Below are 60000 nucleotides of genomic sequence, written 5' to 3' on the forward strand. Positions count from 1 at the left end.
GCTCCCCCGGCCGACGGTACAGCAACACCGGCTTCAGTTACACCTTTCGCCTCATTTCCCCCGTTTTTCTCACTTGCCGTAGATATTTCACAAGCAGAAAGTCTCTCACACTACATCGGTTTTCACTAAAGAACGTTGGAATAAACACTTCTAATGTTAAACCTGGAAGTTTTTGTAAAAGCGGCCGAAATCTCACCTTAAGATGGCGCTGCCTGAGCAATAGAGGGCAAATGCGGCTGGTACTGCTTCTGCAGGCCCGTCAACCCCTGGCTGTCATATTAAAAACTATAATGTTTCCAAAAATTATTGTTATAAATATGATTTTTTACTTAAATTTACCATTGTATTTTAAATTGTATATTACAATTAATTTATAACAAATAAAAATTGCCTTAAATCTCTAAAACCGTAAAATATTCACCGGAATAACATTAACCTTTCAGTGGTCCGGTGAGTTACGTAATAAGTATGACCGAAAAGAAAGGAAATCAGCTGATGCCTGCTTTTGTGTATTTAATTTGATTAGGTCTTATTCGGACCTTCGAAGAGCTGTACTGTATGGAGATTAGAACAGAATGGGAAGATAGTAAAAGGTATTCTGAACTGTATTGACTGGTAATTAAGTTTTCGATTTGTTTCTTTTCTATTTTGTAGATCAAGACAGAATGTGAAGCAATTAAGATATTCAGAATTGTATCGGCTGACATACCTAATAGTTTTCTATTGTTTCTTTCTCTTTACAGATTAGAACAGGATGCAAATAAAATAAAAGATATTCAAAACTGTATTGGCTGAAATATAAGTTTTCAATTTGTTTCTTTTCTACTTGCAAATCAGACCAAGATATGATGAAATTAAAAAATACACAAAATTTTTTATATTGGCTAAAATTTAAGTTTTCTAATTTTTTCTTTTCTGTTTGCAGATCAAAACAGAATGTGGTGCAATTAAAAGATACACAAAACTGTTAGCTGAAATGTGCATATAAGTTTTCGATTTGTTTCTTTTCTATTTGCATATCAGACCCGGATGTAATGAAATTATAAGATATACGAGATTGTACTAGCTGAAATATGTTCTCAATTGGTTTAGTTTTTTTAATTATTATTATTTACCGAAGAGGTCGTTACATTCCGACTATAATATGGTATTTTCATTCTGCATACCTATAGCTACAGGGACCAGTGCATGCAGATTAGCATGAGGGATTTTATTGCACGTTGACTATATATTACCTCCTCTTTCTTTTCCTTTCTTTTTCAGAATAATCACTCGTCGGTGTCGCCGAGTTTAAACAAGCCTTTGAAAAGGGCTCATCTCCACATTTTCTTGAACTGATTGCATTTAATAAGGAATCTAGAAAACCGAAATTCATGCTGAAAAATTACCCTTTGACATATATAATTCATTTCAATTAAGGCAGCTAGCCCTACACACACACACACACACACACCACCACCACCACCACCACCACCACCACCCCAAAAAGAGAAGAAAAATGATAAGCCAAGAATTATATAAAGTATAGAAAAGAAGACAAAATCTGGCGACCTACTTAATCAAAAGAAAGAATAAAGAAAATTCAAAGTAATTATGAGCTCGCCAAAGCAATTCTATAATTATGTGACATACACACACACACACACACACACACATATATATATATATAGATATATATATATATATATATATATATATATATACAGGGTCGAAATTAGAGGCAACAACCCCCCCCCCCCTCTACAGCATAAACTAAAATTGATGGGGACAAAAACAAAAGTAATTCAGAAACAGGTATTTATTTAAGTTTCTCTCTGAGTATTTAATACTTTGTGTGGCCTCCATCTGCCTGTACCTCAGCTTACATTCTTGAGGGGTATGATGTCTTTTGACTCTTGAGAAAGGACTTCAGGCCTTCCAAGATTCTCATTCTTTTCGCGATGACAGTCATATGGATTTTTGTTCGCCAGTTTCTTTTAACAAAGGTTTCAACTCTTTTAATGTATTTAGTTATCCAGGAACGTGAAATGAAGGATGCGCCAGCATCCCTGGCCTCTCTGAGAGTTAGAGCCCGGATTCGGTCAACCCGTCTGATTTCCTCCGAGTCGTTAGCCATGGCTGTATCTAACTCCGTCACTCAGTCTGAAAATACAAGAAATGTAAAATGAAAAATAGCTTAATAGTAACTTAAGATAATGTACTTGGAGATAGGCTATAGCAGAAAACTTCATAATTTTCCATTTGTTCTGTGGAGCGGGGCCTCTAATTTCGAAACAGCCGATATTATATATATTATATATATATATATATATATATATATATATATATATATATATATGTATGTATATATATATATATATATATATATATATATATATTATATGATATGATATATATATATATATATATATATATATATATATATATATATACATATATATGTATGTATGTATGTATGTATGTATGTATGTATATATATACATATATATATATATATATACATATATATATACATATATATATATATATATATATATAATATATATATATATGACTGGTAAAAATGTTCTGTTATGACAGAATTCCATCTAATAAAAGTAGTCCATAAAAACATCAAAATATAGAGAGAGAAATACTATAATCAGAGACTGCTGTCTCCCTCTTCAGGTAGATGAATGAGAAAAGTTACAGAAAAGGTGGTATTTATACCAAGAGGTCCATCCACAGGTAAGCCAATTTAGGTCACTCCCACTGATAATCTTCCTTTAATCTTCCTAAGTATCGGTTGAATGAAAACCTGTTTGATGATATCTGAGTCTCATGCTCCCTTTGAGATATTCATTACTTGCCTCTCTTTAATCAAAGTTCTCACTTTCAGGCTTTCACTACTTCAGCTATCATGACATTCCTATCAAGATAGGCATAGCCAGCAACCTATTCTTAAGAGCCTTACGAATTTGTTCTCCAGATTTCCTGGAAAAAGAATTTGAACTAATTCATAAGCAGCTTTCGTCTTTAAGGTATCCTGACCATATAATTGAGAAAGCAATTCACAAAGCAAACATAATTTTCTACCGACCCCCTCAAGACAAGACCAAAGACACACCCAACAATATAATAAAAATTCCACACCTGGACAGGATTAAGACGGTGACCCAGACCCTCGGAAATTTTAACCCTTTTGCATTTACTTACCCAAATACCTTAGCCAAATCCCTGATTAACGTCCAACAAAAGACATCCCCCAAGGACACAGGCGTTTCCGAAATCCCATGCCTGGACTCTGACCAATCTTACATCAGATTTACAAGAATATCACTTCCCCAGAGATTAATACAGCAGAAACGGTCAGTTAAGTACGGACAACAGAACTCAGCTATTTTCAACCATATAAATGAACATAACCATAGTATAAACTGGAATTTGTCACATATAATTTATAGCAGCAACTGCTGGTACAAGAGTCAAATGATGGAATCGGCCTTGATTAAAGAGAGGCAGGTAATGAATATCTCAAAGGGAGCATGGGACTCAGATATCATCAACCAGGTTTTCATTCAACCGACGCTTAAGAAGATTAAAGGAAGATTATCAGCGGGAGTGACCTAAATTGGCTTACCTGTGGATGGACCTCTTGGTATAAATACCACCTTTTCTGTAACTTTTCTCATTCATCTACCTGAAGAGGGAGACAGCAGTCTCTGAAATATGGTATTTCTCTCTCTATATTTTGGTGTTTTTATGGGCTCCTATATATATATATATATATATATATATATAGATATATATATATATATTAACGATGTGAAACTGATACACCTTTCATCTCGAACCTTAAAAAAAAAAAAAAAAAAAAAAGACAGGATATACTGGCATCTCTTAAATAATAAAACAAAACAAAACATTTTGTGATTATCGTCCGTCCTTCCACCTTGGCTGACATTGCAACAGCCGAATACTTTCACGGAGTTGTCAGTTTGTATGAAATGATAAACAAGAGCCTTGGTGAACTTTGCTATCCAGACAGTGAGATAATGCACACGACCTCCAGGAAATGATAAGAGTGCAGTTGATATGAGTAGACCTAGTATATGAAGTGTTTGATTCATTTCAGTGCAGGTACTGTCTGGTGACGAATCACTGAAATGTTTTAAGAGCAATCTCACTAGCAGAACTTTTAAAAGTACAAATCGAATACTATAAAACTTCCTACAAGAATCTATCAAGAGAGGTCTCACAAGGCAAGGTCCTTGCACCGAACTATCGAGTTTTATGGAAAGAAGAGGGTGTGAGTTTTGTTCAGATGGTATGACAACCAATATAAAAAGTTGGGTAAACAGAAAAAGACTGAAATTATATAGATAAAACAGAATGTACTTTGATAACCTGAAAAGGAAATCTTAGAACAAATTTGCTATATGAACAGTAACATAATGATACAAGCACTGATTGAGGTCATCTAAATAAGATAGAATATCAAATCTGGTAACAGTAGGACACGTATTACCTGGGAACTATAACCATAAAAGAGAATTACATGAAAACTATAACCAAAAGAAAGAATTGCTTAACTAACGATAAGTTAAAAATGCTAATAAATAACGATATCGTAATTAGGTTAGACTGCTGGAAGTCTCTGCCCTAGTTTCAAACTATTTATTGAAGAAGAAGCACAGTTTGATTAACAAGAGCCCCAAATTCATAATGAATAAATCTTCATGGGATAAAATTACGGCCATCTTTATTTCAGCCATCTCTGTTGAGTTTCACTGTCTACCTATAAAAGCAAGAATAGCGATAAAGAACAGAAAACCGGAATGTGCAATCGACTTGCCATATAAATAACCCACCGAAAGTAAAAATACACGCTGGGCTATGGAGCCAAGTTACGACAACAGTATTGGAAAAAGAACCTTAAAATACGTGCTCGCAGACTATCCAACAAGTTGCCAAAAGAACTTACTGTTTGAATACTTGAAAACATTTTAGAAGAAACTCGAGTCTTATCTGTTAAAAAACAGTTATGCCATGAAAGAACGAGTTTTCGAAGAAATCTATAGGAGGAATGGGTAAGCAAAACCAAAACAACGATTGATTTTCTGTACGACGATAGTTATCAAACCAACCAACCCCTTGATTGCTTATTTCAACACAGTGATGCTAAGACGTAGCTACTTATTGCAATGCATTTGGTGTTTGCCTGAGAGAAGGAAGGGCACTCTGTGGCGATGAACGGAATAATAAAGATTGGCCACATAACAGACACCCACTTCTCGTTTCAATAAACGCTGCTGTTCTAAAATATCTCTTTAAGTTTAGGAAGTAAGTAGAAATGCGTTCAGGCGAAACTTGGTAACTATCTTGAAAGAGAATAAGGAACAAAGAGTGGCCAGGAGATTAGTGAGATAAACTCCGATATCGAGAATAAACGAAATAGAAAGTGATTTAATAGCTAGTAGGTGAGACTGAGACGATTGTGGAATGTGGATGTGATAAGCCCTGTTATAGGTCGTTGTCTACCAAGACTATTGCAGCGTATTGAGGGAGAAGGAAAAGGAATATCATATGAAAGATGAGAAGAAGCAAGTGGTATTATAATAAAGAAAAGAACACGGAGATCCTCAGCCGGAGGGTAGAGGCGTGAAGAGGTTAGCTAATACAGATTTAGGAAAATGCGAAGGGGTTGTGCAATAGAGCATCACGTCAGCTGGCTTGACGTCTACCCTCAGGCTGGCTACGGATATCGTAAAGGGTTTGTCATCGGCTACCCTGAGGCTGGCTACGCTAATTGTGAAGGGTTCACAGATGGGACAGATGCCAAGGAAGGTCAAAAGAATATTGTTTTGACATTTTTACTCAAGGCTTAACCATTACGCCGAGATAAGCGGTTGCTAGATTTTGTTGTTTCCGAAGGTCACACAGAGATACTTTTGTATTTCTGTTATCTTTCAGCGATCCAAGTACTACTCAGTGTGATGCAATGTTATGATAACCGTGATTCTTTTTTCTCTCTCATAAAATTTGTACATTTATACCCGTGACGTCACTGGAGCCATCGGTGTCACCCAGAGTCTACCACCCAATACCTCTGCGGACCTACTCCAGAACTAGGCTATACCGGATTCGTGGATGTGCTTTATCTATTCTACAGTATTTTATTCGTAAACCGTAACTCTAGTTTATCACTAATTTTATGTCAAAAATAGTAACATATAACTTCCCAATTGTTGACATACTGAAGCATGAATCCAATTGTTATTTTTGGTGATAATTTTTGCATCTTGCTTGCATCTGTTACCATTACTCTTCGATTTATGCATTTCGCGCATAATAAATAATCAAGTAAAAATGCGCGGAAGTTTTCTCGGCGCAATCGAGTTTCCTGTACATTGTATTATGCTGTATAAATCTCTCAGCCTCGGCCCATGAAACGTTCAGCCACGGCCCGGCGGTAGCCTGCGTTGTTGGCACCTATAGCGGTATCAAACGCACGATCATGGCTAACTTTAACCTTTAAAAAAAAACTACTAAAGCTAAAGGGTTGCAGTTTGGTATGCTTGGTGATTTTAGGGTGGATGATCAGCATACCAATTTGCAGCCCTCTAGCCTCAGTAGTTTTTCAGACATGAGGGAGGCCAGAAAAATTGCAGAAGAGGCTAATAGCCATTTCAATTGCTATATATTACCGACGATATATTACAGACAACTAATAAGGTAAAAAGCAACATTTAAAAAGCAATTTTTTAATCTAGAATATAAATCTATTGGATGTGTTAGTTTTACCGTAAATAAATTTTAATGAGTCACGAATTTTTTAAAACCCTCATTCAAACTTAACCTTCTAAATTTTATCATAGGATATTTCTTCATTAAATTATAATATTATTAGGCACTACATTATTAATAAGAAAACGGAATCCTTTTGTCTTTTTTCACCTTTAATTACTTCTTAATTCCAGAAAAAAAATATATTGATAACGACCCAAAAATACTAATCACCACAATATTGTAACAAGTATACAGTAAAACTTGACACAATATTGTCACAAAAAAACACAGTAAAGCTTGACAAAATCGGTGTTCTAAAGGCACCATCAACGCTTGCTTGTAAGTGCATGAAGTCTCAGCAGACTTAAACATTGTCGTTGTAATGAAAGGAGCACACTAAAACATTCAGAAAGCCTTGTAGGTTTAATGATGCAATACAGGGAAGGTGCGCTTACGGAGAATGTTTGTTGTCTTATCTTTAGAGATATATATTCTTTAAGAACAGCAAAATGTTTCCTGGAAAACCTCTAAATTTCAAAGAAATTTGGTCAAACCGCACTGTGATGGCATCGCCTAGTGTAATTTGCACACAAAGTTCCGACACCGAGTTTTGCCTTACGCGCTAAACATGGAGACCAATAGGAATTTGTCATTAAAATAAGTATTTTTAATGTAACTAAATTGAATGAAATTTACTTATATTTTGGAGCAGTCAATGTCTTGAGCTTTCAACTTAAAAATCGACAGCAAAGGCATAAATAACACCTTGAATAATACTGTTTATATATATATATATATATATATATATATATATATATATATATATATTATGTATATATATATATATATATATATATATATATATATATATATATATATATATATATAAACAATAAAAGTAATATAAATGAATCTATGGTGCATATCTCTCCCGGGACCGGAGATAATGAGTTAAAAGCCACAATAATGTGTATGATATTGTATTTATTGTATTTTGGAAAAATACAGTGTTATACATTATTGTGGCTTTTAACTCATTATAAATCAAGATAAGACAAATGCAGATGATGATCGGGTTACACAGTTTCAGTGTAAAATCTCTTTGCGTCAACATTTTACCTCATTTCATCTAGTAGTCATATATTTTCCGTCAAGCAAGGAAATAAATTCACCATCACAATTATATGTCATTTCTTTTCTTAGTCTTTGGTGATCTCAAAGAAAAGCTGAACAAATGGACTTCAGCCCCATGGCTGTCGAAATTTCCTGGACTGTTTCAAGTACTTGGCTACAGTGGTTTCCAGTCATTAAGTATGCTGAAGGCTTCCAGTAAACTGTTCAAACTCTAGAACAGCAGTAATTTACCCAAACGCAACATAGAATGGAGCCAGTAATGTTATATCACAAAAATAGATTCCCTATAAATCAGGGGACATATTAACTTTAGTTTTACTTTTGGTATTTTGTGACATTGTTACTTATGCTGAATGATTGCTAAGTATCATCAATAATAATTATTAGCGACATTGTAACATACAATGTATCTGTTGGAAAGAGTTAGAAGGATAAGATCCAAAGTCTTTCAAAAACCACTTTGTATTTCTCAGACAAAAACAGCTTTGCAAAATAAGGTAGATAGACGTAAAAAATGGTGCCATATATTTTAGAGTGGAAAAAAAATTAAATAAAACAGAGAGCTTACATACCATCAATACTACAGGCCACTGCAACTCAAATTACGAATCGGAAATGATGGCTATCGAATGCACTAATTGACAATCAGTGATGGATGAAATGCTTGCTTTGGAACACATACGAGGATGACAGGCAGCCAGCCTATGGAGGAGGAAACGATGCATTTGACTAGCTCGCCAGCGGTCGCCACATGGCTGATCGAAAATTAAAAACTTGTAAGTAATGGCCTCAAGTTAGATGGAAGAGGTGGGTTACCGACTCCACCATAATCCCACAATTACCTTGATTAATAGATTAATTGTTCTTGAGAGTGTTGTTTTCATCCTGGAGAGAAGGACATCTACATGATAGCTTTGTGGACCACAAGGGTCTCAAATTCTCTAAATTGGTTAATGTGGGGCCGAGTGACAAAGTATGTTTGTAACAGATCTTGCAGATATCCAATAATTATCTTTATATCTCTAACTGAGCAGAGGAGAAATTCAACTCTGTCGTAGGGGCGGATTTAGGATGTGAGGGGCCCCTAGGCCGGAGACCTTAGGGGTCCCCTCTCATTTATGGGCAAGCATAGAGGACCCTTACAGCCAGGGAAGGGGGCTGGGAGGTGGTGGTGGTTAGGTTTGCTGGATTTATTTTCTAATTTAACATCTCTAGATGGCTGCAAGCAATAGACGGCACTGCCATGCTATGCAATACTTTATGTTGCTCATCTCATGGGTACAGATCATATTGATAACCATACTTTAGTGTTTGCAGTTTGGATTCCACTAGTAATCTGCACACGTGGAGATTTTGAAGTTGATTTCTCCCAGACTACTCACAAATTTCTTTCACAACCAAATAACTGATCTTGAAACTAAGCTTCTTCTAATTTTCTAATTGAGTGCCTCTAGAGTGACTTTTGAGAGAAATGTGGGAATAAAAATTTTACCTTTTCAATAATATTCTATTTATTGCAGTCAATGAAATCAATTCATGATGATAGAGAAAATGGGAACTGAAGTTTTATTATCATTATTAATAGGGGTTAGTTTTTCCAGACCTCTGAGTCTCAAGTAGACTCTTCTCGGGCTGGTTCTCGGGGATTAATTAATTAATTTTTAAAAATTAATTTAAAAAAATAGACTTTATTTGAGAAACCTGTCTTATTTTAAAAAATTATGATATTAATTAAAAAATCTTTGCTTTCAGCAAGAATACTTTTCATTTTTGAATTCCGTAGGTAAATAGATCTTTGCTGGGTCCAATTTGGGCACTCAACAAGTAAATGCTGTACTGTCATGGGTGTTTGACATCTGTTACACTTCACTGGGTCAGCATGTGGTGTTGACATCAAGTGACCATGCGAGAATCTTGTGTGTCCTGTACGGAGCCTAGCTAGGATCACCTCTTTTGATCTTTCCTCCTGTCCTCCATGCATACACTTCAGTTTTTATGTTTTTCAGTTTATTTGTTGTTGGAACCGAGGCCCATTCTCCTTTCCAATCCTGGTAAATCAATAGTTTAACAGATTTTACCCAGTCTGACACTGGGCCATGTGTAATTGTTGGAGGGATAGTGCAGGCTAATTTGGCAGCTGAGTCTGCATATTCATTTCCTTTCATTCCCACGTGTGCTGGGATCCAACATATTTCCATTGATAATCATGATTGGAGGAGTTGATGAATTTTTATTTGTATTTCCTGCACTATTTGGTTTCCTGATTTATACTGTCTTGTAGCATCTATAGCGCTACGTGAGTCACTGAAAATAACAGAGACACTTGCTTTTGCCTCAGATATCATATCAAGAGCCATCTGTATGGCTGTGACTTCAGCAGTAAATACTGATGATATTAAAGGTAGGCTTTATTTTGTTAACATATTTTTCGAATATGGAGATGCTCCTACTCCAACATTATTTTTGGAGCCGTCTGTAAATATCATAAATTTGTTTCCTTTTCTTCTAATGTGCTCCAAAGCATGTTGGCGGTACATTTTTGTGCTTGTCATTTGTTTTTTCAGTAGATAAGACAGGGTACATATCTTTATTTGATTTAAAATCCACGGTGGTGGCAATTCCATTGGTGGGTGAAAAATTGGATCCCTGTTATGCAAGTTCATTATGTATCTAGCTCTTTTTGGGAAAGAGATAGTACTATTAACTGCTGTTACTGGATTACAGTTTTGGAAGCAGTCAGCTGCAGGAGACGATCCCGCTTGCATTGAAAGACCTCTTCGTATTGTTATCAAATTACGGTGATGTTTTAAGGGCAAAACACCTGCCTCCACCAAAAGTGAGTTTGTTGGGGACGATCGGGATGCTCCTGTGCACAATCGCACGCCTTCATGGTGCACTGCATCGAGAGATTTTAATGCAGATTCTGAGGCGGATGAATATATTGGACAGCAGTAATCTATTATGGATAAGACTGTTGCCTTATATATCATTAATAAAATGTCTCACTTTGCTCCCCAATTAGTGTGAGATAACTTTTTTAATATGGCAACGGCTTTGATGCCCTTGGCTTTAATGTATTTGATGTGGTCTTTCCAATTTAAATGTTGATCAAATATCACTCCTAGATACTTGATTTTTGTACAAAATTGTATTTCAGTGCTCTAAAGGTGAAGTTTGATTGTTTGGTTCTTCATCCATCTTTTTTCTTTGTAGAAGACGATTGCTTTTGTTTTATCAGTTGAAAATTTAAATCCAACTGAATTTGTCCAACTACATATATTTGAAATGGCAGTACTGAGAACTCTGAGCATGTCTCAAATTACTACTCGTATAGTAAATGGCAAAGTCATCAACATATAAACTGTTTTTTACACCACTTGGTAAATTTATAGTAATGTCATTGATTGCTAAAGCAAATAATGTACAGCTCAAGACACTACCTTGAGGGATTCCTTTTTCCAGTTTATAGGTTACCGAGTAGGCATTTTCTACTCTTACTTGAAAAGTTCTGTTTGTTAAAAAGTTCTTAATAAATATTGGTAAGTGGCCTCTTAGTCCCTTGGAGTGGAGTTTCTGCATGATGTTATGTTTCCATGTTCTATCGTATGCTTTTTCTATATAAAAAAATATAGCTACTGTTAATTTCTTTTGTTCAAAGCCTTTTTTGATATGATCTTCTAAATGTGTTAAGGGATCTAGGTGTTGATCTGCCAGCTATTGAACCAGACTGTGTTGGTGTTAAAATGGATTCTTTGGTTATTACATATGTTAATCGTGCATTAACCATTTTTTCTAAGATTTTGCATAGGCAACTTGTTAGAGATATCGGTCTATAATTGAATGGATTACTTGCATCCTTTCCTGGTTTATTTATTGGAATTATTATGGCATGTTTCCATTTATCAGGAAAGACACGTTTTAGCCAGATACTATTATGAAATTTTAATAAATATGATTTAGCTATAGGAGCTAATTTTTCTATAATTTTAAATTATATTTTATCATATCCTGGTGCGGAGGGATGACAAGAGTTGATGGCATTATCTAGTTCATCCATGTTAAAAATATAATTATATTCCAGGTCTTCAAGAGTTTCAAAATTGAGTATTATATTTTCTTTTTTTTCTGATATTTTGAAAATGTATATCTAGGCTGGAGTAAGCACTGATGTTTTCAAAATGCTTTCCAATTATATTTGATATTTCTTAAGTATCATGGTATATTTTTCCATTTAAATGTATTGCACTTCTTGGAGGTCTTATATGTTTTCAATTGATTTTCCTTATCTTTTGCCAGATATCCCTTGTGGATGTGTTTGAAGTTATGTTTGAGACATATTCCTTCCATGATGCGATTTTTTCAGCAATTACCGTTTCCCTAAATTTGGCTGTATATTTGTTATAGTGGTTAATTGTTATGTTTATTATAACTATTTTGTTTAATATGTTTATACTATAGGGCATTTTGTTGAGTGATTTAAGGCGAGTTTTGAGTCTGTTAAGATTGCGACCCAATATATGTTTTATTTTACTTAAGGTTGTTAAGGTTGGGTTCCACCATGGGACAGGGGATTTTGTGGAATGTGATTTGGTTTTTTGAATACTTTTATCTGCAGCATTTATTATGAAGTTTGATAAGGATTCACATGTAGTATTGTGATCTTCATTATGTGGGAATGGTGGTATGTTTCGTGTGTATAGGAAATATTTATCCCAGTTAGCTTTTTGAATATTATATCTTGTAGGTGGCAATATTTTGATATTACTTAAGTAGTTCAGAATGATTGGGAAATGGTCACTTGTGTATGAATCGTCTAGGACGTTCCATTCAAATTTCTCGGCTACATCATTTGAACATAATGAAATGTCAATTGAAGAAAAGGTTAGGTGTGTGTTTGAAAAATATGTTGGAACTTCACTTTCATTGAGACAACACAGGTTGTGCTTCATTATAGTATTCTCTATGTTGATTCCGGATGTGTCGGTGGGATTAATAGTATCCCATAATGGATTATGTGCATAAAATCTCCTACTATTATTAGGGGTTCCTGTATACTTTTGCTAATAAGTTCAGAAAAATCACTAAAATTTGCATTGAAATTAGGTTGGTTATATAAATTACAATTAGAGATTTTACTTTTGCAGGCATATACAGTTTAATTGATGTTATTTGATATGGCATGGATGGTATGTCGAAAGGTTCATATGTAATGCTATTATGAACGTATATGGCTGTGCCTAATTTTCCACCGTCAGTTGGTGAATAACAGGCAATTTTATAGTGTTGGATATTTGTAGGGTTACTTCCTATATGTTGTAGACATATGCACATTGGGTTGTGGTCTCGTATGGTTCTTTGTAATTCACCCAGACGTAGTCGGATTAAGAAACCATTTATATTCCACTGAATGATTTTATATTCCATTATTGGGAGGAATTGGTGTTAAATTCTGTAAACTGATTGCTGATTTTACTTTGCCTCGTAGTTTATATGCATTTGAATTTATTTGTGGTTTTTTAATCGTTGCATTTGTATATTAGTTATTAGATTCTGCAGTTGTTTGTTTTTCATAATTGAATATTAACAAGTCTATTTTTTATCTTATAATTTCCTTTTTGTATTTTAAGGATTCAGAACATAATTCGTTCTCATGTTGGTGTGTTAAAGGGCACCTCCTTAATTTAGTAAAATTGTCTATACAATTTCGCACTGTGTCCTCTATCTTGGTAGTTAGTTGGTTATATGTACTTATACAAAGCATTCATTACAACCCCAAAATGAAGCATGTTTGGTAATGTTAATTATTGGTTCAGAAGTATTTGGTCTAGCTTTAGAAATTTCTGGCTTTGTAATTCTATTGGTCCTTTTCTGTAGTGATAAGGACTGTTGGTTTGAGGGGTTATTTGTTTTGTTGTTAATGGAATATTTGGGTCTTGTGGATGGTTGGGGGGTGATAGTTATATTTTGATTTGGTTTAATGGTATGATTTTCATTAGCATTATTTGATGGGAATTGTAAAGAGTGACCTTTACTGTCCAGATGTTGGCTGTTTGATTGAGATTGAGGGTAATTGTGTCTTTCCACTTGTGATGAGGTTAGTTTAATATCGTTTTTAAAATGTTCTCCTGGTGTAGTTTGAGTTTCTTTGGATTGATTGTAATTTTCAATGTTTACTTTTTTTCCCTTAGGTGGGGTTCTTTCCAGAATTCTTTTCTTTTTGCCAGTTCGATTATTATCATTATTTAACTCCTCTTCCATTGGAAGTTCTTTTCCATGGATAACTGAATCATCTATGTTAGTGGTGGTATTGGTTGTTGTAATATCACTTTTATTTTGGGTTTCAGTGTTATTGGTATGAAATTTAGTTTCTATGTTCTATTATCTTGTTTGTTATTGTGTTGCTTGATGTCTTGATTTTTAGTCACATTTGAAAAGGTGGGGGTTTTGGGTGGATTATTAACTCCTCTTCCTTTTAGCTCAAGTCTGGCTTCCATGACTGACATTCCTGTCCTATTCATTAACAACTGAAGTTCTGTGTTATATTGGTAAAATGAGCACTCCTTAGATTTCGTGTGATGGGCTAGCCCACAATTAATACATTTTGGTTGATTACAGTTCCAATTAGTGGTATGGTCATCTGATGCACAGACTGCACATATGGCCTTATTACGCCATCTTTTGTATGTGTGTCCATACCTTGAGCACTGTGCACATTGTAGTGGTTTTGGAACAAAAGGACGAACTTCTCTATTTTGTTCAAGAATTTCTATTTTAAATGGTAGGTCTTGGCCTGTAAATTTTATTTTGGCAATGTTGATATTCTTATTTTTATCTTTCCTACTTGAAATCGAGTATATTTCTAAATCGTGGATATTGTTATATCTCAATTTTAAGGAGTCTAGCAGTAGTTTTGAAGGAAGCTCCTGCTCGATATTGGGTAGGATGACTGTACCCTGTACATAATTCAATGTTTCGTGGCTTGTAATTGTTACTTTTATATTATTTATTTCTGTTATATTTAAAAAGGCAGTGGACTGCTTTTTATTGGTTACTTGGATAAGCCATTCATTGTCCTTGATGTGCCTGCATTCCATGTCTTGTGTAGGATATATGTTAAGTAATTTGTTTTCTAGTATCGCTGCTGAGATTTTGTTGTCAGCTTTGAGGACTAGAGATCTTGACCAGTTATCTGGTCCAAAGAGGTCATCAAAATGTACCAACGTGGGATTAAGTCGGTAATTTTTGTTTCTTTTTGGTCCTTGTTTTATGTATGTTGCTTGTCTATTATGATTTTTATATTTTTCTGTATTGTTAGGAGGATTATTTGTCTCTAATTCACAATTATTGTTCATCGCATATGGTTCCATTGTTACGATATTGGAGTTTACCGATTTATTTTTGTTTGTTTCTTTTTTATTTATGCACTCTATTTGGTTTTCTGGCTCTGCTGCTTTACTTGGAACAGGGTGTTCCTTTGTATCATTTATAGTACTTTCACTACTTGTGGCAGTACCAAGGAAATTCGGGAGTGACGTGCTAATAGTCATCAACTGTGCCGTAGTTTTTCCATCATGGGGCCCAGGGGTACTCAAATCATTTATTTCAATATTCATAAATTTTGAGTTTTATATATATATAAAAAATATATTGAAAAGATATCATTGGCCCTTCGCGAAGTTAAATCTTCCGCCAATGGCACAAGTGAGAAAGGACTCCCAAATGTCCGCATCCCTACCCTACCCCAAAAGAGGATGGCATAACATGATTAGTATGGCCCAAGTGTAAGCAGAACCCGCTTGCTAGGACTAACTATTCCTAGAACCCTGGAATCCGTGGTCCAGCTCCCTACAATAGTTCCGCCTGAAAAACAGGTCCGAACATTGTCGGGTAGATGATGGATTTACCACAGTTCTCACTATTTAGCTTCAGATTTAACTCCACGTTAAGCCATGATATGTTTTCTCATTCATTTGCTTTCAAAAATTTTGGCAAAAATGGAAAAGTCCACAGAAGTTAAATCGAAAATATATAATGTCATATGGGACTCTAGGGTTCAAACCTGGAAAGAGATTCGTGAGGTTCGAGAGCCCCCTCACCACGTCAAGGTGGTCCCATAATGAGGGGGACTGAAGTTTTATAAAGTAAAATTTGTGTTGGTATCAGTTCGGTAAAATTGTCAAAAGGTTCCACCATGCATATTTAAGATTATCCAGCCTTCGACCAATATGAACCATAAACAGCCAGGTTGCTCTAGTACGTGGGCGATGTAGAAACTTTTCCAGAAAGTAAGAGTGATAAGGAAGAAAATTTTCCTTCAACCGATACCAGTGACAAAATCTAACCCCTGTGGGCTGGGACAATTTAAGGGTGGAAGACTTACGTTGTAGGTATGTCTGGCAGCCTTAACTGAAGAGCCTTTCTCTCCCATAAGACAAATTGTGAAGATGAGAGATCTCTAAATTTTGATATAATTTGTGAACATGGCAGTGGTTGAGAGCTCCCTAGTAAAACCAATCAGATGAAGGTGTCTGATGTCTCATAACCTGAAGGTGGAGACAGGTAGATGGAGCAGAATCCCGACCTATGCGAGAGCTTGCCACTGTGATAATAGTAGTGTACAATCAGAAAGTCATGTACTTGTTTCTTGTCCCTTATCTGGCAGTTGCCGGACAAGATTTGATAGGTTGGACTTTGCAAGTGTGGCTAATTTGATGGATGTGGAGCCTGATTTAGTTGTTGATTTATGTAGGTATATTCATGATGTACTGGGATTATATCAGTGAAGTGTTCTCCTACCATTTATAGGTTTGATGTTTTGTTTTGGTGTGTACATTTGTATATGTGTGTAAAACTATGTTTTGTTCTCAATGATCTTTGTAACTAAAATAATGTACTCTTGTATAAATTTATGTTAGTACATAACGTATTGTATGTTTTATCAGTAAACTAACTAACTAAAGTTACTCTAGGTTCATAAGTGGTAATATGAAACTAAGGGGATCAACATTTTATCCAATAAGAGCTACAGAAAACTGAACAGAGGAATGGTTTGGACTTCCAGAGCATCCTAAAACTAGTTGATTTGTAAATGATGATGACTAGCTGGGCAGTTTTGCTGATTTACATTGGAATTAAAAAAACAACTGGATGAAAATGAAGTAATGTAGAATGGAGAAACATCAATACCTTTTCCGGAAGCAAAGGATTTTCTTACTTGAAAATACTTAGTCTACCTTAGAGTACCAAAAGAAGATCCTTAGTCTACCTTCAGAGTACCAAAAGAAGATCCTTAGTCTACCTTAGAGTACCAAAAGAAGATCCTTAGTCTACCTTAGAGTACCAAAAGCAGATCCTTAGTCTACCATAGAGTACCATAAGAAGATCCTTAGTCTACCTTACAGTACCAAAAGCAGATCCTTAGTCTACCTTAGAGTACTAAAAGCAGATCCTTAGTCTACCTTAGAGTACCAAAAGCAGATCCTTAGTCTACCTTAGAGTACTAAAAGCAGATCCTTAGTCTATCTTAGAGTACCAAAAGAAGATCCTTAGTCTACCTTAGAGTACCAAAAGAAGATCCTTAGTCTACCTTATACCAAAGTACAATAGGTTTTATAACACACTGGTGCATAATTTGTTCAAGTTAGTAAAGTTTGCCTCTGATTTGATTGTATCTTGCAAGATATATATGAAATGAGAATTATTTCATAAAAGCTATGCCACAATTATGTTTATCAAGGGCTTTGCACTGTCACGAAATACTTCTGCTGAGCCTCACCACATTACTAAAGGTTATAAAGCAATAAGCTGAAACTATCACAAATTGCAAGTCTAAAAAATTGTTGATAAACATCAAATTGCTACAAAATACAAATGATAGACATGTTGCCATACAAAATATTATCTGCCTCATTCACAAATAACCACAGAAATATTTAGCATAGATATCCTTATAATCAAAAGGCTAACTATGGAAGGGTACAGCTTTAGTGATAGAATATTCATGAGAAGTTGATGGCTTTGAACTACTGCTCACTCAACAGTACCCAGAAAACATAGTGGTTTCTGTGGGTGGTACTGTTGCAAAGTTCTGAATGTTCTACCTTTACAGAAAACAGCTTCAGACCACAGTGCTAAAAAGCTTAGCTCTCACATGGCTGGCACTAAGTGGTTATGGCTTCTTAAGATTATTATTATGTATTCTATATCAATAAGTATATTTCTTTTTACTAGACCACTGAGTCAAAATTTCCAACTACTTACATTAAGAATCAGAAACATATTCAGTACAGATTCTGAGTTATTCTTTACAAATTTATTCTAAACAGGTCCCTACTTGTCTTCCATTATTTATTATTAGAGGAACTGTTGCATTATGCAGTAATATTAGGGCTGACCTTTCCATATTCTGTGTTGTATGCAACATTAAATTTTATCAAGTTTAAAGGATAAGCATATTAGTTTTATCAGAGTATAAATTAGTCAAATTTTTTATTATATATAATAAAGAAACTGATTAGTGAAAAAAATATTATTTGAATAGGTGATCTAACCATAAATTTTAAACAAAAAATGCAAAGAATGAGACTGTCAATGTCATTTACTGAAAATTTACCTTACAATTCATCCAGAAATTGATGATATCCTTCTATGGCAACAAAAGGCAGTAGCCATATGTAAATGATACTGCATTCTTGACAGCTGTGCTAAACTGCAACATCAGAGGGCTTTTCACATTGTTTGAAAACTTGGCATACAGCAGCCTATCCCTTACTTATCATCTGTGGTCTCAACAGAAAAATATGCTGTATAAATGAAAAAAAACTTAATTATTGTATGTATAGTTATATATTCTTCCTATTCTCAAAAATTGCCCTGAAGTATAGTGGTTTACAGCAAATGTCTGCAAAAACAAACTAAGGTTTACAGTATGTACATACACTTATGAGTACTACAGGGAATGAATATACTGTATTAATAAATAAGCATTCTTAAAGGACATTATTAATATACAAAAAATTATAAAGCTGTATTAGTTTAGCCTATATTGCATATCTGGAATTACCATCAAAATTGTTTTAGGAATTTGAAGTTTTTTTTTATATGCACTAGAGAGCTTCCCAAATGATGTGTATGTGCCAAACATTAGTCAACAAATTTTTAGTTTAGCTTAAAGGCACTGTGATTCACAGATGTCTATTTTTTCTAAATGTAGTGGTACAAAGAGCACATATAACATGTATATTTGGGGCTGTATAAAAAAATATGGCAGTATCATACAGTGTTGTAGTGATATTAAAACAGAGTATCTTCAAGCAGTGTCAAAGGTCTTTTTATATCAATGAAGATCAATACCGTATTCTGTTTCTCCTCCAATTTTATTTGAAGTTGGGTCAGTGAACCCCCGAGACGTAATACGTACCTGGATCCAAACTGGCTTGGAGTGATAATACTATCCTTTGGATACACAAGTCCATCATTTGGAATATTTTTCAAAAATTAGCGTACAATACAGTTAGTTAATGAAACTGGTCTATAACTGTGGAGATACTTGGGTCTTGTCAGGTTTAATGATGAAAATAATTATAATAGTATGCCATGCTTTGGACAATACAGTAGATACCCTCTCCAAAGATTGTTGCCGGTGGTATTGTATTCTCTATAGATGGGAACTTTGTTCATGAGGGGTAGGCATTAAGTAATCTTGAGTGGAATAAATACGAAAAAAGCATGATCCCGAGACCAAAGTTCTACCACTGGCAAGAAGGTTACATTTAAATTTATGACACTAACGGAAAATGTTGGTGAAGGGTTATTTAAGAAAAAGTTCCTCCCCATATAATTTTCTGGTAGGTGAGTCACTCACAGACCATCAGCCTTCTGAATAATTACCAGATTAAAATATAAGCTTGGATTGCTACTTTAATTCTGTACAGATTTGTTGGAGAATACTTCAAAGCTCCAGTGCAAAAATTAAGTCCTACATATAGCACCACAGCAGTTAAAGAGAACTTGCTCTGTGGAAATATTTACTTTGTCAAACTACATGGGCATGGAAAAATTTCTGTTAAACAAATTTTCACAACTTATCAGCAACAATGATGATGATGATAATGATATCAAAGACATAAAACATACTTTAGTATCTTAACGATAACTGAAGCAACAACCTGTAAAATCAATTTGTAGAAGTAGAATGAGGCAATAAAACCAATTTACAAAATGTGATTTATTAATTTAAACTTAATAAATAATTGTAAATGATATACAAAGTATGAGGTATCGTGCATAATAGGTACTATATTCAATAAATAAGAAAATAAAGTATACAGTATTTAATAATCTCAAGGTGAGATTCATGAAAAATTCAACAACAATTACATCAAAATATGATAATTATAACTTACTTCTATATTCTGCTGTATGCTTACTTCCCTCCAATTTGAGAGCTTCTGCCAAAAATTGTCAATAAAATATTCAATCCGAACCTCTCAAATCACTCTGGGATTATATCACTGTCACTTTTTTTCTGCTTGCATAAAACTTACTAAGAACTGCAAAAATATAATTTGATAGAATATTAAATTTTTCTTGATAAAATTAAAAACATTCAAAAAAATAATCTTAAAATATGTAAATAAGGAAAACACTAATGTAAAATGCTGACTTAATGTTTACCATAAATTTTTTTATCTCCCTCTAAAGAATAATGAAAAACAACAGCTACTGTTATAAGAAAACCAGTCTCATTGATGACTGGCTTATCGTTTAAATAATTTTCACTGATACTGGCAATTTCTCAACAATGACAATAGCAATAACTGCAGACAAAAAAAAAAAAAAAAAATAAATAAAATCCTGACTTAAATATTTTTACCAATTTCTGTTTAATACCTGTAAGCACATGTAGATGAAACTAAATTTCTGCATATGTTAATTAACCAAGAATGCCCAACACATGAATTACATTAGACGTAATTAAAGAGTCTATTTATAAAATTCCCAAGTAATCTCTTACACATGTAGTAATTATTTCTACAAAACTTTCTTAAACATGGATTCTGTAAGGACAATGTAACTGCTTATGTAGCTACAGTCAAAGGCATGAACTTCAAACTTGACTGTCAACAATGTCAACAAACTTTGCCACATATCTACATTAAATTAATGTAGATTTATCCACAATTTACAAATCACATTATAACACAAGTAACAGAAATATTCAAATTTATCTTGGTTACAGCTCCTTTTTAAAATGTCAACATACTTCTAAATAAAGTAATGAACAGGATTATCAGTCGTTATTGCATGGTTTAATCGAACTCCACAGCCCTATATTTAAATTTCTGTAAATAAATAATTTAGCCTTATAGAAAATACTATGTGATTAATAAATTTAATGTCAAAATGTTTAGTCAGACCACAGTTCAGGATTCAATTTTAATAGGAGTGGCTGACTTTAAAATAAAACAGACCTATAAATTACTGAATCGTTAATAATTAACTTTTTAAAACTTTTATTGCACAATAAGATACAACTAAAATTAAAAGGGGCTCACTGAAATCACAGCACCTTAGAATGATAGACTCCACTACATCTTGACAACATTCCATAAATTTAGGAGCAGAATTAAGGGGCTGACATTTCACCCAATTACAGTGAATATTTCCTGTAAATATTGAATCAACGTTGTACATATTGGTAAACGTTGCAAGAATTTGGAAAATGGACAAGGCATATACTACTGCCAGCATAAGTGTCAATTAATCCATTCTCCACAAATGGTTTGATGTTCATTCATTACATGAATTTTAATAATTGATAAGCAATTTTCATAAGCACACGCATATCAATAACAGCTGTAATTACCCCTACTTTACTTTGTGCCTCATTTCTCAACTATATCTGACTGAGATAGCAAGCTGACTGTACAGCCAAATCTCTGTGAACATGTGGATATATTGTAACCTCAAATATGAACAAATTTAACCAAAGTAATAATAACATCAATTCCAATAAATTCTGTATAGTAACAACAATAATGACAGTAATACAATAACAATGCTAGATTGTCATGATTGATTAATTTCACCAGAACATAGTTCTGAAAACAATGTCTTATGGGTCTGACTGGAAGGATGAGATTTATTACAATATAATTTTCTAATCAAGTCTTTACATTTCAGCAACCTAATAATGGCATCCATAGAAAAGATTTAGATAAGATATAATACAACTGAATGTTTAATTTTTACGTAAAAGATTTGAGAACTTGAATAGTAAAAATACTCACACAGTATGGGGTCTATAGCAAGGTTTGTATCACATATTGCTCAGTGCTTATACTATGAGACATTAAAATAAAAGTAAGCTTGAATATGTATTGGCACAATTACCAAAGATGTGCTCTAAAGTGAGGTTTGTATTACAAATATTAAACACTGGTTCTTTATGTACAGTACATGAGATGACATCAAGTCAAAACTTAGTTTACAGCACTTCTGATTGGTGATTGCTTTATACTGACAATAACCATTGCAGTAGTGGGATAAATGGTTTAGTCTAATTTAAACAATAACAATAAAATCAATATCAATAACTACACTGATTACAAATGCAACAGCCACACTCATACTGGATGTATACAAATGTAATGAGGAAGAATGCCTCTAAAATGAGTTTAACATTTTTATGATGGTTCTCTTGATAAGAGTTATAACACAAAATACAGTCAAGATCAAAATCCCATTAATGGTTTATCTCTAAATAATAAATAATCTCAATAACTTAAGAGTCAAAGTCACCCAGTTCAATAGTACTGACAACCAACAGTATGTTCCAAGGTTCTTCATGGATGTAACGCCACAAATATTTTCACAATACATACCAACACAATAATAAAAATTACCTTTTCAAGACAAATGCTGTTTACACAACAAATAAAACATATGAATCTGGTATATGTCATCTTATAAATCTACTGATTCAAGTAATAAACTTAGAATCTTAATGCAACTTCCACACAAAATAACAGATCATTCTAAAATTTCTCAAGTTCCTATTTTCTAGAACTGTACACACATTTGTGACTATAGACTAAGTAGCAGTGAGACTTAAAAATCATAGATTCACAGTCTGAAAGGTTAGAAATTCATGCCATACTGGAGGTAAGGCTGCCTTAGACAAGGCTTTGAAAGAGTTTGGGCCTAAGTAGCCAGTTAAAGCTCTACGGCAGACACTCGATAGTCGAGGTGGCTGGCGTGTGCCTTCCTGAAGAAGTGCTCTGATACCTAAATCCTGTATTTCACTTTCTATATCACCTCCCTGAATTAACCGGCGGGTACGAGCCCCAGCAGCTAACAACAGAGCAATAGCACCCCAAATTCCATCTCTGGCAGCAGAGACCAAAGGAGTGTGCCCAAGGTCATCTTCTGTTTCAGTGTCAGCACCAGCAGTTAGAAGGACGCGGAGAAGACTGATGCGATGTTCAAGAACCGCAAGGTGTAATGGAGTATGTCCTAATGGCCCCTGAGAATTTAATGCTTCTTTTGTTGCAGACTCTAACATTACTTCAAGAACTCTTTCAGCATCATGTCTTGCACTTCGTATTACGATGTGAAGAGGGGTTTCCATGTTCCTGTTGGCTAACCCAACTGCAGATGTATCAGCCTCGGTTATTATTCGTATCACATCAGGTGTTATGCCACTTCCAATTGCAGCATAATGCAAAGGAGAATTTCCTCTACTGTCAATGACAGTTAGATCCGCAGAAGCAGCAGCAAGAATTGTCACGACGTCAGGGTTATTTGAGCCTGCTGCATGATGAAGGGCCGTGCATCCATCAGCATCAGCAACATCAACATTTGCTCTATAAGACAGCAGAAGTTCTACCAAATCTGCAAAGGGAATTCAAAAAAATACTATACAAAGTTACTGTAAACTACATAAAAAAGAAAAAAAGTGATCATGTCTGTTCCATTCACAAGGCTTCACAATTTCAAAAGAGTAGTCAAAACCTAGTAACTTGCACTTAGAATATGAATAACAATCAAATCTGTAAAGGCAAATAAGCCCTCATATCAGTGATCATGACTTATCCATAACTTCAATATACCAAATAAGAAGTCTTGAAGGTACTGAAATACAGCACAAGTATATGTTCCAGTAACATGATATTGTTAAGATACAATAAAGTTTTGTACATACTTACCTGGCAGATATATACTTAGCTATAGACTCCGTCGTCCCCGACAGAAATTCGAATTTCGCGGCACACGCTGCAGGTAGGTCAGGTGATCTACCGCCCCTGCCGCTGGGTGGCAGGAATAGAGGAACGATTACCGTTCTAGAACCAGATTTTCTCTTCCACCTGTCTCCTGAGGGGAGGTTGGGTGGGCCATCAATCGTATATATCTGCCAGGTAAGTATGTACAAAACTTTATTGTATCTTAACAATATCATTTTTTGTACATGGAACTTACCCAGCAGATATATACTTAGCTGATTGACACCCTTGGTGGTGGAAAGAGACAAACTATTTACTGAATAGACAGGTAAACACATACGTTGTAGGTAAACAAATAAATAAAACCTTGGTTCCTACTTGATCAGGCGGAAGCCTCCAAGGCTAATGCCTAGGAATCTGCTTCGCCTCAAGAGCCTCAGCGAGGATGTGACCTATGGCTAAGAGTTCTTGTGGGTCTGTCGATGGGGTCTTATCCATTTACTCGACAGAGCCTCTTACATGACAATATGCCTATGCCTAGTGGCATAATTAAGGAGCAACAACACCGATCCGATCACCTGATCCTAACACGAGGGTTAGTGCTTAAGTTGAAAAGAGTTATCTACAAACTCCTTTCAAACAACCCCAAAAGAAAAAAAAACACGACGTTAAATAAAATTTAACTCACTAGTTAAGGATCAGTATCTGCTCCCTATCCCAGCAATGTATCGCAGACACGTATCAACCAAGAGAGAAGGATCCCTCGAAGGTTATCTTGACATCCTTCGGATAATGGGAAGTCACACAGAGTTGCATCTCCCGTATGTGACAGCTAATATGTCCTTATGACATATTGTTAGGGAAAGAACAAGAATTCGGAAAAGCTCGCACTTCATGCGCTTTTAATTCTCAGCTGTTTGAAGGAATCATCAATGCACTTATCAAGTGCTTAGGAGATCACAATGTCTCAAAGAAGGCCAGGGGCTGGGCGTTTCTTTGGATATAGATCTCCTCTTCTGGGTGAAGCCTGGAGCCTGGCTAGAGCGCTTGGCAGGCGCCTAGGCGCCTGTCTAGCGCCTCGCGCCTGGCTGGAGCCCTGCGGCTGAATGGCGCCTAGAGCCGGTGTGCCTCGCGCCTGATTGCGCCTTGCGCCTGGCAGGCGCCTCGCGCCTGGCGGTGGCCTGATTGGCTCCTTCCTGCTACGCCTCGCCTGGCTGGAGCCTTCTCTGGCTGGTGCCTTGCGCCTGGAAGGCACCTGGAGCCTGGCAGAAGACTTCATGATTACTGTCTATGAGTCTGCATGCCTCAAGAGTTTCAGCGAGGTAGGGACCTATGACTGACAAACCCTTCTGGATCATGTCAATGGGGGCTAGCCCGCTTACACGACAGAGCCTTCTCGGATCGTGCCAATGGGGGCTGACCCACTTACATGGCAGAGCCTTACCTGTATCATATCAATGGGGACTAGCCCTCTTACATGACAGAGCTTTAGGTTTCTCTTTACTGGAAGGAGCCTTGCGTCTGGATGGATCCTCAATCCTCCCGACTGGAGCCTAGCCTTGAAGGAGCCTGGACACCTGGATGGCGCCTGGCTGGCTTCTAGAGCCTGGCTGGCTCCTAGAGCCTGGCTGGCTCCTAGAGCCTGGCTGGCTCCTAGAGCCTGCCTGGCTCCTAGAGCCTGGCTGGCTCCTAGAGCCTGGCTGGCTCCTAGAGCCTGGCTGGCTCCTAGAGCCTGGCTGGCTCCTAGAGCCTGGCTGGCTCCTAGAGCCTGGTTGGCTCCTAGAGCCTGCTGGCTCCTAGAGCCTGGCTGGCTCCTAGAGCCTGGCTGGCTCCTAGAGCCTGGCTGGCTCCTAGAGGCCTGGCTGGCTCCTAGAGCCTGGTTGGCTCCTAGAGCATGGCTGGCTCCTAGAGCCTGGCTGGCTCCTAGAGCCTGGCTGGCTCCTAGCGCCAGGCTTGGCTCCTCCACACTTGCTGGAGCTTCGAGCTTGGAAGAGTCTCTAGGCTGTTCTGACGATGTCCACATCGGACACTCTTATATCTGTCGATTTGTTCGCCTCTGGCGCATTTGCGCCAGGTTGGAGGCCCGCTCCTTCTCAGTATCCGACCATGACAGAGTTCCTTGGAACTGTCCGCCTCTGGCGTTTTTCGCCTGTATTGGCATTTGGCGCTTGGCTGGCGCTACCTTGTCCGAGAGTCCTGAACAACCACATAGTTTATCAGGAGACTGGAGAAGGGTGGAAGAAATTCTTCCCCTTTGAGCTTTTGGCCCCTGGCAAGGGGAGGTGATTTTAGTCAGCTACACCCAGTAGACGACAGGATATCTAACAACACGAGAGAGAAGAGTCTTCCTCCGAGGAGGATCCTTCGTGAACACTTCTTTTCGCTAACGAGATCTCTTCTTACATGTTGATGAGGTTCCTCGTTGCGGAATCTTCCCTATCCTTGCCCGAAGGAAGGAAGGAGTCTGGAAGTCGAAGGAGACTCTGAGCTGAAATTGGGCGGAACCCTGATTTCTAGCTCTTTTGTATCCTTCTGAATACCTTCTGGGAAGCATTTTGAGCCCTCATCGCACCCCGAAGACTCTGTAGGCAAACGTTTAAACCATCTCTTCTTCTGTAGATGAAAATGTAAGTACCCTGCCTGGGCAACTAAACTTCTCTCTGAAGCGTTGCGTCAGGAAATAGAGGGATTTATTTCTTTTGCCAGACATTACTATGCTGGCAAGAACCCATTGCCCGAGTCTCCATTGAATCTGATGCGAGATTCCAATGCACAAAAAATTCACTTGTCTTCTTGGTCGTTTAGGGTTAAGAGAAACAAAGAATTCCTTCATAAACTTCCTCAAAGAAGTTAGATGAGGAGCAGTTCCATTTTGTCGGAACACGGAATCTGTGGCCACAAAAAAAAAAATCCCATTCGAAGTACATGATATCCTACTCTTGTCGTATTGCGGTATCGTATAAGATCCCGAAGATCTTTAATCCTCTGTTATCTCTAATTCCCTTTGTAGAGACAGAGTATGGCCTTTTACTGCGTTCTTTGATAGCAGATATATACATAGGTGATTCTTCCCTCTGAAAGTGAAGAAAAAACCTCGCTATGTGGTTCACAGAGGTATCGGAAGAGGACAGTTTCCTCATTCCATCTAGCACGATCTGCAGCAATTCTATGTCTTAGCCATGACTATTGTCATTTACCTTGAAAAAACCTCTCATTCATGTCCACTCTGGTCAGTCTGCACGCGACAGACTCAGAAGTGGAGAGGTTTTATAGGTCTATTTATAATAGATTCGATAGAATATGAGATACTCTTGGAAAAGCCTTACGAAACATGCTGTGAGAAGAACGTGACTTCTGTGAATCCAACCTCTCTAAGGCCAAAATGAGGCATACATCCTCTCTTCCTTTTGACGCCCAATTATCTTAATATCTGTTAAGAATTTATAACTAGGGAAAAAACGGCTAAAGTTTATTCCCTTCTTTAAATTTAAAGATGTCTTATATTGCTACCTCTCTTGGTTCGAGGAAAAAGAAGCAGTCCTAAAGGAAGCCTGTTTCGTCTTCTACTTACAAAGAGATCTATGAGAAGACTTTCCGCAGGTTCTCACAACTCTTTTCAATAAATGTTAGACATATGTTAACAGTTATTATCTTCGATCGAGAAGGTTCTCACGGACACATGCAAAATCTTGCATCGAACCTCTTAAGGATCGATACGTTCCGTGTCTGTTCCCAAATAGGTTCTCTTTTGTTAACGCGAACCGGGGCGAAAAAAGAGATTCTCGATGCTCTTTGCGATATGAGAGAGTCGTGGAATTGGCCTAAGTGATTAAAATAAATCATTTCATCATTCCTTGTAAGCGACCCTTTTCGATTAAATGGGTAACGAAATCAGGAACGAATCTTGCCATTACCGAGCCTGCTGTCCGAGAGGCTACTGGACTCTTAGGTTAATAAACTCGCTAAAACGAGAAAATATCTTGGATGTGCTTTCTGGACAATTTGCGCCAGGCTGGCGCTTCCTTCTAGTTCTTTTAGGTTATGTGCCATAACATCTATGCCTTTATGGTACCCGACATCCTTCACATGTTAATTCCGTTCTTAGTGGGAAAAAACTTTTTATATACGTAGTATAGTCCATTCAGGGAAACAACTTCTGCCACTAAGAGAATGTTTCCCATCCGACTCACCCAACTTCTCTTGAGCAATATCCGATTTAAAAAGGTTGTGTGCGTTTCTCGAAAGGATGAGAGAATTATATATATCGCGCGCTGCCGTATTAGAATCCTTTATAATACTCTCACATTGTGGTAAACAGCATTAATCTAGGAAACCTTTGTAAGGATACTAGGAATTCTGTAGTTAACCTCGGTATGTGCATAAGACTTGACCATACCGTAGTCTTAAAAGTGAATTCTCTACTACATTCATCTTCTCACTAAGCATGTACTCTAATAAGCCATGCTTTCGTAAGCATGAGAGCATTATACAATATAGAGTTTTCGCTGCGTTAGAATCCTTTAAAAATGTTACCTACGGTAAACAGCATTGAAATGTAATATCTTTCTTATTGAAAGCTTCTTAGCAAAAGGCAGACAATATTTTATTTATGTTTGCTTAACTATCCCCTCAATCCGAGGCTAAAACCACGATTGTAGGGGAGAGAGACACGGTTATTCATTCCATCCCGCAGGAGAGACATATGTTACCGCCCACTCATGACCGACACCTACATGATACTGCGTTGTGCTTAAGCGATAGCAGTCTCGTTAGCCGACTGGCCTTACTCTTCCAGAGTTTGCCAGCTACTCCATTTAATAAAGAAAGGAATCTTATAACATTATTATCGAACTTCAGGAAGTTCTTATAATGCATATCTAAGCGAAACAAGACTTCGATAAATCTAGAAGCTAAGTAGGTGTTGTCTTAACAATCCCTTTAAGCGTAGTCCTTCCTAGGAAATTCCTGGAAGGATACTGGTAATTGAGTTGCTCAGCAAAGAAGTAACTACGTATGTGCTTATGATTTGCCGTATCGTATTCTCATACAGCAGTATACTCTACTACCTTCTTTCCCTGCCGAGGCAGATAGAGAAAGGATATTCTGGCGCCTGGATCCTTGCACCTACTAGCCCTGGAATGTTCCCGCGCGCGCCTGGAATGTTCCGCGCGCTAGAAAGGAGACTCGCTCCTGGAACGTTCCGCTTGCGTGGAAGGTCCCGTGGCGCCCTGACAGTCCGAGCGCGCCTACTAGACCCCTTTTAGAAAGAGCCTCTTGCCCGGAAACGTTCAATGGAAGGATCGTTCTGATTGCCACTCTACTGTGGAAGGCTCCTTGCTCTAGCCGTCTGTTTTTCTGGCGCAATTTGCGCCAGGCTGGTCGCTTCGTCTCTTTGAAGGCGCCTTGCGCCAAGAAAAATTTTCTAGAACGCGGCTCGCGTTTGGTTGTAGGAACGCGGCTCGCGCTAGTCTGTTAGCTGGAACGCGCCTCGCTGCTGGCTATAGGAACGTACCTCACGCTAGCTTGCTGGAACGCGGCTTCATGGCAGCGGCTGTCTCTTGCTCAGTGTTCTCTTAGTTTTCAGAACGCGCTAGATCACTCCAAACATACATTCTTTTCGTCGTTTCGGATGTAGATGAAGAGACGCACTTTTTTAAGGATGCCTTATCAATGGCTATCCTTGGCAGTCTGGGACGTTCTACAGAACCTGCCGGAGGGGACGCCTGACCGTGGGGGTTCTCCCTAACCTTCCTGCGGCTGTCGACTTTCCTCCTCCACTGGTCTGGGAGTTTGGAAGAGGTCTAGGCCTGGAAGCGCTACGGAGCCGATCAGACGCACCCTCCACTGCACTGGGAAAACACTATATTCACTTCTTACCTTTTTAGAGCTCGCCTTTTGAGCTCCATCCATTTATCTTCAAATTTGCACATATGAATTTGTAGATTCTGTGGAGTAAGAAGGTGATGAGGATGCAACAACTACTAGAATGTCAATACTCTAACTGCTCGTTAGTACGAGAGCTCTTAAAGCTTCAAAGGAAGCGTATCTAGTTATATGCTTTCTGACTTCCTAAAGTAGGAAGTTAGATCTTATATTTCCTTCATCAAGTTCTAACATATACACGTATTAGTGAAAAAAAAAAACAAAAAAAAAAAAAAAATATCAATATTTCCCTTATTGCAAAATATAAGTGTCTACCGAAAACATTCGGTAGTTTCACGTAATATATTCTTCGAAATTTCGAAGCCAAATTCATTAAAATTAAAAAGTTAATAAAAGCGTATGCCAAACCAAAGACCCAGTACTTCCCTGCAAAAGACAGCCCAGAAGGTCGATGGCGATGAAAAAAACGAAAATCAAGTCAGAGGTAGCAACAACGTATGTTGACGACTACCGCGACAGAGAAAAAAAAATCTGGTTCTAGAACGGTTAATCGTTCCTATTCCTGCCACCCAGCGGCAGGGGCGGTAGATCACCTGACCTACCTGCAGCGTGTGCCGCGAAATTCGAATTTCTGTCGTGGGACGACGGAGTCTATAGCTAAGTATATATCTGCTGGGTAAGTTCCATGTACAAAATTGTAACAGCAAGATTACTGGAGGTCTGAAGTACCACAGATTTTGTCTTCGAAGAAAATACTGTATTTAATCTTCTCTAATCTTTAAACACAAATTTATTTCTAAATTACTTTTAGCAGCTGCAATATACTATATTGCTTCATAAATGCTGGTTGCTATTGGCAGGTCAGACCAACTTCTTAATTTAAAGGCTCTTTAGTGATATTTAACACATTGCTAACATACATGATGCACCACAATTTGGGGGAGCACATTCTTGAAAAAATACGTAGAGACCCTTCATATCCCTAATCTTCACAGTGAAGTACCTTCCAATATAAGTTATTTTGAAGATTATTACCGTCTGTATGTATTCAAATATAACTGTAGAGGAGACAAAAGAGTAAAATTTGTATTTTTAAGCAAGTCAAGGTCTGCACCTCACAAAATATGTTTCTAAGCTATTAGTAAAGGCCTTTGGCTAATCTGGTGAATAAAATAAGCCTGGCTTATCATCTCATTGTGATACATATTACAGTTTTACTGTTATTTATGAGGTAAGGTATATGAAAAATTTAACTGCTTAAATATGTACATTTTATTTGTGTATAACTGGTAAGTACTGTCAGCTTGGATAAAAATAAAGCAAACACAACATTCAGTAGAATCACCATGACCTGATTAAAACGGCTGATGCTAGTTGCTTAGATATCTGTATGAACAAAAGACAGGTGGTATGTATTGTTACTTTTGGATAACTGTAAAGAACAGTACTTACTAACAAACGGGAAAAAATTGTAAAATGTTTTCCTCCTGAGAAAAAACATCATATTCAGTTTTATTTTTTATTTTGTACTGAATCTTTTATTTTTTATTTTAATTTTTTATTTGATTATTACCATTACTTCTTATACTACTATTACCTATTTCATGGGAAACAGAAAATTAAAAATTGCGAAGTGACATTTTCTGCATGACTCCTATATCTAACAAGTCAAACTTTCTTATTGGAGACCACAGTAGTGTTTACATCTGTGACGGGTTGTGTTAATCATCACATACACCAGTTGCTCATAGCCCATACAAATGCCCCGGGAATTTTCCTAACCTTTTTATGGAAAAAATAGTATTTCATTCCTAGACCTTTTTACAGAAAAAAGCCTGTCTTATTTGCGAGACATAACCTTCATAACTGATATGGCTCTGGACATAACTCCAGCTTTCTCTCTCATTCACTAGGCACTGCATTTTGCCATGGATTGCATATATACTGGACATGCAATGAAGTCAATCATTGTGGAAGGATGCAAGGACATCTTAGAGAGCAATATTTCCTCTCTCTGAGAAATGCAATTGTTTTTAAAATGCTGGGCACATTCGCACACTAGTACATATAAAGAACTGGTTTAAAAATGATTGACAAAGATGTTATGTGGGACTCTCTTACTCTTGAAGATAAATTTTTCTTGCTGACTGACTTGACTCAGTATGAATGACAAAGTCAGCAGGAAGTTTATCAAGTCTTTGTGGTTATTAAAGGTAAATTTTATATTAGGCTTGCGGTGTTAAACATTGTCCTTTAGACTTACTGCCAGAATACCATAAGAGAGCTACAAGAATGACCTATCACTCAAATTTAATAGAGCATGAATGATTGTAACAATATTCACACCTATGAATTTAAAATTGATGGCTGATCTTCAAGACATTGCCAAAATACTTGTCATTTTCCATAACATCTTACTCCTACCTCTGTAGGGATTGACTGATCTGAGTATTCCATAACCACATATTTTAACCTAGAAGTTAAAAATTTTCCAGCAACCATTTGTCTGCAACTTGAACACACTGAAATAATATGCTACCTGCTTTGTCACTACCACTGAACCTATAAATTATGTCTCTATGAATGAAAAATGAGAAGATAGATGTGAGAATCAAGAATTGAAAATGAAGAATATAGAATGGAAAATTGAAGTGCACAGATGCAGATGAGAGACCATGTACGAAACTTCCTTTACCGTATAGTCTTGTCTGTTGTTGAAGATAGGCTACAAACACTATTCTGATGTGACTGTCAGATACTCTTATAATGCTTGTAGATATTAATATTTTACTTGTTAAAAGAACCCCAAAACATGTGAAGCTGTCTATGATAGTTTAGTTACATGGACCCGTGTTGAACGATAGAACACTGTTTAACTGCTTATTCTAAATTGCTCCCATACATGTCCAATGAAAATTCTTTAATGGCATGTTCAACACAGGTTACTAATGATGCTGTCCAACACAAACAACCTTGGACAAAACTTGCCTATGCCTCTTGGAATCAGCTTTGAATGGAGAACCCAAAAAGGAGCATTTAAGAAAAGAAGTTAACTCACAAAGTTGCAGGTACAATAAAGACCTGAATGCTGATGCCAACCATGGTATTAGATAGTGACTGATGGGAAGATCCTGGCCTGATTCAATAAAGTTTTATGTCACCATGTGTTGAGAGATCTACTTGGTGTTGAACTTTATGATGACTTAACGAACTTATGCCCTAGTCACAAGAGTTATGGAGATGTAAGAGAAGCACATATGACTATGGCATCAACTGCTGACAGTCAAACTCACAGTCAAGTGCAACATTCAGACATACTATCAATACTGCCCACTGTTAAAGAGAAGAAAACATGAATGTAAGTAACCACAACTTTGGTCACACCTATGCTAAACAACTACCTCATCACTACTGTTAAACTTGAAAAGAATGTGAATATATTTGTATTTAAACCTTGGCTTTGATTTAACAACAAATACTGTAGCGAGCTGCTTCAATTTACACTAAAGAGTACAGCATGTGATGGAAAGGATCAGCATCCTTCAACAGGTCAGACCTGTGTGAATAACAAGCTAACCTTGATCATGGACAATGGACAATGCGGGTATGTCGATATGATATGAGAAGGCAGGTTTGAAATTAATGAATACATACCAGGAAAATAATGAAAAATCAAAATCAATGTGTGAGAATATCTGCATTCCTTGTGTGGCTCCTTCACTCACTAAATGAAGTCCCTGAATTCAAGATTTGGTCTAACCTCCTGAACTTGCAAAATTTGTAATGGTTTGTTTTTTATATCATACGACTTATTCCTTTCAATACCCACATAGCTGTTCTTTAAGAGTGTTACACTGAAAATAATCATAGAAACTACCAAAGAAACTGATAGTGAACTAGTGTGCAGTAAACAGATTTATCTTAATCATAACAAGCATAAAAAAAGTTATATAAATATTATAAAGCCTAAACATTAATAATTATAAGTAAAAATTTACACCAACAGATGTTAGTGGCACATGTATTTACAGTATTTAATGGCACGCATAACTAAAACCTTATTTTATTTGGTAAAGGAACTCTACTAATTGTATGTATAATTACACTTACCAGAATTGCCTCTCATAGCTGCCAAGTGAAGGGGTGTGTGTCCTTGGTTGGTACGTGCATTGACATTAGCTCGTGCCCTCAACAGAAGAGCAGCTAAATCTGGATAACTATGACTGCAGGCAATGTGTAATGGGGTCACCCCATCTGAGTCTCCCTGATTAATGCTGACTCCTCTCTCAACTAACAGTTTAACTGTAAAACATTAGAAATTTTACTTTAACATCTAATGATGAGGTATAAAATGCTGATCAGTCATCAAAGACTGCCAAAGATGAGTAGTTTCACTATAAACACACAATATAATAACTACACACCACTTTTTGTTAATAGTATACAAAATGATTTATTGAAAAGAAATACTCTAAGCTAATGACTGGGAATGAAACTTCAAAGGATCCCTTCCATTAAAACAAAATGGTCAAAGAAAGGTATAATATTTATGGCTTAACCTTTTTATGTTGTAAAAATAATTACGTCTATTTTAAAAACAAATTCATTTTTTACAAATGGATTTATGATGTATAATTGTCTACTTGTGCCACCAACAGAGATCTTGGTGACCTCTGAAAATTTTGCAGACTGCATCACAGTAACATACACTAAGTAAGGAAAAATACCTCACAATTGCACATTGTGAGCTCCCTTATATTGACAGACTGTAATACTACAAATACGCATTTCGTCATTCCCCCAACTGGAGGATTAATGAAAACATAAATCTTGCAAGACTCCCTATATGTTATTTCTATACACTATTATAAATTAAAAGTAAATCAACCCCTATGGCAAATGAACACAGAAATATAAAATTAACTGCAACAGGAACAAGAGGAAAATACGATATCTGAAGGGTAGTGAGTATCAATAAAGGATCTCACAATATCCAATACAATACAAAAAAAAATTAATTGCATAACAATCTGATAAACAATTGAGGAGACAAGGCAAACAATTTCTTAACCATTTGAGGTTCTGATGACATCATATGCCATGAGCTGAAAAAGTGGTAGAGTTACATAAAGAAAACCTGGTGGACTATAACAAAATAAACCATACCCATGATCCAAATTAGTTACAAAAATCTAAGCAAATCTTAGTAAAAGAAACTAGGTTACCAATCATGTTTAGAAAAAGAAAAATATTTTGCAAAAAAAACCTTAGGTTTACACATATTTTGGTTCAGATTCAGATTCTTTATTGCACAAATGTTCTAATAGAGGAAAAGTCTATGTGGCATCAGCTTAAATCTGGCAACCTTATCTGTAAGTTACACAGTCATTAAGGTTTGGAGTATTCCTGGTCTCACAGAAGCAGCCTACTCGAAAAGACTGGGGCTACAAAGCACTAGTGTTGTTTACCAGTTTTCAGGTGTTCTTAAACAAACACATATACTGTATTACCTACTTTGAATAGCACTGTATGGGGGAAGAAGAGGTGATGAGAGTGCTGTGATCAGGGCTTCTTGGTCCATTCCTACTTAACTAAATGGTAATTGCGATCATAACAACTAAGTAATTGTGATCAGAACAAGTAAGAGAAAGGGCCCAACCAAGTGTGGCATCAATGTGGAGGAATAGCTAAACATTTAGGCTCCAAGCCAAGCTGTTTGCCAACAGGACTGATCTTAAGATAACGGATTTTGGTACACATAAATAGAGTACACATACCACATGAAAGTAATGAAAGTGGAGCACACAACACCAATGCTTATACAGCACAGCACGTTGGCCAAAATTATGACAACAATGAGTATAATGTCACAGAATAAGATGCTGGTAGTCCCCCTTAGGAAAGAAGTGGATGGACTTAAAAAAACCCATGGTACTGGTACAGATGGGATTATAAGCTGCATAGCCATCATTTGGCCTCAAAGAGCATTTGTCTATGAACCAAAGGTGTAAGAGGCACTGGATTTCTAAAGGTACCAGGTGGCTTCCTACACTAATGTACGAGTTAATGGAGCCATCTACTCTTCTACTATTGGAACATTTTAATCTTTCTTTTGGCCCCTAATCCTTCAAACTTCTATAAGATATTTCTCCTTTGGGTCTTGTAATCACTGAATTCTGATAATCCTACCTTCATCTTAACCCTAACTCCGGAAGTACCAGGTGGCCTGGTGGTCACTTCCTCAGTTTTTTATGCATTTGTAACCTCTGTTACAGCTTTCTCTCCATTTACCCCTTGGTTTGACTGACCCTTAACTCCAGTTATTCAGTCCCTACAAGTCCCTTTTAAACTTACCGGAAACTGATGCATCCTTTAAGTCTACTTAAAATTTGGAACTGAATTCCCAAACAAAAAGTGACCATATCTTAATTGTGTCTCCAACTAAAATAATTTATGGTCCTTTGCCAAAAAAGCTCTAAAGGCCTGTCCACACTAGGAAACATTACAATGTTTGCAAACATTTTCCAAACTGTTTACAAACAATGTTTCCTGTCCATACCTCAGTAGTTGTCGTCAGGATGCTTGTCAGTGCAGTAGCCTCTGTATTCTACTTGGATATTTTAATGGACTCCAGGAGGGATATGAGAAGGAAAAGAGATGGATAATAAGGAAGTTTTTAGAAAAAGGAGCATGTCATGCTGACTTGCTTCTGGCAGAATTGAAAATAGATACATATGTATATTCATAATAGACATACATACATAAACTAACACTATAGTGTACATGTGTATATATATATATATATATATATATATATACACATAATCATGTATATATACGTATATGTAAACATATACATACATTATACATGTGTATATATAATATATACACAGAGACACTAAATGGATGGGAAACAAATATGCGGTAAAGTGTTTGCAAACAGTGTTTCCTAGTGTGGACACGCCTTAAGCAACTTCTGTAAATCCAAATTTCCTCATCCCTTGTACTAATAAAACTATAGTTTACTCTCCTAAGGAAAAACCAGTCAGACTCCTTTCTAGCTTAACTACTTTCTCAAAAGACCTATTGTTCCTGTTTTTCTTATGCTTTCCTGTCTAATCCTATCTTTTACTCATATTCTTTACCCATAAGGTCTGTGAAGTTTCTTAAGTGAAGTTTCTAACATTCTTGAAAATTGTCAGTGCAACTCTTGAATTGTATTACTGTACAATTACTAAATACATCTGATCTAAAATTTCTCCCGTTCTGCCGTCTTCTTTGTCAAAATGTTAACTTATAACCTGGAAACCTGCATGGAAACATGTACTAGCTAAGCCAGTCCTTTAGACAGGCACTCTATATAGATTAAATTACATTTCTATGGCTTTAGGTATGACATCATTATAATGTTCAAATACTCAACTCAATTTTGACACTCTTGAATCTAACTCTTCTTTCGGATCACCATTATGGATTTCAATGTTAACTTCTATCTTTTCTTACTATAATGTTTTGTCATCTTTGGTAAATTATGAAAAATCTTAGACATTTCTCTTGATCTCTAATATATTCAACAAGTCTGTACAAGATTGTTAGCCACATCCAGCCAATGGCTTAGTCCACTCTATACAATCATTGTAGCCTTTTATCCAACCTATTTATGTCTGTTGTAGATAGAAGTAACAACTCTTTTTCCTTCCCTTTAACAGTGACTTCTATTACACATCATCAGTCAACTTCTCATTCCTCGTCATTCACATATGATTTTGAATTCTTAGTTTTTCATCTAACATAGGTGGAACTACTTTCTCTCCTTCCCACTGATATTATTTTAGCAACTGTACCACAGAGGTAAGGGAGTCCCTCCTGTCGGGCAGTCTTAAAACACTGATCACTCCATTAAATCCCACATCATTAACTCTGATGCAGCAATCAGAAAGTCTAGTACAGTACTTCTTGGTTCACAAACTTTTTCCTTCCTTTTACTAGTCACTTTAGAATTCTCTCCATGAGCTATCTTTCTGCTCATAATAAGCATTAGGCTTACGCCCCATTATTCATCATTCCTCTCCTCCTTATCAGGCCTAGCCTATAAAAGGGCATTATCTTACCCAACTCAATGCTCTTCACTTAAAAAATAAAGTGAGACTGAAAAAAGAAAAACTGGGAAACGCCAATAAAGATATACGTATATATTAATCTAAAGAAGATTAACCTGAAGAAAATCAAGACTGTCTTCAATTCAAAATAAAAAGCTATAGAAAAATTATGTACAAAACTCTTAAAAACCTTGTGATAAACTTAAAGATAAAGGAACAAATGTGAAATGTGGTGAACAAAAATGAAGGAACAATGTGGTAACTGGTACGGCTGTTTAAGAATGAATGGTTTCCGGACACCTTCCTATTCAACCAGTAGATACCTAACTAACCCTTGACGGCAAAAACATATCACCAGAAGTAAAAGCCTTTACGTTTGCCAGTATACCATGTCCTCTACTTATTGCTTGATGAATTACATAACACCTAGAAGCCATTATAGTGTAATCTGTGATTGAGTAAAATATTGTGTAGATCACAGATAGGTGAAGACTCACTGTTACATAAAAAGTTTAGGGAAAATTTTAAATTTTTGTCTCCGGGCACAATCATGTTTTCATTCCCCGTCTGGAAGGACAGACACTTTCCTTGACATCTCTTAATGTAAGCACTGTTTTGAGCACTTACGCAGGGATATCCAGATTTGTTACCTATCAACTTAAAGATATGAATGAGATCAGAAAACTTCAAGGAAGATAAAAGATGGGTCTAACGGTAATCAAAGGTATCACCCTACTCCTTGCAATGACAGTAGATTGCAATACTGTATATGAATCTAAGAAAATTAGAGGAACAAAAATTGTCTCCAATATTCGTCAAAAATCAAAGTTGACTTGTATTATAAATTAAGCTCAGAACTGAAGAGGATCAAAGTTTTCAGACAAAATCCTCACAACAGAATAAGGAGCAGCAACGGCATCCAGTCCTCACAAAAAATCACCTATGAATCTTATACGGAGGCATCAGAACAAAAGAAAAATTCAGCTCACCGACAATAAACCATATGGACATAAACACAAACTATGTTTATTCATATCAATAATGAACAAACTTAACCTGCACTGTTATGTATACTTACAACATGCTTTGTATTTAAAGATATCGCTAAATGTACTATCATTCACAAACATGTAAAGGATATATGGAACTATAAATAACTTCAACTTGAAAGAAGAGTATGATTTATTACGCACAAGGATGAAACGTTACCCCATTCATCGTACAAGCATTTGTTTTTCCCTCCCACACATATGCATAACGCAGGCCTCTTCTGAGAATTGATGGAAAACCTGGTATCAGTATCAACACCGGCCTGAAAGAGCTGATGGGCTCTAGAAACGTCATTATTCTGAATGGCCACCAGCAACTGAGAATCCAACGCCCACCTTCGAGCATATGTAGTCATGATTGATCTTCCCCTGAAAGAAAATATAATGATAAAAATAATGGTATTACTTGCACATGCTATTTTTAAATACTACAAGCAAATAAATAAAATTAATTAAAAGTACTATAGCTGGTTCACTTCAGGTAGATTCTTTGATGAGCCCTATGTTTACGAGGCGTTTGTTTGGCGGGCGCTGATTGGCTGGTACCAGGAGGTAGGCGGCTTTCAGCCAATCAGAGGCTGCCAAACCAACGTCTTGTAGGCATAGGGCTCACCCAAGAATCTACCTTAAGTGAACCAGCTATAATAGAATTTTTCTCAAGCAGTTTTACAGGCTGCTGAAGAGCAAGAGCCCGTGCCAGCATAAGGCTGGCTTAATCTATCATCATCAAGCAGCAAATGCTCATCAACATCCAAAATTGCAATCTAGGTTGATAATGTTTTTCCATTCACTAGGATTCAACTTACTTGAATTCTACCATTAAGGGGATAGTTCGTTTTCATTAAGAAAAAAAATACAGTAAAAGAAATCTGTTTTAAATCTAATTATTATCCTGAAACATCGACAGAAGGTCAGCATTACTTTAAAGAGGATAGATTTTCTGTCACAGTACTTGTGAGTTTCCAAACAAAATGAAAATCAAGGAATACTGATTCCTATGTTACAACAATTGACTATTGTTTGTTGGGCGTTTCTCATCTGAGAAATTACATTATTCCTACAATCAGCTATATCCGATCCCTTAAAATGGTAAGAGTTTACAAAAAATTCTGTTTCCCATTGTTATCATGTTATCATGTAGAAATAAATTTAAAGTAACAATATTAAAAAGACCTAAATTTGTCGAAAATTAGCTCTGCATTACAAATCTTTGTGAACTTATTTGACACTTCCTATCAATTATAAGCAACATGATACACATCTATAACAAAAATTAGGCTCCCTACACATCTTAACAACTAAAACAAACAAAAAAATAAAAAACATACACTCACTCTACATATATGTGAAAAATTACAACAGAGATGACAAAATTTTGTGCATGTTCTTAAAATTCTAACAATTTCTCACTTAAATTTAAAATCATAACACTTTCGAACTTAATATTATGTAAAGATCTTGCCATAAATATCCTTATAGGCTTTCAAGTCACTGAAGAAATCAAGTCTCCTTTTTTACTTAATTTGAAAGGGTTCGTCAGCAACGCCAGTGATTAAAGTCAATTCAATACTGTATTTTCTTAATGAAAAATTGTACACTTTCCCTCAACCATTTCAACATTCTGACACACACTATAAAATAATAGGTTACCCATTTACAGAATTCAAGTAATAACACATGTAGTACTTCTTTAACTTTCTACGATGAAAATCATACTTCATCAAAAAGCATGCAGCACTTCAGTGGTAATTTTTAAAAAAAGGAACAGGTGATATTTAGCTAAAAAAAAAAGAAAGAAAAAAAACTCTATGATGACAATTTTCTGCTGTAGGAAACCACTACCAATGTGATCTCTTTAAAACTTAATATTAGTTATGATTGAAAAATTGAAAAAGAAACCCACAAAATCACTTTGCAACTTGTTTACTTCTAAGTATTTACATTTAGTTTTACTACACATCATCATGATGGTATTTACATCTCTTCCTAATTTCTGCAATATGTTGCTTGGTTGCTCTAATTTTTTGTTATATTCTGCCACACCTTGCCTCTGCCCGTCATTTTTAAATTATTGCAAATAAAATCATCACTAATGCAATCATCTGCACAAGGTTTCGTCACCAAGGTCTGGGACCTGCTGGGACCCCCATTTTACCATCCACTGGTAACGGCTGCCAGTCCTGAAGAACACCCAAAGCAATGTTGACAAAGGCTCTCTCTATATCGAAGTGCAATCAGTCTGAGAGGAAACTCGTAGATGACGTAATTTACTCACACTGAAGAGGAGACAATATATCTCAAAACGTTGGTGAACTTTATACTCTTCTAGAGTACTTATAGCGCTGTCGATAACATAATTTACGGTTGAGACGGCTAGTCCTGACTTTAAGGACGTTATGTACCGTAGAGAAGGCCAGACTCACTACAGTATATTCCAGGATTAATAAAGTACTCCATTAATTCTGGTATATTAATTCTGCATCCCGGCCGAAGACTAACGTAGGCCTACTATACCGCACTAAGTTCACCACTCGCAAACCATCGTTATCTCAAACGGGAAAAATATGAAGGTGAAAACTACATTTAAATACAGAAAATTTTGAATTCAGAGTTTAACGGTACTCTAAACTATGTCGAAAAGCAGACAGAACTGATGAAGCGATCACAAGCAGAGACAAATGCATAACGAGAACAAAGAGAGTTCGAAAAGTGAACATCTGCAAACGTGTGCACAAATGCAGGTGTTACAGTGTTGATTTATTACTCCGTCCTAACCTTCGTAACGGTCATTGACTTGGACTTACACTTTCCCTGAAAATCTCTATATGGTTCCTCAATTAAGACATCGACTTAAAAGTTAAAAGAAAGGTGGAAGTATCATATTGTTATATTATTAACAAATGAAGCATGATTCAATTTTAAGCCTTTTTGAGAAACCTTGAAAGTACTATATACACGAATAAATAGCACATCTAATGCAGTTATTACAGGCAATTTCTTCATCACTGTTTCCGCGGGAAAATAAAAAGTCTTAACTTTCTTGGAAGTATTATAAAAGAGATACTCATAATTGGCTTGACCTTATAAAACTACCAAGAACAGATCATATTTTCCATATCTGAAGACGAAATCATTCGCATTACTAAAGAACACAGAAAGGAGAAAAGTGAATTAGAAGGGAGAAAAAATAAACTTTCAACATTCATTCCAACTTCAATGACAACTGGACCTTAACTAATTCGAGCATCGTGAAAACATTTACGTTGACTTATCTTCGCAACACGCTCATATATATATAATATATATATATATATATATATATATATATATATATATATATATATATATATATAATGACTGTCTTACAAGCGCTATTATGGCTACGCTTTGACGAACAAAATAAACCCAACAGGAAACTGGAAACAAAACAGTTGCTGATCTGGTGCTGCGCAATTACAGACATGACGAAAAAAGACATTATATACATATATATATATATATATATATATATATATATATATATATATATATATATATATACCAATTTTGTCAACAGGATACAAAACAGGTTGCTGATTTGGTGCTGCGCAATTACAGACATGACGAAACTGACGAGCTGAAATGGAAATTGAGAGTAAAAAGTTTGAAAGGTGTAACTGGAGGAAAACCTCGCAGTTGCACTATAAATCAATTGATAGGAGAAGGTGGAAAGTAAGATGAGAGAAATAGAATATGAGCAGAGGTACAGTAGACACAAAGAAAACGACATATATATATATATATATATATATATATCTATATATATATATATATATATATATATTAATATATAATATATATATTTATATATATATTGTGTGTTTATGTGGAATCTACTAGTTAAAAGGAGAGTGTGGCTATTACATACATACATACACACACACATTATATATACATATATATATATATATATATATATATATATATATATATACACACACATATATATATATATATATATATATATAGATAGAGAGAGAGAGAGAGAGAGAGAGAGAGAGAGAGAGAGAGAGAGAGAGAGAGAGAGAGAGAGGTGGGTACGCATATACTGATATATAGTCTCGTGTTACCTCGACCTTGACTGAGGATTATTATGAAGTATATATAGAAGTACGTATTGTCATTCTGCTCCCGGCGAAAACCTCAAAACAAAATTGCAAAGGTTAATTTCTTTGAGCTACCAGCCAGGATTACTACTCTTGTATTACTGGGTCATTTGCGGAGAGAGGAAAAAAAAACATTCTCTATTGTGTACGAAAACTAATTATTATTTTTTAAGATCTACTGATGAGGAAAAAATATTTTAAAAGTGTCTCCTGCCAACAAGTAATTGAGACACGAGAGATAAATTCAAAGCGTATACAAACCAAAAGTTTGTATACGCTTTGAAAACTTAGTGCAAAAACGAAACAGACAAGAAACAAACGAAACTCCGGTTGAACTTCTTTGTTGATGTGCACTTAGTACATCGCTATACAACGAGTTTAACTAAGCTGAATTTGGGTGGGTTTAAATACAATGAATACGCAACCTAAACAAAAACAATCTGCAAGTAAAGAACTACCATAATTCATTGGTTCATCAACCATTGGAAGACACCCAAACATATAACCGACCACAACAACATAGTCACGTGCAACCGACCAAACGAAAACGTGTTATATGAGTCGAATGCTGTCTGGTTGGCAAAACGCTAGGCGCAAAACAAAACCTGAATGTTGCAGTCACCGTGTGTGTGCGGGGCGGGCGTCTCAGGACAGCTCAGGAGAAGAGGCTTAACACGTCCCACTGGCAAAGGCAACAGAGCTCTTTCTCGAGGAGGCTGATACAGCTGCTGCTGCTGCTGCTACGCAATAATGCTCTTGGCAACGATAACGTTGGTCTATTTAGAACTTGGACTGGATAAATTAATTATTATGGCCGCCAACTGATGGATTCACACATACCTACAGTTCTTCTTAGCTAGATCTTACAATCACAACGATAATAAAAAGAAGAAATGAAACCCAAATGCTTTCTTTTTTAGAATTTACATAACGGTTTTGATAATGTACACGACTATCAATGTTAATAATGAACTAAACAAAAACTTCTTTCAGTTTTCTTCTGAAGATTGAAAATGAAACCGACTAAATCAAACATCTCTTGACAATGGGCCACAGATAGGGCCTGAAAGTACTCGAGTGTGGAGTAAAATTAAATGTAAATACTTAGAAGTAAAAAGGTTACACAGTGATTTTATGGGTTTCTTTTTCAAACTGTTAATAATAATAATAATAATAATAATAATAATAATAATAATAATAATAATAATAACACCATAGACAAAGATACATACTCGACGAAGCTTATGTTCCGATAATCGAGGTTAATAAATCTAGTCAGAGCAGGGGATGGGTGATCCCCATGGAATGCGAAGCTTAACCATCGACTGGTCAAACCCATAAGGGTCCACCAGCCCTGCAAAAAAGTAATGGGAAAAGGGGCAAACGATAGCACCTTATATAACTATTACTATATTTAGAAATAGGTACAACACCTGGTGGGTGGCCTTAGAGATAAATTTCTTCAGCGCAATCAAATTTTCTGTACAGCGTATAATGCTGTATGAGCCACACCCATGAAACTTTCAGCTCCGGCCCGGTGATGGCCTGTGTTGTTGGCGCCTATAGCGGTGCCAGACGCACAATCACGACTAACATTAACCTTGAATAAATATAAAAACTGTAGAGGGCTGCAATTTGGTATGTTTGATGATTGGTGGGTGGATTATCATCATATCAATTTGCAGCCCTCTAGCCTCAGTAGTTTTTAAGATCTGAGAGAGAACGGAAAGATAAAGGCATCTCAGTAGTTTTTTTTTTCTTTCTTTCTTTTACGGAAAAGCTGAAAAAACGGTAAAGGCGAGAAATGAAGACGATTGGGGTATAGCCAAGTAGAATGAGACCGGCCTCTTGAAGGAGGAAAGGTTATATGGCAGGAAAAACGTTCCAAAGTTTAGCAGTATGAGGAAAGAAAACTATAGACTGAACCGTGAAATCAGACTGAACTGAATTTCAAAGATCATGTTTAGGGAGAGGCTGTCTCAAACTGTTATGAGATCAAAGTACTCGAGAGTAACTATTTAAATCGACAGCGAATGACTGTTGATTAGCTTGGCGTAATGTGCTTAAGAATGAAAACCCAAATTGTTAATTTAAAAAATACTCCCCATCCCCAACTAACATGCTACATTAACAGTATGAAATAACGGGTATTCTTCGGTCTTGGCTAAGATGAGGACAGGATTGTAAACTGAACACTCACACAGTACACACTTCACAGACACAAGAAAAACAGCAGTGTCCATGGATAAATATGCATGGAAGACGTGTATGCATATACATGTGTACTAGTTCTTATGTGCAAGTAAGTGACTTTACGAACACGCGGGTGTTTTGTATCATTTAATTCTTTACGTGATGTATGAGAGAGAGAGAGAAGAGAGAGAGAGAGAGAGAGAGAGAGAGAGAGAGAGAGATTAATGTGCGCTACTGATCGGTTATTGTTAAGTTGACACTTCAAGCATTCACACTGAACCGCGTTTTTTGAAGTAATGCGGAGAACTACAATGTATTGAATACCCATATAAGAAACTAAAGATACTCGTGTAACTCTCATCCCTGCTAAATGTAAGAAAAGATAAAACACATGAATGGAAGTACGATGTGAACACATGGTGTATAACATTTTCTGGGCTTTGATGTAAGAGGAAATTTCAAAACATGAACAATTAATATTTAAAATCTTGTGTAACTGAATAAAACGCATTCAATATTCCCGAACCGGGCATGTTACTCATCTGACTGCAAAATCCTTTTCAAGAATTACGGAGCCAAAGTAATAAATATAAGAAAAGTATATATATATATATATATATATATATATATATATAATATATTATCTTATATATAATAATATATATATATATATACATATATACCCCATATTAAAAAAACTGATGCAATTACTTTATCTGATGCAGCCAAGTAACAAGATATCGACTACTGCATGAACTTGGAAAAACGTATCTGTCTCCATGGTCACTTTCTCAATGTTATCAGCAAGATGATTTGCACAATGAATCAATGACCGCACTTGCTTACTGTCATTCCTCACGTCCTATATATATTACAATCAGCCTGTTCTTTAACCTTACTTTCACAACAACAACAATAATTATAATATTAAAAAAGGAAGGTTGCATAAGCACCGGGCAAAATGTGAAGTGTGTCCAGAAAGACCAAGAGGAACAAAAATTCATGGCATTAAAAATGTACCAGGAAAACCTATTTTCCAACGTATAGGCTATTTATATCAAAATACGTAACAAGATCATCATTCCGAATAGCCTATCATACGAGATTCACAAAAACACACAACAAAAGGAAGAACAAAAAGCCGAGGACAGCCCAGACGATGACGCTGCATTAACAACAGCACATTAAGTTGAAAATCCTCGTCTGGAAATAGTCTGAGTCGCCCTTAGCATATCTGCTCCCTGTGGCTTAGGCCACAAACCGCAATAGACTAATACCACAGTTTCAGTACCCCTGTTGATGATGTTAAATTCGTTAGCATTCTTTGCCCTCACCTTTATTAGGTAATGCGTAAATCCTTCTTTAAAACTGATACCCAGAATGGTTGTAGGAAACTTGGAATTGGTACTAATTCTTCTCTCTTCTTTCTTCAGCAACTCGTTTCGATGTTTACACTTCGGCTGCAATCCCGGGAGTTGGACAAGGTGGGAGTCCTCCAACCGTTTAGTTATTAAGCAATGTAGCAACTCGAAGCAAATCACGAGTTTCAAATGTAAAAGTTCATAGTCGCTGTTAGCAATCAGTGTAACTCCTAAATATTTTCGGGAACACGTGGTTCTCAGCCATCACAGGTCGAACAACAGGACAGCTGCATGTGCGTTTCGACTGGATGATGCAGAGTTGCCGACGTACTTCCTCCACAGGAACACCTGACTCAACGTCCGTTCACGACAAACTTGAACTGCATACTGAGTCTGAATGAAGTAGTCCGTATACGTTGGAAACACTGACGCGACGCGAGTCGGGGGAGAGACCAAGTCTAGAGGAACCAGTATGATAACACCTGCGGTTTTGTTTTTTTTTTGTTTTTTTTTCTCCAAGCTTCTCTCTCCAACGCTGAGGAGACCTTGAACTTGATGGCTGAGGCAGGATAGATTCGACGAAGGGCAAACCAAAGGCCGGGTTCAAGGAACGAGACCTTCAGAAAACCCTCTGAAAGTGGCGGATTTATGGTCGACTTTCATGCGCATAAATGCAACTTAAACTCAAACACACACACACAAATCGACTAGCACATAAACTAGGCGAACTCTGCCTTCTACAAAAACTTAAAGAGAGGAAGCCCAATATTTTATATTATAAAATAACGTGTTTGGCATTAAAAAGTACTTTTAATTTTCTTCACATACTTCGAAAAACACGTGTTCAGTGTGAATGCTTCAAGTGTCAGCTTAACAATAACCTATCAATTAGCTCTCTCTCTTTAAATATATATATATATATATAATATATATATATATATATATATATATATATATATATATATATATATAACAGGTATGCATAGTATATTATATATGTATGTATGTAGTATATAGTATATATATATATATATATATGTGTGTGTGTGTGTGTGTGTGTTTTCCATAAGCTCGCATCCAATACATAAAAAAAAATATTACATACAAATACCTGCACGTTGGTGGAGTCATTCACCCACACATACAAACCATATTTATGAATACCCATACAAAAGTCTTCAATGTGCACATTCCCTCTGGCGGAACCACGTTGTAGGAAGTGTGTGTGGGGGTGTTCAGTTTACAATCCTTTGTTCATCATAGAAAACGGCTGAAGAATGTTCTGTTATATAGTGTGTATGTTATTTGGGGATGTGAATGATTGTTCTTATTTGAATTTTCATTAATAAGTATTTTACGTCACCCGCTTATCAAGGCAGTTCATTCTCTAACTAGACAAGTAAAAACTGAGCCGATGTTTCTTCGGCGCAATAGAGTTTTCTGTACGGCGTACAATGCTGTATGAAACTCTCAGCCGGCCGTGATAGCGTATGTTGTTGCGGTGCCAGATGCATGATCACGCTAAATTTCAACTTTCAATAAGATGAAAACTACTGAGGCTAGAGGGCTGCAACTTGGTATACGTGATGATTGGAGGAGGGATGATCAACATACCAGTTTCTAGTCCTCTAACCTCAGTAGTTTTTAAGATCTGAGGGCGGACAGAAAAAGTGCGGGCGGACAGAAAAGTAGCCATCTCAATAATTTTTTTTTACAAAATACTAAAATTAAGAAGTTATAAATGACCAAAGACAAACATAAGACAGTCCTAAAAGTAACGCAAGGTATCTTTCCCGAAGGTAACAAACTTAATTTTTTAAAAAAAAAGGGAGGAAAAAAAAAAAAACAAAAAAAAACCGGCCCCCACAAGTTTCTGGGGACAAGACTGTCAAACAAAAGCCCTGCGAGAATAAGCATAAGAATAAGATTTATCTTCAATGTCCTGTATTCTGCAGAAATAAACAGCTCAAATGCAGAGACGTGACTCAAGGCAGTCATGGAACAGAAGGCGAAGAAAGTTGCAGTGCAACTTTGCCCAAGAGGCTACAAAAAAGTTCAATGCAATGTCAATATTAAACAAAAACGGTCGTGAGAGAGAGAGAGAGAGAGAGAGACTTTCAGGCTATAAAAAGCTCAATGTAGCATTAATATTAACAAGGCGTTATCCGACCTCCAGCTTACTCGGGAGGCATGCAAGATTTTCCACTGACGCATAAGTTGCAAACACTATATTCCTAACTTAAAGTGAAGTGGTCTACATAATTAAGACTCATAATTAGTACTACTCATAATAACAACAAGGATCAAATAAAAAAGGACACAAGTTAAACACGTTCATATATTCTCAGTTATAAGTGGAAAAACAAAATAACTGAACGGAAACACAGCCTCTAAATTCAGTACATCAAATAAATTAAAACGTGCTGAAATCCACTTACAGATAGCCTGTTGTTTCACCAACGAATATGAATATAATACGATATATTTTATCAGAAATAATGTTTCTGTACTATTTCATATGCAAATTATTAATCTTTTACATTTTCATTCTAATAAATATATTTTAAATAGCCTATCCTAAAATTACTGTAACTTTTACTCACCTTTTAGACCTTTCCTACCCACCCCCTAACAATAACAGCAACACAAAGTAGTTTGTAGAGGCTTACTCCCCGAGTAAGCGTAAAAAAATTGGTGAGAAAGACTTTCACTCTCTACCACAAGGTATTCCTAACTCTTTTACGGGTGCAAATCATTTCACCCACTGTACCATTGAAATGATTTATCATGCACATCCTCTCAAGAAGTCTGGGTAAAAATCACCAAACAACACCACCTCGTATTTATCCTATAGTTGATTCACATCAACCGTGCATTTGAGATGTCAAGGCCAGTCCCTTACGACACTCCTGATAAGCCAATCACAGGGCAGGAAACTCTCAGTCTCTCTCGAGAATTCACATAGGCAGGATGTATGTTCCACCTCTCCCGAGGGATGCTTTTGAAAGACGTACCCCTCAGGAGAGGTGGAACACAGATCCTAACCATGTGAACTCTCGAGAGAGACTGAGAGTTTCCAGCGCCAGCCTTGTGAACTGGCTATTTCAAAGTCGGCAAGCAGGAGTGTCGCAAGTTCCACGCCTGGACGAGTGGTTTTCGAGCTGGGCTGCCAATCCGTCAAGCAGGAGCGTCGTTAAAGTTCCACGCTGGACGAGTGGTTTTCGAGCTGGGCTGCCAATCCGGTGGTCCCAGGTTCGATTCCCGGCTCGGTCAACGCGGAATAAGAGAAATTTATTTCTGGTGATAGAAGTTCATTTCTCGATATAGTGTGGTTCGGATCCCACAAATAAGCTGTAGGTCCCGTTGCTAGGTAACCAATTGGTTCCTAGCCACGTAAAAATATCTAATCCTTCGGGCCAGCCCTAGGAGAGCTGTTAATCAGCTCAGTGGTCTGGTAAAACTAAGATATACTTAACTTTTAGGAGCGTCGTAAGGGACTGGCCTAGACATCAAATGCCCGGTTGATGTGAATCTACTATAACTGTTTCGGAGCCTTTTCTCTCTCTCTCTCTCTCTCTCTCTCTCTCTCTCTCTCTCTCTCTCCTTTTATTGCAAATCTGCAACTCTCTCTGATTAATCTGCTCTTCCTTCTTCCAACTGATGTCTAGTGAACTTAGATTCCAATGTCTATGTTTTTTCCTTCTTCTTGTTCCTTAAGGGTGGAAAAGATAAAGGCATTACGCAGCTCGTCCATCTGGCCTTCACATTAAAACAAATGAGGAATGACATCAATGATTACCCCCTTAAAAGGCTTTTGATGGAACTCCTACCAGGGAAGAATAATAGGAAAGAATGTTTCTTCATGGGATACGTCTAGTCACATATCAAACAGGTTTTGGTATTCCGACGAAGACTTCATCAGTATGAGATAGGTGATGACGCTATGTAAATACTGCATACTTATCCTGGTGACATGTATCATATCATAGTTATATAGCCTTACGTCACATTTACTATTCTGTGTGTGTGTGTGTGAGATGTTGTCGCCCTATATGCAACAAAATACACCAAACTCGCAGTAACCATACACGAAATAATAATTACTTCATCTATTTTGGTCTCTTTTAAACTTCACAAAGCTACGATTTAAAAATAAAATCACCGTTCTTGACAACTGCTGCTGCTGTACACGTCACAAAAATGACTAATACTTCTTAGCCGGAAGGAGAAATCCAAGGTCTAAGGAAATGACAGCAGGCCTTCTCCACACTGTGGTGCAATGGTATCTTGCAGTATGCTTCAACAATTTACGAGACAAAAATAGCAAACGGAAAGTGTCATAGATACACTACATTATTGTGTTTTCAGGAATAAAAAAAAAATGATCTATCACATATACAAACTCATTAGTTTAAAAAAAACAAAAAAACTTATGAAGTAGTATGATATGCCGTGAAAACCACAAAACAGCTGTTTACTGATAAACACAACAAAGAAACCTAGCTGATGCAATCACCACGTCACACACTTTGGAAGCCCGAAAGACTTCTTTAGATATATCTAAACCAGTTACTCGTTTTACAGAAAAAAATACAGATCGATAACCCTTCCAATATAATGTTCTATACCTCGATTTGGGACTTGATGAATATTAGGTAATGGATTGGAAGTGGTAGTACCATGTCAATGTGTTTACCTGCATTTATATACCATAGTTCCTAAAACTCCAGTTAAATTAACAGTTTGAATATACTTTCATCACACTTGGGACAAGTAAGAACTGTACATACAATATATATATATATATATATATGTGTGTGTGTGTGTGTGTGTGTGTGTGTGTGCGTGTGTGTGTACATGATAACAAAGAGACGAGGGAATAGGTATTCGCACGAGGATGCACGCACGTTACGCTGAAAAAACCCGTTGTGGCTCTCTTAGTCTAGGGAGTGAACTAGACACATAATATAGTTAAATGAATCTGGCAGGTCTTATCCAAGTGGAAACAGGCAAAGGGCTGGCAACTTTATCCCAGTCCTGGTAAAACAGCCGGAAGGTTAAGCACTTTATTTTTGGAGCAATTTCCCCTTCAAGTGGGAAAAAAGTATGTATGTATGTATCTTTATGTATATAAGCACACACAAACACACACACACAGTATATATATATATATATATATATATATATATATATATATATATCAAGAGATTTTCTACTGTTGCAATAACTTGCCACGTTATTTTACGTCGAACATAAAAATAATACACTAAATGTTTACACACACCTACACATACTTGTATATGTGTGTGGGGGGGATTACATCAAATAGTGGATTCTTTACAAAGACAAGAGTATATAACCCAAACGGACTTGTTATTCACATCACGCTAACAGTCAATGCTGCCATCCAATGCTCCTTTTGGGTATGAAAAAGTACGATTGTCTTGAATGAGGATTACTTCATGCACTATTCCATGTTTCTCCTTGCTCCAGAAACTGTAGTTCATCATTATCCCTGAATTTACTTTCACTCTCCATATGTTTCAGCATTTATATAGCTGACAAGAGATGTTTCGTGAAATGATAAGTCTAGCACTACTTAAACTTCAAGTTCTAACACATCACCTGGTTCCATGTCCAGGTCTGCAAACGAGTATATGCATTCGATTTATACTTACCTGAATGCTTTGACATTTCAAGGACGTTGCATTTGATTAATGTATACTGTGTTTAAATTAATATATTTCTTTCTTTCTTTTCTCCTACAAAGCCAAATACCTTCTGTAGCTCAGCGGTTACCGACCTAGCCTAACAGCTACTGACAAGAGTTCAGTCCTTCCGAGTAAACGTCTATGGTTCCTTTTCCTAAGAAACCGGTTGTGCCCCTGGTAACGCAAGTTCTGAATTAGGAACCAAATGGCTAAACTGGCTGTGGTGGGTCACAGCCAAGTAGCGAAGGGCATGGCCATGGCAACCTCAACTCATAAATAACTGTTAAGAACTGGAAGGTGTATACAGTACCCTGGAGACCCCACCACTCCGGTTTAGAAGAACTGTGAGGTGAAAAAACACACATATAAACACTGATAAGCCTCTATATGTTTAGTTATGTATTTACCTTGGCAAGTTTATATAAGAGAGCGTATATAATTTCTTGTCACATAAATGTCTTTTAGTCCAGTAATTCATTGTTAAACTGAAGGCAATATTGGCATCTAAAACCCTAGGGATATCTTACTAAAAATTTCTGATGAAAACAAATGCCGGTGCTACTTTGGCTTGTTATCTACGCGTCACCTCCGGCTCCGAGGTGCTAGTACTAAACATGGCGGAAACTCAATGGACGCTGTGTTTAGTACTATAGCACCTTGGGTATGAAAAATATCGTTTATTATTATAAATTGTCGACCACACAATCTTATCTTCGAGGGGCTAGTAGTAAATATGGCGGAAGTTCGATGGGACGCCGTTTTAGTCATTATCCCTTGGGTATAAAAAATATCATTATTAGTACTAGTACGAAACACGGCATCCCATAGTTTCCGCCGATGTCGAAATAAACGATTTTACCAAAATTATTTCCACAGCTATCAAAAGGAAATTATGATAACAAAATCAAATAAAACTGCTCACAGGAACCACACGCTATCGAAAGGCACTGAAGTGTTTTTATGCATCCTTATCAACACAGTTATGAAATGGCGTGGGAGACTCGAGTACTTTCCGTACCAGGAAAGTAAAATTAATTACGGAACATAAACGCAAAATTCATTTTGTTTTCTCGTCACTCGTGTAACCTGCTTGGAAATTCCGTTAACTCTTTCTAATTCCGATAATTACAGATAAATTACGATTACAACAGAAAAAAAATAAATTTTCCTGAAACAATCGGCTTAATCTGATTAGATGCTATTATGGTCTGCCGACTGTGTAGGTTTTCGTCAAGTGGGTACTTAAGTGAACATCAAATATTTGGCATATTCGAGTGTTTAGACACTATTTTGTAATCTATCTCATCCTCTGATACACACAACAGCTAACGTGGAAAACGTCATAATGGTTAATATCTGTCTATCTACACACGAAAATATGTATATATGTAACGAACTCGATAATGTAGAAATAAACTTCGAAAGTACTTGTTCCAAGTCCTCGGTTTCACTCACCTTTCTAACGCGGATTTAGGATATTCTTAAGCACGTGTTTCTTCACGCTTTATTGGATACATGTGCTATATATATATATATATATATATATATATATATATATATATATATATTATGTGTGTGTGTGTGTGGGTAATGGATGGAAAGAATAACCATTCCTTTATAAGAGAAAAATGATGGGGGTGGCTGCTAGGCTTAGCATTAAAGCGGCATAACATTCCTATTATTTTATTTCGAGATACCTACAATTTTAACAAATGTAAAATGGAATGTTTGAAGGTGAAAGTTGAATCAACCATTGTTAGGGTGAGTGAAGTGTGGACGTTGAAAATATATTGAAGGAACTAGACTGAACATTTCGGGGGTGAACTGCCTGAATAGTACAAGTGGAATAACAAGGTCGGCAAGGAGATAATTATATAACAGTGTGTGGCAAACATGCTTTAAAAATGTAGACATGGCGAAAAAAATAAATCTCTGGTTGGGGAAGTTCTGATTGTGCGGAAAGGAAAAAACTCGATGTAGTGGAACGAATGTTGAATCTGACGTCTTATGAGTTATAAAATGGAACATTGCAAAATACTACGTAGATACGGTGGCAGAAGTGTTTGAATATTCAATTTCGTGAAAAATAACTTCAAAAATAGTGATGGGGGAAGTAAAGAGGCATCTGTTTAAGGGCTTGAAGCAATTACAGTATACGATTTTGCATGAATGCTCATCATTCATTCAACAGATATAAGATGAATACGACAGGGATTGTTTCTCCTCTCTCTCTGTTCTCGTCTCTCTCTCCTTCTCTCTCTCTTTCCCTCTCTCTCTGGGACATCGCTATATTAGAGGAAATGACGCGAAACAGAATCCCTTAAGAAGTATACGTATACTTTTAAATCATATTACCCCTCAATTACATAAGCACTGAGTTAGGTATTTGTCAACTATGGTAAGATGTAGCTCGGATAGAGGATATATATAGAGAGAGAGAGGAGAGATTTGAGAGAGAGAGAGAGAGAGAGAGAGAGACGAGAGAGAGAAGAGGAGCCCCAGAGAGAGAGAGGTGAAGAAACGATGATCCTTCCGTTACAAATTTCTCTAAAAATATATCATTGTATACTTTTTTCACACAGAATTTAAGCTCTTAAGAATGAATTCCAAATATGGGAGGAAAGACGGGAATGGTTAACTCATGGCTAACATAGAATCCACATACGGTACATAATAAACCCAGCAATCCAAACTTACAACAATCATAAACCAACGAAGATGTTTGTTTACCAATAAGCAGGAAATGGCCGCCAGCTGTTATTTTCTCAGATGACTTCCTTCGTTTTAAAGCTCTTACCGTGAGAGAGTTTATACAAGTCTGACTGCCTCTAGTCCCTAAAACAGGAGGGCTGGGCGTAGCGTAGGGTTAATGAACCTCAAGAAGAAGAAGAAGGAAAAAAAACTTCAAAAGCCCCTAGCCAGACTATATACGGTCGACTATTTTTTTTTTTTTTTTTTTTTTTTTTAACGACCCGGCTGGAAGACCCCTCTATAACTAGCGACACGGAAACATTCTTCACTCCATAGAACGAGATACACAGGCACATCCGAATGAGAAATTGAAAGATGCCATTAGATACATTCCAATACAATAAATCAAGTGACTAGAAAAATGGAGAGAGAATTTGAAAAGCACTCAATGCTGCAGACATACCTGGAATCAAAATCAGGAGGTCGGTGTTCAAGGAAACAGCAGAATCCTTAATTCAGACTAGCACTCAAATGGCTTACTTCAGAAGTTCAAGCGAAGATGCTTTGCATTACTACCATAGTACTATTCTCCTTTCATTGTAATACATTTTCATATATTTATTAATTTTTTTAATACGTGGGATCTCTTCTTTCTGTATTTCCCTTTACTTTCTCCTACTTCTTCCTAATGAACACCATATTCTTTGGAAGATTGAATTTCAAGTCAATGATCCATTAATAATAATAATAATAATAATAATAATAATAATAATAATAATAATAATAATAATAATAATAATGGAAAAACTAGACGCCGAAGTAGCTCTAGGACTCATGCAGAAAATGTGCTCCAGCACACATAGTGAGAAAAGTGATGGACTCCTAAGGTGGCAGGATGCAACCCGGAACACCACACTATAAAAACCACCCAATCAAAAAGGATGACTATAATAATAATAATAATAATAATAATAATAATAATAATAATAATAATAATAATAATAATAACAGTGAAAAACACTATGATATTGGGTATTTCCATCATGAGAAAATGTACCGACAATAGACCGTGACAATGAAGGTATTAGTTCAATTAAAAGCCATCAAGAGGTAGTTGGCAAAATATCTATACATGAATTAATCAAGACGTAAGTTATATATGCGACTTTTGCAAATGCATTTAGCCCAACAATAAGAGTGAATCATTGAAATGAATTGTGAAAGCTGAGTAAGACTGGGTTTATTTTGTATATAAAGGATGATATTCAAACCAAACCCCCACAATCCCCAAACACACGTATGGAACGCCAAATGATGTTGAACAAATATTCAAAGAAAGAAATCAAGTGTCCCCAAATGAATAAAAACCGAAAAAGGACAGATTTCACAACAGCTAACTGTGACTTCGACTGAAAACTGGTACTTGCTAAAGTTAAAACAGTTAACTTTAGGATTTACCTGCCAAGGATTCAATACTATTTCATCCACGATCTCATGATGGTAGTGATGCGAGCTTTACAACGGAAATACTAAGTTGAGTATGAGAATCACCCGGTCTTCAAAATGACCCGTTATTTTGAGAAACACGTCATCTCCAAAACAGGTTTGTCGCACCAATTGGTAATGTTTACCTTTTCGCTTGATTTGATTGATTGATTGATTGATTTATTTATTTGTATTTATATAGATGTTTGGCATTATGCCAAGCACTGGGGCAACTAAAGCCATTCAGCGCTGAAACGGAAATTGACAGTAAAGGTTTGAAAGGTGTCACAGGAGGAAAACCTCAAAGCAGTTGCACTGTGAATCAATTGTTAGGAGAGGGTGGACGATAGATGGAAGAAAGAGAAAATGAACGGAGGTACAGTAACCAGGAATGAAAGTAGTTGCAGCTAGGGGCCGAAGGGACGCTGCAAAGAACCTAGTAATGCCTACATTGCACCGAATGAGGTGCACTGATGGCACTAACCCCCCCCCCCCCCTCGGGATCCTCTTTTCGCTTGTGAAATTAGATATATTACGTATGTCAGACATTCTTTGACCCTTACCACTGGGGAAAAAATAAAATCCTAAGCAGATGAAAAAGGATGCTACCAAGTTATTTCTGCTCACATTTCTATTTATAAAATGATGGAAAATGGTATTACCAATTTTAGGCCTAAGGTCAAGCGCTGGGACCTATGAGGCCATTCAGCGCTGAAAGGGAAATTGAGAGCAAAAAGGTCCTAAAAGTGTAACACGAGGACAACCTCGCAGTTGCACTATGAAACAATTGTCAGGAGAGAGTGGGAAGTAAGATGTCAGGAAGAAAATATGAACGAAGGTATAGTAAAAAGGAATGAAAGGAGTTGCAGTTATGGGAAGAAGGGGTTGGCAAAGAAGCTGAAGTAAAGCCTACAGCGCACCGCGTGAGGTGAACTGACGGCACTACCTCCTGAGGGAATTTTCAAATGATGCTGAGGGTCTGATATAAACTATCACGGAGGGGGGGGGGGGGGGGAGTGTTTAGGAGATATACTTTTGAGTACGTTGTTTGTATCTTTCGATAATCTCTGTTGCAACACCAGATCACGTATAAAATCAATAAATGAATCTCGTCTTTTGGCAATATCTCTGGTAATTCCCAATTGAAGTTGCTTATCTAAACAAATCACTTCACATGCAATTGCCTAAGTATTTAATCTGCAGGACATCGAACGATAAGTTCCAACTTGTGGGGCTAGAGAGATATTGGATAGAACTATCAGGCAAATTATCACTGACGTGAATCATATTGTTCCAAGCAGATAATACGATGACCGCAAACACCCGCTATCTACGATTTCAAAACCGAAAGTGAGTAGAGGTACAGATGTCCTCAATGGTATTTTCTAAAAATAGAACCGTTCTCCAATTTTACAGCCTTCGCAACTTAGGACTAGAAAATTACGTATAGCTACAAATATCCATTATATATGTGTGTATAAAAGTATGTATATATTATGTAGGAAACGACATAGGTTAGCATGCAATTTACGAATTTTGGTAAGTACAGAAATAAGGTAAAATTACTAGTTTCAAAAATTAGTTATAAAGCACTTGTTTATTTGTGAACTGCGTTTATCTGTGGACTTCTACAGAAAACGTGAAAAATTTTTGGGAACAGAGAAAATGGGTCCCATAGATGCATAGAAGAGAACTTTCTCTCTCCTCTCTCTCTCTCTCCTCCCACTCTACCTCGCTCTCTCTCTCTCCAGCCACTCTCTCTCGCCTCTCTCTCTCCTCTCTCTCTCTCTCTCTCTCTCAATCTCTCTCTCTCTCTATATATATATATATATATATATATATATATATATATATATATATATATATATATAGACTGACTCTCTCAATCGACTAACTGATCGATGGTAGAAAATTTTGCATAAAACATTAAAATAAGCAATAAAAAAAATAAAAAAAATAAACACTCTAACTTATGAGCAAGTGAAGAGGAAAACTTTAGCGCTGATCACTGTGCATGAACAGTGTCATGACCTGTCACTCACATTTTTCAACATAAAACGCTGTTCGTCCTGAAAAAAGGTGGTTCCTAAGAAAAAAAAAATAAGAACAATGCTGACTGCCACATTCTTAAATGAAAATCTAATGCTGTAAAACTTCCAAAACAGTGGACGCTTCATAGACAAACGTTAGGCTCATCAACAGATTGTCAAATCCCCACGTACCCTGCACCACTCACCTCTTTTTCTGTAATCTTGAGCATCCTAAATACTATCTATCAACATCTTTCTAGGTCCCCCTATCTTCACTCCTCTGAGGCTTCCATTCTTTCCACAAGACCAAAATATCTGTAAATACTGCTTCGTCATCTGACATTCAGTAGACTTTTTACACTTATTACGTATCCACAGTTTTACCCAGACCAATTCTTCTGAACAAAGAGTTCATTGCAACAGTTTCAATCTTACCTGTTTATTTTGCATTCAATATCTACAGGTCATCACCTATAAAAATAGCTGGATACTCCCTTCATACATACCCACTTTAGCTTACTCACACTATTCCAAGTTTCTTATCTATCATATGAAGACATTCAGTTTCCTTTCTTGCTTCACTTGTTCCCTGACCCCCTTTTCTTATTCTATAATCTTCCATTACAATTACTCCCAAGCACACGATCAACCACTTACACAATTCTCCCGATCACATTAATATCAACTGCTCAATCTTCCTGGTTTCACTTACCTCCATAACCTTAACCATTGCTCATACTGACTAAACTTTCTCTTCCTATCACAGTTTTTTTTATTACTAATTTCAGTAGTTTCACTATTCATTATCAGTACCATTTCATCTGTAAACAAACCATTCCATACTTTATTTACAGCCCGTTTTCTTATCCTAAATTTTTACCCTATTGTCCTTTCTCCAACCCTTTCCAGTACTCCATCCATAGTGATACTGAACAGCCATGGAGACAGCACACTTAGTCTAAGCTCCATCTTCACACCAAACTAGTCACTCTCCTGCCGGTAAATTCTAATATTCTTTACTTAAAACTTAAAAACCTGTTAATCTCTCAGTGACTGGTATACCACGCATTTTAAAAATCCTCCACATTGTCTCTTTACTTATTCAATACTGAACTATTTCTAGGTCCGTGTTTCTTAAACACCAGATCCTTGTACCCTCTTCCCCATCCAGAACCACAACATCCCTCCTGTCAGTCCGTCGTGGGTGCCATGTCTTTTTCCTTGTTTT

The 60000-nt window shown here is 36.5% G+C and overlaps 1 protein-coding gene and 1 pseudogene across 1 annotated transcript; both read right to left on the reverse strand.

The window, feature by feature from the left end:
* LOC135211331 (solute carrier family 25 member 3-like) overlaps positions 1 to 330 on the reverse strand; it is a 63415-nt pseudogene extending 63085 nt beyond the window's left edge.
* A 19787-nt stretch (positions 331 to 20117) lies between these two features.
* LOC135210850 (serine/threonine-protein phosphatase 6 regulatory ankyrin repeat subunit A-like) lies at positions 20118 to 47289 on the reverse strand. The gene is made up of 5 exons (XM_064243721.1): positions 46829 to 47289; positions 39331 to 39525; positions 35935 to 35942; positions 34119 to 34310; positions 20118 to 23796 (listed from the first exon to the last, which is right to left on the reverse strand). Exons 2-5 carry the CDS (start codon positions 39510 to 39512, stop codon positions 23021 to 23023), a joined length of 1158 nt encoding a protein of 385 aa, XP_064099791.1. The 5' UTR covers positions 39513 to 39525; positions 46829 to 47289; the 3' UTR covers positions 20118 to 23020.
* Positions 47290 to 60000: the final 12711 nt, after the last annotated feature.

This window comes from Macrobrachium nipponense, chromosome 4 (genome assembly GCF_015104395.2).
Source record: "Macrobrachium nipponense isolate FS-2020 chromosome 4, ASM1510439v2, whole genome shotgun sequence".
NCBI classification, from domain to species: Eukaryota; Metazoa; Arthropoda; class Malacostraca; order Decapoda; family Palaemonidae; genus Macrobrachium; species Macrobrachium nipponense.

Coding starts and splice junctions, on each gene's coding strand:
- LOC135210850 (XM_064243721.1), bottom strand. CDS start 39,512: ATGACTACATATGCTCGAAGGTGGGCGTTGGATTCTCAGTTGCTGGTG. Junction 23,797..34,118: donor AGCTATGAGAGGCAATTCTG/GTAAGTGTAATT, acceptor TTCCCTTTGCAG/ATTTGGTAGAACTTCTGCTG.